The following is a 72,089-nucleotide window of genomic DNA, read 5'->3' as shown; positions in this document are numbered from 1 at the left end:
GCCACTTAAGATACATTCCTAGATTGCCACTTATGATACATTCCTACATCTTATAGTACAATCTAGTTCCTCAGTTTCCTGGGGAGACCCTGTCTGGTCCAAGGGCAGAACCATCAGATTATCAACCCGATCAATTAAAGGCTCCAACATACCCTCAGCAACAATTAACTTCGTTGTGTAACTAATAGTTATAGTATTGAGTAACCAGTATGTTAAAAACAAGATGTTGGACTCTATGTTTAGTTTATGCTTGCAAAGAGGGACTCTCAACTGTACTTGATCAGTGGATATGCAACAAGGTGGAACATTCCATATGGGGGGATAGTGGGGGGAGGGGTGGGGTGATTCCCAGTTCCAATGAAACTGTATCACATAATACAATGTAATCAATGAATAAAAAAAATAAAATATATTTAAAAAAGATACATTCCTACATGTGGAATAAGTGAACAGCTCTCTTGGATATTTTAAAGATCTTGCTAGATTCTTCTCTTGGGTAATTATTTTTTTCACGAAAATCTCTAACAGTTTACATTTAAACTAGTGATGTTGAAGATAGCTTCTTGATCAAACCTCTAAGGTAACATCACGTGAAACCATTGCTTTTGATGTCAATTGAAATTCCTGGGTGTTAATCTCCATCAATTACTACAAAACAACCAAATTATATACTTAACAAATAATGCTTATCCACTTGCAGACTGTCTCTCATTTTTGTAATGAATGTGCACACAAAGAAATTTAATTGCTGTTTGAAAGTTATTATCAATTTGTAGTTCTTTGTAATTTTTCCTTATCTTAAAATCACAGAATCAAGTATTTACTTTGGTCTAATGATATTTCATAGAAACATCTTGATTTATTCAGGAATTAATTTCGAGGAATTTCATAATGCTGTGTGGTTAACATCATTAAACAACTTCCTCCCACTATCAAATAAGAATTATTTTGCTTTCTTATTCTATTTACATATACATAATGTAGATTGATATAGAACTTATGGAATTATATCATAATAAAATAAATAAATTTTTAAAAATTAGAGTTGAAAAAACAAACCAAACACTGAAACCAAATTTTCATTCATGCTAGTTTAGCTGTTGAACTAGAATAGTCTATATGTAGATAGGGCTTGTAAATAAATGAAAAATTACATATGCATAGGCTGATTGGGGCCACACACTATGCCAGACCCTGCGTTGGCAAGCACACACAAAAATCAGGTATGGGATCACCTCAGATAAAGTTTCTTTGGCCACCCCCCCAAATGAACTGCTAGACTCTGAACCCCAACTCTGAAGAGAAGTGCGGGTTCCACAGTCTGACTGTGGAGTGCAGGTGTCAAAGCTGAGCCTCCTCAGTGGCTCCGACAGAGCAGTGGACAGCATACCCAGGTGCACATGGAGGATATGGTAGTACATTGGCACCTGCAGAGGACACCTGGCACCACAACACAGAACAAAGGACAGAACAAATTGATCTTCTTAAGCTAAATTTTGGCAGTGAAAATTTGGGCAAACAGATGCAACAAGGTGGACTGTGTCAGCTGGTTGATTCTGGAGAGATTTCATCATGCTGGGAATGACGAGATTGGCAGCAATTCAGAACTACTGTACTATCAAAACTACTTGAGCAGGACCCTTGGAGCATGTCCCACATCGGGGACCCTGGGATATCTGGAAGACTGGGTGTGTCTTCTCCCTTTATTTCCCGCCTTCTTCCAGATACAGCAAGGAAAAAAAGAGAATGTGGAAACAAAGGTCTTACCCACTTTCCTGTAGCCTTTGACCCTGTACGACCTAATCAACTATGTAAAGATCAACAAAATAAAAAATAATAATAGTAATAAAGGAAAATTAATACTGTAATTGTTAACAATATGATTAAGATGAAAGATCTAAACATTTGTTAGAAGCAAATGTTTGGTGTCTACTTGGAACCATTTTGTTGCAAATTGAAGAATTTCAATCTTTCTAATGGCTCAGTAGTACTCGACTGAGTATATGTACCACCGTTTATTTATCTACTCTTGTTTGACAGGCATGTAAGTTGTTTCCATGTCTTAGCTATTGTAGATTGTGCTGCTGTAAGTATAGGAGTACATATCACTTTCTCATATGCTGATTTCAATTCCTTTGGATGTATTTCCATAAGTAGGATGGTTGGGAAATATGGCAGATCAATTTTCAGTTCTATAGCACTCACTATACTAATTTTCAGAGTGGTTGTACCAGTCTACACTCCCACCAACAGTGAAAGAGGGTACCTTTCTCCCCACATCCACACCAGCTGGTGTTAGCAGGATTTCAAATGCAGATCAATCTTACCGGAGTTAGGCAAAACCTCAGTGTGGTTTTTCAGATTGACAAGTAGACAGATAGGATTACCTAGGGCAGGGCCGATGTAGCTTGCTATTTCTGGACCCTTAGCTGTCTGCATAGCTAGCACGTATTAACACCACCTAGATATTGTTGAAGAATTCAGAAGAGCAGATACAGAGAGGATGAAAGAACAGATTATGTTGATTGAGAGTCCTGGCTCTGTGGCTCATTGACTGTGATTTTAGCATCTTGCTAAACCTGTCTGTGGCTTTGTATTTTCATCTCTAATGGTTACCATATAGAGGGACTTTGGAGATAAAATAAGTTGATGAGTATAAGTTACTACACACACTGCACATACATAATCAATATCCAAGCACAGGGACCCCAGAAGTGAGCCTGCACATGTATTGCCAACTGATCTTTGACCAAAAAAATAATACTCCAAAGAAAAGTCTGGTCTCCTCATCAAATGCTGTTGGGACAATTAGATTTCAGCCTGCAGAAATAAGAAGCAAAACCCCATTCTTCACTTTATGCAAAGATCAGCTGTAAATGAATCAAGAACCTAAATATTTACCCAGAAACCATCACACTATTAGAGGAAAACATAGGAAGCAGTAAGAAAGATATAGGCATTGATAAAAACTTCTTTAAAAAGTCACCCAAAGTACAGGTAGCCAAAGTCAAAATAAACAAATGGTACTATATAAAATTAAGAAACTTTTGTACAGCAAAGGGAATGATCAACAAAGTAAAGAAAAAACTCAACAAAATGGGTGAAAATCTTTGCACACTATACAACAGATAGGAGACAATATTCAGAATTTACAAAGAGTTTCAGAAACTCAACAACAGCAAAATAAACAATCCTGTTAAGAAGTGAGTGAAGGAAATGAACAGATACCTTTCAAGACAACAAATTCAAAAGGCTGATAGACAAATGGAAAAGATATTTTTTAAAACCCTTCTTTCTGCTGGGCCCCTCCTAATCCTCTGGGTCCTGCTGGTACATTTCTACTTCTCCTATTCATTTCATTCTCCATGGGTGCAGCTCTGGGGCGTGGTCATCAGAAAATAAAAGGAGAAGAAGAAGAAACCTGCCAACAAGAAGGGTCTCTCTTTCTCTCTCTCTTTCTCTCTCTCTCTCTCTCTCTCTCTCTCTCTCTTTCTGGATGGACACAGAAGAGGCAGATAGAAGACAGAATGTAACACTTCCCCAACTTTCCCTCCCTCTCACTCACTCTATCCTGGAACACAGCCACACGTGTATAATTTCCTCACATTTTTAATACCCTTTACCATTTTGTACATTGTATTTGATCCTGTTTGTATGATTCTTCTCTCAGTAAGGGGCAAGAACTTAAAAAGGATAATTAAGCATGACTTAGTCTACAACAGCTTCAAAAAATCAAAAATTTAATTTTTGAATTGTTTTAAATTTACAATATGGAAATAATTGTGAAGTTGTAAATTTCGCATGTATTGCATAGTCAGCTTGCCCTAGTTTTGTCATAATTAGCAAACTCACAAAGTATCCCCTGTATTATTCCCAACATTCCTCGATCCCTCAACCTCTCCCTGCCCCTTGGGTTCTATGCCCCTTGGGTTCTAGTAATCAACATTTTAGGCTCATATTCACTGTTTTTCTAAGCTACCTCCTATAGGAGAATGTAATATTTGTCTTTGTTATTTCACCTGACATGATGCTTGTAGCATCCTTCCATTTTGCTACAAATGATGGCCTTTCAGTCCTTTCCAGGCTTAGCAATATTCCACTGTGTTTATGTGGCACATTTTCTCTGTATATTCCTCTGATGGCATAACAACTTATACAAATATGAAGCCCGAATAGAAAGTGTAGTCAGAGCTAGTGCTAATGTTCTATTTGGGATATTATTTTGATTCTCCCCAATGAACCAAATCAACAGTTCTAATGGGAAAGAGAGCGATGTTTAATTGTTAGGAATATGGAACTCACTTCATTCTCCTCTGAGTCTGTGTATCCCATGTGTAAACCAGAGAAATAGAAAAGAGATCTGTAAAGGTCCTAATTTTAAAGTTAAAAAAAAATGAGTAGATTGTAGTGTGGTTCCATGACTGATACATTCCCAAGAGATCGATGAGCAAGAAATAAATATTTCCAAAAGTAATGAGAATGCTCACTCCAGAGTCAGTTCTGAATACTCTATTTTAGAAAGTATTGTGAACAAGAGTATACCCATCTTCTTTGATATTTAAGCCAAATTGTTCCTGTACAACAAGCCAAGATATTTACAATTGAAAAAAATGAAAAGAAACAAGACTCCATGTCTGCTGAGTGCAGAACTTCTGTAATGAATGATTTTTAAAAATCTCTTCAAACTATGATTTAACTTGGCAAAACAAAAGGAATGTCTTCCCAAGGGGAAGGATTCTGTTTTCTTTACTCCTTTACTGATTTTGATGAATTGATGCATTGAACAAAAGGTATCAAGGGATCCAAAGATTTTAAGAAGTTACAAAAGGTAAGGAACAAGTGAACTTATCTCATCATTTAACTGATTGACCTGTAGAAAAATTCTTTATCCTGTGAATTTTCTGAATCATCCATTGACTCAGGTCTCCAGAAACACCAGGAGACTAAGAGCCTCTGTTTGATACAAGCTGCATTCACTTAGTGCAGCACCTGCTCTTTAGGAGGAATCTGAACAACGAGCAGCATGATTTCTACATACATTTATACATCATAAATGTTTCAAAAAACCTTGCAAATATTTTCTTTTCTTAAGGCTTATTTTTGCTTTTTTGGAAAGGCTGATTGATTTACATAGAGAAAGAGAGACAGAGACAATGACCTTCCATCTGCTGATTCACTCCCCAAGAAGCCACAGCAGGCAGAGCTGAGCCAATCTGAAGTCAGGTACTGAGAGCTTCTTCCAAGTACCCCATGCATGTGTAGGGTTCCAAGACTTTGAGCCATCAACTACTGCTTCCTCAGACACAATCTGGGAGCTGGATGGGAAATGGACACAAACTGGCACCTATATGGGTGTTCAATGCGAAGATTTGGTCATCAGGTCGTCATGTCGGGCCCCCTCACAACTATTTTCACATACACTTAGAAATTTAAAAGCTAAATCAGACATCTCTGGGCTATAAGGGTGACTAAAATTTCAACTGGCATGTGGAGAGACATTGCAAGGATATTGTCCTGGATAGTTCTACATATATTAGCATATGATTTACAGAATGAAATGTGAAACAAAGTATATTATTTCAAATAATCCTAATGAATGAGTGTGATTCCAAATTGGTTATATTTCTTTCTGAGGCGATCCAGGAATTTTTCCTATAGCTAAAAGCATTCTAAAATTTAACAAAAGTATTGGGAGTGTAGTATCTAGTGCTTTGTGTATTGACGCATAATTCTGTCAGGATTACGATTGCTGAGTGTTAAAGAATTATGTTGTCTGAATATACTTTTAGACAATTTAGGCTAACTATGATTCTCAGCAAAAGCACATTTTTCTTTCATATTTCATATTCTCACCCAGAAAATATAGTAATAGCACTGCATATCACATAGAATTTTAATAAAATAATGCATATATACTAACTCAATACTGTTAGAGAACAGGGAATCCTAATTGAGTTCTAGTGCACATTGACAGCTGTCATTTTTTTACTTGTCATTGCTTTTTGTGTATGCTTTGTACATTTGAGACTTTTTTTTTTCATTGCTTTCATGAGAGTTAGAGTACTATGAAAACATTCTGTTTGGGAAAGGGAGAAAAAGAACTAACCATTTTTCTTTTTCATTTTTTCCTGGGATACAGTTCTTTGAATGTCAGCCATCATGATTACTCCTGGGTAGAGAACTGAAGTTTCCCTTTGTGACAGTGAGAAGTAGAGAAAGGAGTTGCTGTATGAAACAGCCGGTAATTTAGCATACAGACTCTACATCCCCCCAGGAGCATGAAATGGTGTATGGAGCAAGGGAAGGCAGCCTTATATTTAGATGAATTTCTCTCACATTCAGTAAGGTGTCTGGAAAATTCCATTGTTACCGCTGGTATTTTGTGGCTCACTTGTGGTTCTTTGACGCTGAATGTTAGCTTTTCACTAACTCGGATAGTTCTGGCATTGTCATTAGGGAATTTATTTAATGCTAGTCTGACTCTCTAGGTATCAATTATTAAATCTTTTCTCTAGCTGAAACATTGCCTCTAGAGATATTCATTTTTGATATTTGATTTATATTTAACTTATGCAGACAGCAAAAGAATAGCATTTATTTATTTTATTGGTTTTAAAATTTAAAAGATCTCTTCCCCAAGAATAAACTTTTTTTTTCTCTCCTGGTAATACTGATAAATTTCTGCATATTTAGTACTGAGAAAGAAATTGTTAATCTTCCAATTTAATTGAATCACCTTCATTCAGACGTTGTGTATAAAGATTATAGTATCATTACAAATTAAATTATTTAATATAAATAATAGTTAGATCTTAAGGACATCTTCCTATAATTATTACAATGTAGTAAATGTGAGAAAGGGTCCTATAAATGATCTGGTAAATACCAACTAATGAATACGAATATTTTGCCTCAAAGTCACTTAGTAGTAGGCAGCACATTCGGTAATCAGGAATTGATTGAAATGAAATCCAACATACTTTTTAAGGTTTCTGATACTTTATGTAAAGAAATGTTCACAATACTTAACATGACTTGAATTTGTATTCATTTTGATCAAATGCCACTTTTCATATCCTTTCTTATTACAGCTAAGATAACCAGACACATGAAAAACCACCAAAGCAGAAACCAAACAGAAGTGAGGGAGTTCATCCTGTTAGGACTCACAGACAATCCGGATCTCCAAGGTCTTCTCTTTGTTTTGTTTCTGTCCATTTACCTGATAACCATGGTGGGCAATCTGGGGCTGATGGTGTTGATTAAGCTCGATCCCCGACTGCACACGCCCATGTACTTCCTTCTCAGCAGCCTCTCCTTTGTTGATGCCTCTTACTCCTCCTCCGTCACTCCCAAGATGCTGGTCAACCTTGTGGCTGAGAACAAAGCCATTTCTTTCCATGGATGTGCTGCTCAGTTCTACTTCTTTGGCTCTTTTCTGGGGACGGAATGCTTCCTGTTGGCCATGATGGCATATGACCGGTATGCAGCGATTTGGAACCCCCTGCTTTACCCTGTCATCATGTCTGAGAGAGTTTGCTTCTTGCTGGTAGCTACTTCCTTTTTGGCAGGCTTTGGAAATGCAGCCATACACACAGGCATGACTTTCAGATTGTCTTTCTGTGATTCCAACAAGATCAACCATTTCTATTGTGACACTCCACCCCTGCTCCAGCTCTCTTGTTCTGATACCCACATCAATGGCATTGTGATCATGGCTTTCTCTAGTTTTAATGTCATCAGTTGTGTTACAATTGTTCTCATTTCTTACCTTTGTATCCTCATTGCGATCTTAAAGATACCATCCACAGAGGGTAGATTTAAAGCCTTTTCCACATGTGCCTCCCACCTCATGGCTGTCACCATATTCTTTGGGACAATTCTCTTCATGTACTTACGCCCTACATCTAGCTATTCAATGGAACAAGACAAGATTGTCTCTGTCTTTTATGCAGTAGTGATTCCAATGCTAAACCCCCTCATCTATAGTTTCAAAAATAAGGATGTGAAAGAGGCCCTAAAGAATACCTTACAGAAACATGTATTTTAAAGACACATCTCGCTATGTAGACAAGATACTTTTCATACCCGTTTTATTGTTTATCTGCTTGAGCTGTTTCTTGTTGTTAAAACATATGATTTAGAATAAAGTGTAGCTAGAATAGTTGGGCTAAACATTTAAGAACAGTGCATTCCCTATACGAGAAACTGGGTTTGTCTTGGCTTTGCTTCTAATTGTCGCTTTGAAGCAGCAGATGATGTATCAGTTGATTGGATTTTATCACCAATATAGGAGTCATAGATTGAGTGCTAGGCTCTTGCTTTTTTCCAGGTCCAGCACTGGCCATTGTAGGCATTTGTGTCGTGATCTGTAAATTGAAATCTCTCTCTCTCTCTCTTTTTTTATGCTCTCTCTTCTCTCTCCTCTGAACTATTCCTCCTGTTCTTGCTTTCCAAATAAAACATTCACCATTTATATTACGTTAGCTTTAAAGACTTTGTGGCTATTTTAATGCTTATATGAGTAAAGTCACATATCATTTTACTTGAATTCTTACTAGCTCTTGCCTAATTTTCAGTTAGAATATTTTCTCTCTTTTTTTTAAGATTTATTCATTTTATTACAGCCAGATATACACAGAGGAGGAGAGACAGAGAGGAAAATCTTCCATCCGATGATTCACTCCCCAAGTGAGCCGCAACAGGCCGGTGCGCGCTGATGTGAAACCGGGAACCTGGAACCTCTTCTGGGTCTCCCACGCGGGTGCAGTGTCCCAAAGCATTGGGCCGTCCTCGACTGCTTTCCCAGGCCACAAGCAGGGAGCTGGATGGGAAGTGGAGCTGCTGGGATTAGAACCGGCGCCCATATGGGATCCCAGGGCTTTCAAGGCGAGGACTTTAGCAGCTAGGCCATGCCGCCGGGCCCTAGAATATTTTCTTATAACTTTTATTATTGATCATCATTTAGGATAGCCAGTAAATGATTGCATAAAATGCAAAATAAAAATATATTATCTCAAAAATATATTGACAAAAGCAAAAGGATTACTAATGTTGAAAGATTAAGGAAATAGAAATAAACTGAGATCACCTTCCATCTGGATGACAAAACAACACAGCGGGTGAGTTAGTATCTGCTAAAAAAAACTCAACATTTACCTTTAACTCATAAGTGATTAAGTTCCATATTTTGCTTTTTATCCAATATACAGTCTCAATTTATATGCTATGCTGGCTGTATACATTAGTGCCTTTATTTTGGTTCTAGGAAGACAGACTCTGAAACGCATATTTTCATGAATTTCCAAAGTTTATCAGAGAATGTTCACTGGAACAATTGTGAGGCAAGAAAGATTGGCAGCAGCAGGTGGTTGAGGAGGTTGTAACAGAGGCCTTGGGCATTTACGTAGGTATCAGAACTCTAAACAATGTCCTCAGCTGTGAACAAGGGCCAGGTTTTTTATGATCGTCGTTGTGTATGTAACTTGTTAAAGAGAAAAGGGTCAGAAGAAGCAAAGTTAGTTATGAGCTTCTTCCACTTCTGCACCTGGAACCTTGGTGACAACTGAGCTCTGAGAAGCAAATATTGGAGGTACACAAACAATGTTATTCCAATTACACGGATTCTGGATTACCAAATAAAGCACATGTAAAAGTCTCGTTAGGTATTATTGTAGTATGGCATTATGGAAATATTTTGAATCTATTGGATATTATTTAACCCACAGTTTGAGGGAGACAGTCATCACAGAGTAGTATGGAAAAGTGAAGTCTGAAAACCATTTCTGAATTACAAAGCAATGTACAGTATACCATTCTTTCCCAACATCTTCTTTATCACATTTGTTTCTCTTCTTTAACTTATTTATTTTTGTTTCCTATATTCCAATGCACTTTATTTAATATTTTATCTCCACCTCTCCCAAGTTTTCACATAATATTTGATAAACTTTGTCAGATTAAATTTGTCTATTACTAATTTCGGTGGTATGAGGAATATCATTGTTGAAGAGGGGAAACAGCTCCTTCCTTGGAATACTTAGAGAAATCTAAGCCAGGATTTGGAATCAGGTAAATATCTAAACCCCATGTCTGTATTTGACTGCAAGCCATGAGCAGGAAAGTCTGGGATGCTGTAGGTAAGATTACTTTTTTTCTGAAAAAGAAAAATACTAGCAATGACAGAAGCTGCTTATTTCAGTACAAATTGATGACATTACCTCAGTAAGGCAGATTACTACCATATAAACCCACAAAAATCAATCTACAAAGGAGCCTCAGCCCTAATCAGAATATTTGTTTCCTTCTAGAGATTGTATCACTTCTAAGCCTCCCACACTCGGTCAAGTTACGCCTGTCTTAAGATTGCTCACCGATAGGGTCCGGCGCCATGGCCTAGCGGCTAAAGTTCTCACTTTGAATGTTCCAGAATCCCATATGGGTGTCTATTTTAATCCAGGTATCCCCACTTCCCATCCAGCTCCCTGCTTGTGGCCTGGGAAAGCAGTCAAGGGTGGCCCAAAGCTCTGGGACACTGAACCTGTGTGGGAGACTGGGAAGAGGATCCTGGCTCCTGGCTTTGGATAAGCATAGCACCGGCCATTGCGGCCATTTGGGGAGTGAACCAGCAGGTGGAAGATCTTTCCCTCTTTATATGTATCTAACTTTGCAATAAAAAAATCTTAAAAAAAGATTTAATACAATGTAATTAATGAAGTTAAATAATAAATAATTAAAAAAAAAAGATTGCTCACCTATGAAACATCTCTCTTTGTCTTTTCTCTATCCAATAACTTCTGTGAGCATTTATAAAAAACAAGCAAATAGTAAGAGCAATTTACTTATATTTACTACATTAAAAACATAAAACTATCTGTGCTTTTCCTTCCTTTTATAAAATTAAAGTGACCACTTACTTCTGTTATGATTAAAGGTTTCATGCAGATATATGTCGATGTGTATACACAAATATTTGCTGAGGATTCTGGCCACAAAGAAGAATTTAAACTGTCAGAGCCACAAATTAAAATTTTTCCTTGAGCAATTAAGTTCTCTTTAACTGATTGCTTAGAATTAACTTTAGAATGTTTTAGAAATCATACATTGTAAAACCCCCACCCCTCCATTTCTTGCACAAAATATCATTGATCCATTTTCAAAGGAAGGCTATTTTTACATTTGTCAACATTTTTCCTGCATTTATTTTTATTTTTTTTTCATAAACTGACCCTCACTTTCACATTTGTTTATTAACACATCATCCACTTCCAAAGACTCTCTTACTTTCCACGAGGTCTTCTGATCAAGGAACTTATGTATAACAGTAATGATTTGGGTATGATTCCTGCGGAGTACATTTTAGTCACCCTAGGTTGTCAGAGAGAATAGAGAGAGAATAATAAGAACTAGACGTTGAGGGCACACTGACACGTGACCCATGCATTCCTAAAGAATTATTTCTATGAATGAGTTATAGTGACACGAACATGTGCGAACCACGCTGCCTCAAATCTTGCCTTACTTATTTACTCTGCAATCTTATCTTCTCAGAAAGTTCTTCTCTGAGCATCAATAGGCATCCCTCCTTTATTGTTCTCCCCAGTCCTTGCTTTGATGATAGTTACATACCTTTTTCTGTGTGTTGAGTTTTCTCTACAATGTAGGCTCTCTAAAAGTGGAAAGTTTTTTGTTTGTTTTTTTACTGCCTTAACTCCATATTCCCAAAACAGTAAAATAAATCTATATATGAAGTTTATATGAATAAGTAAGTCAATATATTTGTAAATCATTAAGAATAAAAGTTGTGTGGGCCCTGCGGTGTGGCCTAGCTGCTAAAGTCCTCGCCTTGAAAGCCCCGGGATCCCACATGGGCGCCGGTTCTAATCCCAGCAGCTCCACTTCCCATCCAGCTCCCTGCTTGTGGCCTGGGAAAGCAGTCGAGGACAGCCCAATGCATTGGGACCCTGTACCCACGTGGGAGACCTGGAAGAGGTTCCTGGTCCCGGCATCGGATTGGCATGCACCAGCCCGTTGCGGCTCACTTGGGGAGTGAAACATCGGATGGAAGATCTTCCTCTCTGTCTCTCCTCCTCTCTGTATATCCGGCTTTCCAATAACAATAAAATCTAAAAAAAAAAAAAGTTGTGGAGGCGAAGTGGCTGCTCCTGTCAGGGGCAAAGGGTGCGGAGCAGCTCGTGCGCCCTTCTGGGACCCCAGCCCAGGCCAGAGGACGCGGAGCAGGCGCGCCGCCACCACCACCCTCGCCATGGTGCTGTTGCAGCTGCAGTCTGCACACAAGCAGGAAAGGCTATTGTCTCTTGACAGTTTGTGGAAATGACCCGAACTAGGATTGAAGATCCCTGAATATTGCCGAGCCTTAAAAGAGAATGAAATATCTGGGAACTGTTTTGATTTGATTTTTGCTTTTGATGAAATTGTCACTTTGGGATATCAGGAGAATGTTAACCTGGCACAGATCCAAACCTTAACAGCAGGTTTGTTGTTGTTGTTGTTGTTGTTGTTGTTGTTTCCCTTAAACATTTATTTATTTATATTGGAAAGGTAGATATACAGAGAGAAAGACAGACAGGAGAGAAAGATCTTTCATCTGCTGATTCACTCCCCAGTGGCCACAATGCCTGGAGCTAAGCTGATCTGAAGCCAGGATCCTGAAGCTTCTTCTGGTTCTCACACGTACAATGTCCTAAGGCTTTGGGCTGTCTTCTACTGCTTTCCCAGGCTGCAAGCAGGGAGCTGGATGGGAAGTGGAACAGCTGGGACACAAAGCGGTACCCACATGGACTGCCAGTGCTTGCACTTGGAGGATTAGCCCATGGAGTTTGGGGAGAAATTGACAGTGATGGCTGGTGGGTTCATAAACAAGACATCCAGGGGAGGTGGAGCTGGTGGCGCAAGCAGAACCTCTGCCCCCTGGAGCCCTCCAACTCCTCCCTGCTTGTGAGGAGTCTCTATCTCTCCCCTCATGCCCCCAGGGCCCAGGGCAGCAAGGAGCCCAAAGCCCAGGCCTGGACGAGGAGAGGAAGCACAGCCAGGCGCCATGGGGTCCATGAGGAAGAAGAAAAGGGTCCCCGAGGGCAGAGGAATCCTGCGTGGTGCTGCCACGGAGGGATTGGCTGCACGGTAACTTCCTACAAGGTGCTGTGACCCCGCATTCTCAGTCAGAGAGGAAGAGGACGCGTGGCTGTACTCTCCCGAGTGGGAGCAGTTCTCCTGCGGGAAGACGCGCTGCGGGCTCCGTGAGTGGACATGAGGGCTCGTGGACTCCAGCTGACCTTGTTCCACCTGCTGTCCGCCTGCACCCCGCCTGGGGAGGGCCTCGAGGTGGCCGCCATGGTGGACATGGGGCCCGTAGTGCACAGGTGGAGTTGGTGCGGTCCCCGGAGTGCCTGGTCTTTGAGCATCACTGGAGGAATTCACAGACTCAAAAGGACATCTACAAGGTAAGACCCCCCATGGTACAGGGGTCCTGGAAGGGGAGGTTGCGGCTTGGCCCTAGCGTGTGTCCAGGAGCTCAGGCAGTGGCTTGTCCTTGAGTGCAGGCGTCCTGCTGGGGAGGCAGTGGCTTGGCCATCAGCAGGGGTGCAAAAGGGGAGGTGGCCACTTGTACACCTGTGGGGGTTTACTAAGGTGGGCCGCGGCTTAGCCCTGAGTGTGGGTTCCAGGAGGCCAGGTGGTGACTTGGTCCTCAGCGTGGGGTCAGAAGGGTAGGCAGTGGCTTAGCCATCAGCACAGGGTGGAGGAAGGCATCTAATGGCTTGGTCATTGGCGCGGGGTCCTTGGGGGCAGGTGGTGTCTTGGTCATTGTTGGTGTCTGTGAGTGCAGGCCTCGGCTTGGGCCTCCATTGGGGTGGTTAAGGGAAGCTGGTGGCTTGGTCATCATCTTGAGGTCCCCAAGGGCAAGTGGTAGCTTGTCCATTACACGGCTGCAAGAGGGCAGGTGGCCGCTTGCCTTTCTACGGGATTTACCAGGGCAGGCCTTGGCTTAGCACTCAGTGCGGGTTCCAGGGAGCATGGTTGTAGCTTGGCCATCTGCGCGGGGTCTAGGAGGGCAAGCGGTGGCTTGTCCCTAGGTGCAGGGCTTGGTACTTGGTGAGTGTTGCTGGAGGGTAGGCCGTGTCTTGGCCCTTTGTGTGTTGTCTCATGAGGAGAAGTGTTCAGAGCAGTCAGAGAGACTCAAGAACGTGAAGTCTAGGCTGAAACGCGACATAAAGCAAAGGAGTTACAACAGGCTGGAAGAGATGCAGAGACTGGGTAAAAAACACCACCAGGATTTGGGGGATTTGGCAGCTCTGCAGTGTCTGGAGGCAGCACAGCTGCCATGATCACAGAGCCCATCATTGAAACTGAGAAACCAAAGGTGGTACCTGCACCAGCCAGGCCTTCGGGCCCCACCAAGGCTTTGAAATTTGGAGCCAAAGGAAAGGAAGTAGACAATTTTGTGGACAAATTGAAATCTGAAGGTGAAACTGTCATTTCCTCCCATATGAGCAAAAGTACCTCTGACACAACCAAAGTCCACACTCCACCCATTAATTCTCCAGAGAATGCCCCTAATTAAAAGTCACCTCTGAGTTTCCCCTAAGCTTGTTCCTTTATTCTCATCTCAAAGTATAGGTACATTTCATGCTTTGTTTTAAAAGAAGTTTTCTTTGTAGAAGATTTTAATCTTTCCTTCTTTCCTTTATCTCTGATTTTTTCTTTGCATACATTCAATCAAGCAGTGGGATCATCTGTATTTGGACACTATAGTTTTCTGGCACTCCTGGAACAAGTTTAACCCATTCTTGATTTTTGGACTATATGCAGGTGAACTGCATAAGGAGATTGAGTTGTCCTTTGGCATTGATCAATATGCATTCATCCTTCCATATCTTTGCCAGGTTTTCCTGTTAACCCCGGCCTTCCAGTTTAGAATAGTACTGTGAATCCTACTTGGCAATATTAAAGAGAACTGAGAAGTAGCTTTCAAATGACACAATCCTCTCAAAGATGTTTTAGAGAAGAATGGTTATGTTCATTTAGGGACACCCACTGCGATCATGTTGCCTCCTGGTGCTACCCAGGCTTACAGTTCTCCGCATTTTGGATCCTTACACTGAAACATGCTAGTTCAGGTTTTGTAACCCATGCACATTCCTCAAGTTTACCACCTGCCTCTTTTTGGTTACTTTGTCTTTAGTCCCCTCCTTGCCAGCAGAAATGAGATTATGATTTAGAAGGCTGTAGGTTTAGGGAGTTGCGGTACCAGTCCAATTGGCCCTGAACCAGCAAAGAGACTCCATTTATACCACTAGCTTTGCAGCGTTAAAGAGACAGATGATTCTATTGCTATGCAGTGATTACCCGTATATATTCCATATATATATTCTGTATATATTCCGTATATATTCTGTAGATATACAAAAGGAATATAACATTCCAGTGTACACAAAGAAGGCACATTCTTTAATCAAATAAAACATATTATAATAAAAAATAATAAGAGTTGTACCTTTTAATTATGTATCATGATAAACTTCAGAAAGTCATTGTTTTCTGAATTAACTAAACCAGAGAACAGGGTTTTTAAGTGACAACGTTAATACTGCATACTATCGTATTCTTGATCTGAAACAAAGGACTCTGGGAATCCTGCTTGTGTCATTTGTGCATTTTAATGACCAATGTTTCCCAGCAATGCACGCTTCTACTGTGCTTCCTTTCAAGCATTCCTATAATATTTAGAGGAAACCAGTAAGTAATCTATTTTAAGGCTGTTAGAAGGTGATAGAAAATGAAACTAAAGCCAAGTTTAACTTGAGAAAAAGAAATGAAAGATGTGCATAACAGAAACTTTAAAACAGTTTCTGCTAAATTTTTGGTATGAAATAACGATGTATCAGTAAAATTTTTGAAGCAGTGCAACTTCTGCTTTTATTTTGCACAGATGTCTTTAAGTATCATCATATGCTTTGATATCACAACATTCAAGTTTGAGAGATAAAACTAACAATTTGTGTGTGAGAGAGAGAGGGAGAGAAAGAGAGAGAGAGATGGAATATATAAACAAAATAGAAGCTAACTTCCTCTGTCATTTCTGTTCTCAATATAAGAGAAAATGTCTCCCCCAAAATACACCACAGTGAAAGAATTAATTCCTCATGGATTAATTCATCATGGCTAGGGAAGGTCCCATTTTGGATGTTTCTGGAATTCTACATCTCGACACTAACAAGGAATCTGTGCATGACTGCTCTGACACTCACCTCCAAAACCCCATGCGATTTTTCTTTGATCACCTCTCCTTTGTAGACATTTGTTTTATTCCAATATTACTCCAAAGATGCTGATCAATTTCCTTGCAGAACAGAAAACCATCTCTTGTGTGAGATGCTTCACATAATGTCTGCTCTGTTCTTCTAACATTAAAACTGTTTACAATTCATAGTGTTAGAAAATAAGAAGTTAATTGTGATCTGGCAATTATGATGTTTCTTACATATTCTAATACAAATTTTAAGTTTTCAAAATTTTCTGACATTGATAAAAAAGTTTGTCATCCACATGAAGCTTCCTCTTCATCAATTGAAGTTGTATGTAACTAAACTATGAATTTTTCAACTACATTTTGATTTTTTTTTTGGATTGTATTGATCTGAAACTGTACATTGGATAATACAGGATGTGACAGCATCTTTATGTTTGTAGTCTCTAAGAAATTGTGAAAAATGTCCAAGTATATAGCTTTCTATTTTGAACCTTCAGCTTAAATTAACAAATGTTATGAAGTAGCAGTTTAGGATAGGAAGATCCTCAGACCTGTCTCTGGTTTCTAGGATGTTCAGGAATGAACACATCTGGGCAGAGGTCCTCTGATTGGAGCAATTGTCTTGCTTCTGTTCACTGGATTATATCGCCCTTCTGTCACTTATAGTCTCTGTAGTCATTCTAACAGTTTTCTCTCAAATTGTTTTGTCTTATGAAATATCTTATAAAATAAAAGTGCATCTAAGCACATTTCCCTTGATTCATATAATTGAAAGATTTCATTTATTTCCCAAGCTAAACTGGATATCTAAGGTATATGCACAGTGAGCTGTCAGCATAAATGGTAGATAAGGGTTTGGGCCTCAAAGGAGAATCTAGTGCATCAAAAACTTCAAATTAATGTTATGCTCTTGAGGACTAAAAACATTCTAATTGGATCCTCAGAATTGTTCAAATACTTCAGGGACCGTTGCTAATAAATATATTATAAACCTCCTCATTTTGTTTTTCATAAATAGGATGAGTTAACATTTACAGGTAGGTTGCTGCTTGCATTTTTTTTCACTAAAATCACAGGTTAAATTTTTATGTGAAATTGTTATCCCATCATTTTGGGATAAATATTTCAAAAATTTAGTTTGATCTTTCTCCTCACATATCAATCTTTCATTGACTCTGCAAACAATTCACGATACTTTTGAACGGTTAACTTACTTATATGTCAGGCAGAGGGACACAAAGGGAGAGCTGGAAAAAGACAGAACACTGTTTAGGATGCATGCACTAGTGTCACAGGCCCAGGTCCTTGAGCCATCACCCACAGCCTGCTCGACCTCATCAACAGTGAGCTGTGCAACAAGTGGAGTAGCTAAGACTAGGACCTGAATTGAAACATATTATGCCAATGCTGTAAGTGGCAGCTTGTCCTGTACATCACAGTGCCAGCCCCAAGACTTCATTAGTGTATGGAAGACTTTCTGATAGATATGTGCAAGTCTGAGCCAAACAAATAATGGTTTCAGGTACAATTCTTCAGGAATTGTTGTGGTCATATTTTATCTTATTTTTTAATGAATCTTTTTTTAAAGATTTGTGTATTTTTATTGGAAAGGCGGATTTACAGAGAGTAGAAAAAAGAGAGAAAGATCTGTTTGTTGGTTACACCCCAGGAGACTACAGTGGCCAAGGCTGAGCTGATCTGAAGCCAGAAGGCAAGAGATTCTACTGGATCTCCCATGTGCTGGGTTGCAGGGTTCCAAGGCTTTGGGCCATCCTCTGTGCTTTCCCAGGCCACATGGCAGGAGCTACATGGGAAGTGGAGCAGCCAGGATACAAACTGGTGCCCATGTGGGATTCTGGTGCATGCAAGGCGAGGCTTCAGGCTCTGAGCAATTGAGCCGGACCCCATATCATACTTTCATAAAGAAATGATAGAAAGTGGATTAATCTGTAAAAATGATCACATCTGAACACCTGTGCATGCACACAGAATTACATTGAAGACTAGGTTAGTGGGACCAAAAATGTTGATACACTAAAATCAGCATTCCCTCAAAGGCTTACTTCATTATGTATTTAAACGCTGCCTTTTGTAAGTCTTCTATCACCATCTCAACGCATCCCTATTTCATTTTTATTATTATTAATTGTCTTTATCTAATGTTACATATTTTTGTCTGTAAGTGTATTGTCTATTACTTTTCTTCTGCAATTCCTGTCCTTTAGGGTAGGAATTTTTTTTTGTTCTTTACATGATATAGGAAAAAATAACATTTTCAAAACACACTGAAAAGGTGGGTACATTTCCATAAATTGGAATAATTCTCAGAAATTAATTATTAACTAAATAAAGTTAAGCCAGAAAGCTGTGCAATTTGTTTCGAGCTTTTTTATTTTTTATTGTAAAGTCAGATATACAGAGAGGAGGAAAGTCAGAAAGGAAGATGTTTCATCTGGCGATTCACTCCCCAAGTAGCTGTAACTGCTGGAGCTGAGCCGATCTGAAGCCAGGAACCAGGAGTTTCCTCTGGTCTCCCATGTGGGTACAGGGTCCCAAGGCTTTGGGTCTTCCTAAACAGCTCTCCCAGGCCACAAGCAGGGAGCTGGATGGCAAGCAGGGATGCTGGGACTGAAACAGATGCTCATGTGGATTCCAAGATTGTGCAAAGCAAGGACTTTAGCTACTAGGCCACAGTGCCAGGCCAGAGAACTGTGTATTTTTAACAGAGAGTTAATCATTGAAAGTTCAGCTTCTATTTTGAATCTAAAAAAAGAACTTGATTTATGATTGCAGATATCCTAGAGTTAAAATTTCTTCATTTTTCTGTTTGAATGATTTAAATGACTTGCTGATGTTTAGTTTTTATTGTTATGTCTTTTATTTAGGAAGTTTTTAAAAAAAGATTTATTTATTCTTATTGGAAAGTCAAATATACAGATAGGAGGAGAGACAGAGAGGAATATCTTCCATCCAGTGATTCACCCCCAGAGTGGCTGAAATGACTGGAGCTGAGCCAATTCAAATCCAGGAGCAAGGAGCCTCTTCCAGATCTTCCATGAGGGTGCAGGATCCCGAGGCTTTGGGCCATCCTCAACTGCTTTCCTAGACCCCAGGCAGGGAGCTGGATGGGAAGTGAAGCAGCTGGAGTTAGAACCAGCAGCCCATGTGAGATCTCAGCTCTTGCAAGACAAAGATTTTAGCTAGGCTACCACACAGGGCCCTATTTTAGGAAATTTCTAAAAAAGAAATGGAGGTGCCTAAAAGGACAGATATCCTTGTGTGAATAAATATGAAAACATGCATAACTACTAATGAATAAACATGTAAATGTGTGAGTTAATGTAAGAAAGTGACAATGGGAAATAAGGTGCGTGTTTATACTTTAATGTTTCTGGGAAATGAAACACAGAGGTACAAGGTAAAAGTCAGTAGGAATTTTGATTATTTCATGCAATGTAACTGTCCCTTAGATCAATAAATATATGACTGAAAAAATAAAACAAATGGATTCAATATTAGTGACACAATATTTTCTGCTTGTTGTCACTTCCAGTTTTCAAGGTGTAAGAAAATGTCATCACAAAACCAAACAACAGTTACAGAATTCATTCTCCTGGGACTCACAGACAATCCCGTGCTGGAGAAGATCCTGTTCGGGGTGTTTCTGGGCATCTACACAATGACACTGGCAGGAAATCTGGGCCTGATCATGCTCATCAGGACCAATTCTCACCTCCAGACACCCATGTATTTCTTCCTTGGCCACCTCTCCTTTGTGGACGTTTGCTATTCTTCCAACATCACTCCAAAGATGCTGAACCATTTCCTTGCAGAACACAAGACCATCTCCTATGCTGGCTGCTTCACACAGTGTTTCCTTTTCATTGCCCTGGTGATCACAGAGTTTTACATCCTCGCTTCAATGGCAGTGGATCGCTATGTAGCCATTTGCAGCCCTCTGCATTACAGCATCAGAATGTCCAAGAACATCTGTATCTCTCTAGTGGCCTTTCCTTATGTGTTTGGCTTTCTCAATGGACTCTCTCAGACCCTGTTGACTTTTCACTTATCCTTCTGTGGTCCCCTTGTAATCAATCACTTCTACTGTGCTGACCCGCCACTGATAATGCTGGCTTGCTCTGACACCCACGTCAAAAAGATGGCAATGTTCATCGTTGCTGGCTTTACTCTCTCAAGCTCCCTGTTCATTATTCTTCTGTCCTACCTGTTCATTTTTGCAGCCATCTTGAGAATCCGGTCTGCTGAAGGCAGGTACAAAGCATTTTCTACCTGTGGTTCCCACTTGACCACAGTCACCCTATTTTATGGCACCCTCTTCTGCATGTACTTAAGGCCCCCATCAGACAAGTCTGTAGAGGAGTCCAAAGTAATTGCTGTGTTTTATACCTTTTTGAGTCCAATGCTGAATCCACTGATTTATAGCCTAAGAAATAAGGATGTGATTTATGGCCTGCAGCAAGTACTTAGGGGAAAATTACTTCTGAACATTGGAGCTTAAGCTTCTTTCCTTTGTAATCACTACATGTCTGTAATGACATAGTGAATCTCTAAATGCATTAAACTGTAATGCTATGTTCATTGCTTGTTATGATTGTCAGCTCTAAGACCAATTTATAAAAAACTCTTCTCAAAGTTTGTGTCTATAATATGGAACAAGTTTAGTAAACCATACAATATTGATTCTTGTCTACGGCCATACCACCTTGAATGTGCCCGATCTTGCCTGATCTCAGAAGAATATTAATCCTTATTAGTATTCTTTCAGTGAACAATTCAACGTGTATAATTAAATTTCCACTATTGGGACAGTGGAAATCCATCCTCCATTATGTTGTGTTCCACAAAGCTATATCAGTATGGATAACGGTGTTACCCTGTTTGAGCTTCCTGCTTGTTACAAATGAAATATTCACACTGGAATGTCTGTTGTCGATCAAGGGCTCTAATGCCTGATGAATCTCTGTGATCTGTTAGGAAACCTAATCATGCTAATTGTATTCCTAAACTTTGAGAAAAAATGATCAATCCTTGATTATGAGTTTTTGAGCATGTGGGTCAGTTTCAGTCCTCAATACAGTATCACGTGTTTTCGGGTTTGTTTTTCACAGCAATCACTTTGACTTAGGAATGATTCTGGGAATTATTATTACTTCACAGAATTCTGTGGAAGGTTTAAAAAATAATTTCATTTAATGCCTGTTTGGGTCCCATGCTTAACTTGCTGATCTGCAGTCTATGCTGTGCAGCACGTAACTTGGGAAATGTATCATAAAAATGTATACAAATGTTTATTCATTATTAAATTCCTTTATATGTTTGCTATTTTTGCAATGTTGACTCTGATTTTAACCAACCCAGATGTCCAAATATAGAGGACTGGATAATGTAAATGTTTTAGATTTACATTGTGGAATACTAGTCAACAATGAAACAAGAATGAAATCTTATCTTTTTCAACAAAATGGATGCAACAGGGTACCGTTATTCTTAATGAAATAAGCCAGCTACGAAAACAAAAAAAAATGTTTTCTCTGACATATGGAAGCAGGTGTGGAATGCAGTATGTATGCATAAGAATGGCATTGTCACGTTGGGGATATAATTGCTGTTTTTAGCCCTTGTTTAAACTGTTCTGGAAATGTGATATTCTCACATTTATTTGCTGAAATTTATGTTTATCGATGAATTAAGCCCATGAATATAGAGTGGATTAAAATTACCTCTGTAAAACACCTAATGCATTTTTAAAACGCTATGCTCCTTGGTGATGGGGCTGGAGAGCAGAGAGATATTCCATCTCCCTAGCATGTATGAGGCAGACGTAAAGCATAACCTATCAAGAACATAACAGGGAACTTATAGAAAACAGACTTGAATCAGCAATAGACAATTATAAAACCACAAAGACATAGCGGGTATCAAGAGCGATCTTGACACCCTCTTAACAGGAGGTCATTTGCACAGAGCAGGGGGATCCCAGAGTGGAGCAGGTGGACAACAGGAGGCTTATATCCCAACACTGGAGACTCCTGGATCCTCACCAAAGACTATCAGTATGGGCAGCAAGGACTACATCCCAACTGCCAAGGAGACCACAGGGAATTGGAGTGCCTTTGGAGGCCGAGAACTCCAAGGTCATCCACTCCCATTTGAATCTCCCACATGGGATAGAAGAAGTCCAAATCCCTCCTTGCAGGGCCCAATGTCACCACCACAACAGTCAGGAGCCCTCATTGGTCTACAGAAACAGAACAATTAACTCCCTTCAGCACTAGGGAGAAGAGCTTTCTCTGGTCCTTACTTAGTTCCAACTCTGGATCCCCACCCTCTCTTGCAATGACCATCAGGGTTACCCCAGAGGTCCCCCAAAACAAAACAAAACAAAACAACAAAAAAAATAGAATAGACAGAGAGCAACAAGGAAAGCTTAGGACTAGACAGGAAATGATCAGTGGGGACTCACACATACCTTACTACGTAGGACATGAAAATAAATTACTCCTATCTAGGGTATGGAGGATTTCTCTGCATACCCCTCCCAACAGTGTTCTTTGCCTCAACTAGTGTCATATGCCTTGTTAAAGCTATAAGCCAGTTTAGACTATCCTAAAATCTGCCAAGTTCAGTAAAAATTATGCTTCAACACAATGAACTGCTAAATACTAACATAAAAATGATACGAGACAGATGAATAGTATCCTATAGGCATTTAAAGGTAGATAGAAGCCAGTTGTATACAAACTAAAATTGAAATGTCAATGAAGTAGTCACAGGATGTGGTTAAGGACCTGCATTTTCTAACATATCAGTCACTCAGTACAATGTCAATTAACCCCATAATGTTGGAAATTGTTGTTGATGTTATGTGATGGCTTTTAATCGGTTGGAATGATATTCTGCCAGCTATGCCTTTAGACCAGAGTTGGTCTCCCCAAGAAACTGTTGAATTGAGCTGGACAATAAAATGCTGGACTCTGCATGGCACATGCTTGCAATGAAAGAAACAAGACTGGATTTGAACTGTAATACTGCAATAAGGTGGAGCAATCCACCTTGCGGGGAGGGCACAGAGAGGGGATGGGGGAACACCAGAGCCTATGAAACAATGTTATAAAATAAAATGCAATTTAAAAAAGACAATTACATTCCCACTCTGCCGCTGTAAGGTGAGGATAATAGTTTCTACTTCACAGATTTGGTTAGAATTTAGAATTAGTATTTGTATTAATGTGTAATTAATTTGTCATTTGAGTTTGAGTCCTGCCTCTACTTCTTGCCACGTGCTAATGCAAACGCTGGAGGATCAGGTGATATTTCAAGTAGCCAGAATCTATGCCAGTCACCTGGGAGATCCAGATGGAGTTCTGAGCTCTTGCCTGGGTCCTTGCCCAGACCAAGCTATTGTAGGTGTTTGGGGAATGAACCAGTGGAGGGAAGATCTCTCTTTATGTCTGTTTCTCTGTCAAATAAAGCATGAAATTAATAAAACTTTTTAGAAGTTGGCTGTCAAAAAAAAAGCAGTGAGTAGAAGAGGGATTGTGGTTGATGATGGAGGAGAGCAGAGTGTGGTTGTCTTCTTGGAGCTATACCCATGGCCTTCCTATAACCTACTCACATTCTGTAGATCAATAACTACATAAATGAAAAATAAAGGTAAGTTGATCTAAAAACAGCTCAAGAAATGTACATTTGAATCATGCTTTTTGAAAGGGAAATGATGAAGGAATGATTATCTCCATTTCCTACATTTAAATTTTTAACCAGAGAGATTGTCACTTCATCCAAGTCACATGGTCACCAAGTCAGGTAAAGGTACATTATTTAATTTCAAAGTATCTCTCCTTCCACTTTACACTGAGCTAGTTATCAAAGTCCCCCACATGTGCCAGTGCTAGATGGATTTTTGGAAGTGACAAAGTGAGGAGGTTACCTCTTCGGAGGATTATTGTGATTGCGATATGCATCGTTATAGTAAGAAACATCCATTCCTGTGCATTTCAGATTGATCTACGAATTTGTATTCATGAAAGTAGAATTACCAGATTGTTCCCTGTTAAAGCAAGGATTTGGGGTTTATGAAAGACCTATAAAGACTGCATTTTCTTAATGTAAGCTCCAAGTTTTAATCTGCTCTAATTTTCTATCATATAATACATGCATCTATCAAAGCAATACATTGTATCTTTTTCAAAAAAAGATTTATTCATTTTTTTATTAGAGGGCAAATTAACAGAGAAAGAAATACAGAGAAAAAAACATTTCATTTCCCAGTTCACTCCACAAGTAGTCACAACAGCTGAGCTGAGTCAATCCAAAGCTAGGAAACAGGAGCTTCTGCCTGGTCTCCCATGCAAGTACAGGTTTTCAAGGTTTTGGGCCATAATCTACTGTTTTCCTAGGTCACAAGTAGGGAACTGGAGCAGCTGGGACATGAACCCATGCCCATACAGATCTCAGTGATTTCAAGGTGAGGATTCAGCCACTGGGTCATCGCAATTGGCCCTACGCTCCATCTTATATATACAATTACTATATGTGAAATTTAAAGTGGATTAACAATATAAAGCATATATTTGTAATAAAGCATTGGGAAATACAGACAGACACAGAGAAAAAATTTTCATTATGTTTTGCACCAAAAATATGCACAATTGTTTTGACCCTTGTTTTATTTCAACACTTTTATATGCATGTATGTTATTATAATTCAGATTTCATTATGATAAGTGGATCAGAGCACCAATTTTTGTATTTTATGTGTGCTAGCATATATTGTTTTTATGTAATAATTCATTATTGATCTTGTTATAAAGATTGATTCTAGAAAAACTAAATAGAAAAACATTGAAATATTGAAAGAATATAAAGTTATGAGTATCATTTTCTGAACCAAAGTGAACTGTCCTCAATATTTCAGTGTACTTCATTCCCTTTGGTTTACCTTCCAATCTGTTTTGCATCAACATAACCCAGCTTTTCAATGATTAGCTCATACATTTTTATGTGTCTTTCTAATATATGAAAATATTTGCTCATTTCTTGTGTTACCTGGATTGGATTTTTCATTAGTTACAACAAAGGATTAAATATATGTCTAATAATTAAATAATATGTATCAGTTCAGTGATTATCTCTAATTTTTCAATGATTCCTTGTGTGAAGAATTTTGAATTATTACTATTTGGAAAATGTCATCAGTTTTTGTTTGATATGCACCTTTTCCTCACCCTAAAATTGAATAAACAAGGACTTAACTGGCTACAATTTTTGAGACTAAATTTCATTGGAATTCAATGACATGTTCCGGATATTGTTATGTATAATATGGTGTGTCACTATTTGTTTTACATTTTTAACAAATTTCGTCCCAGTGTTCACTAGTATTTTTCTCAACAATTTGTGATATTGTTAAATACACATAATGTTAATCCATTTGTTCCTAAATTACATATATGTATTTAAACTTGATTTTAATAATTTATTCAGGCTTAAGATGTATTTTAATTTTAGTAAGTGTATTTTCATTGTTCTTGTCTATCTTCTCTTAGAAAATGTGACAGACATTGATAGAGATCAACACTCATTTTTCAGAATTTATTTAGTTGTTTGAAACTCAGCATTATGGAGATAGAGACAAAGAAAAGGAGGTAACTTCTATTTGTTAGCTACCTGCCTGATGATCCCAACCACCAGAGATAGACCAGTCTGAAATCTACAGCCGGGAGCCAGGAGTATTGTCTGGGTCTCCATGAGGGTGCAAAGGTCTAGGCACCTGTGTCACTTCTCACTATTTCTGCCAGGCCATTGGAAGAATTGATTCGGAAGTGGAACATTCGGGACTTGGACCAGTGCCCATATGAAATTCCAGTGTTTCAGACAGTGACTTACTCAATTTTCATTCTTTTTAGTGTAGCTGTTATGGTAAAATACTCTGTTGGTGGATAAGAACTGGAAAATAAGTGAAAAAATAATATGTAATGGCTATTAATAGTTTCACAGGGATAAACTATGTGCCTATTTTCATTAAGAAGCAATGTGTTTGATTAATGGCAAGTGATAATAGATCATGGAGTCATAAAAACATGTAAATTATGATTTTTGTTGGAATATAATAAAAATATTGTCTGAACTTCAAGAAGAATGAACATAAAAGTTCAATGAAAATATAGCCAGCAAAAGCACCTGACATTGGAGAAGGGAGTTTTTTTTCTTTTATGAGAAAATCTCTCTCATCAGAAGGAACTTTAAAACATGTTAAATGAATGAAAATCATTAAGAAATGTGTTATGAATAATTTCAAAGGTCCTGAAATTTGAGAAGCTAAGAAATCAACAGGAGGAGCTACTGTAGACATGAGATCCAGTTAAATAGAAACGAGGTCTTAAGAGAACTGAATACAAGGCCCTGACTAACCTGGGACAGATGACGTCAACTGCTGTGTCCTGTCAATTATCACACCCAAGGACGATTTTTATTCATTATTTCTGCTAGATTCTCACTGAATCCTAAACTGAGTAAAGGTGAAAGTATAATACCTTTATTGCAGAGAATTACATTCAAGAATTAATGAGACACATGTGGATTTTCCAAAGAGAATCTTTTTAAAATTTTTATTGAGAAACTGTAACTATTGAACTTTTCATTCTACCCAGACTCCCCATAAACACTCTTCTCAAAGCCCGTTTCACATCCTTGTTCCTCAGGCTGTAGATAAATGGATTCAGCATAGGGCTCACAAAAATACAAAACACTGCCACAATTTTCCCTTGCTCCACAGATTGCTCATTTGCTGGTCTCAGATACATACAGAACAGGGACCCATAGAACATGGTGACAGCTGTCAGGTGGGAGCCGCAGGTAGAGAAGGCTTTGCACTGTCCTTCACTGGAACGGATTTTCAGGATGGTAATAAAGATGAAAACATAGGAGACGAAGATGATGAGCAGCGAGCCTGTGAGGTTAATTCCCGCTGACACAAACAGGGCAGTTTGCTTTACATAAGTGTCAGAACATGTCAGCATTAAGAGGGGTGGGTCAGCACAGTAGAAATGGTTGATGGTGTTGGGTCCACAAAAGGACAAGCGAGAGGTCAGTATCACCTGCATCGTACCCACCATTGATCCCCAGAGATAGGGGAAAGTGACCAGGCAGGTGCAAACTGGCTTGGACATTTTGCTGCTGTAGTGTAAAGGATTGCAAATGGCCATGTACCTGTCATAGGCCATGGCACCAAGCATATAATACTCAGTAAGGAGTAGAGTCACAAAAACAAAGCACTGAGTCAGACACCCAGTGTATGAGATGGTCTTCTTCTTAGCTAAGAAGTTGACAAGCATTTGAGGGGAGACATTGGTGGAATAGAAGATGTCTACACATGCTAAATGGGTGAGGAAGAAATACATGGGGGTTTGCAGCTGAGGGGTGACTCAGATTAGAGAAATCATGCCCAGGTTCCCAGTCAGGGTGATGAGGTAAATCAACAGAAACACCATGAAAAGAATGGGCTGCAACTCAGGTCTGCTGGTCAAGCCCAGAAAAACAAACTCAGTTGCCTCAGTGTCATTGTCCTTGGAAATTATTTTTATCTTCATGTTCCCTAACAAGAAAAGAAGAATGTGTCAGGTGTAAAAAGAGAAAAAATTACATGTAATCTAAAGAAAATCAATGAACACACATGCTATTCAGAGAAGATTATAACTGTTTACTCAGAACTGAAAGAGTTTCAATAGGTAGTTTTGAGTGTCTTGTGTTGCTAACTAAAGAAGTGCAAGAGGTAGTGATGTTCATGCAGCATACTCGAACACCGAATGTAGCTACTTGCGGAGGATTTGAAATGCATCTTTTATGTCTCCAGACAGGCTTTGGAGTCAGAATCAGAGTCACTGTATTCGCATCAACAAATGAGGCCAACCTACAAATTCATTCTGTTCTTGGCAATAAAAGGAAAACCTTCTACAAAGTAGGGGACTACAACCCATTATTTCCTGACAGATTCAGGCTTAATTTTTTTCCCTACTCTGCTTTTGTAGTGTCTGAAAATAAAAAATATTCCACGGTTCCTTGGTGTTTCAGTCACCCCCATTCCTTTCTTACAAAACAATGAAGAATTTGGGCTGATTCTTCACTTATGTTATTTCACTAATCTCCATTTACTTCACAATATCCCAACTGATTTCATATTTAATATTCCTATTTCAGTCGATCTCATGCCACTCATTTTACACTTTGCATCAGTATTGTAAATTATATCTTGTCAGCTTTTCCTTAGCCGACAGTCAGGTCTAAGACAAAACTCTTACTTGTCTATAATAGTGCAATGGTTTTTATTCTTCTACAGATAAAATCTTCTATTCTCCTACACCAGTGATTTTTTTCTATAAAACCAAATGATTTCTGTAAATAACGTCATGAATTTGTTAAATGTCCATCACACTGCAACTAAAATCTCTGCTTTGCCAGAGAAACTATGTGATGTCTCATCAACTGCCTCTCCAACTTCATCTTCCATATCTCCTCTCTGTTACCTCTTCTGCCTCATTGCCCTTCTAGCTACTCCCTGAACAGATGGGTCCATTCCTACCTTGAGAACTTTCCATTGCTTCTCCATCTTCCCCAACTATCCTTTCCTGAACAGCTGCCTGAACAGATGGTGGTTTTGGCTCATCATATCCCATAACCCACAATGTCACACACCTGTCACACAACCTGTGTTAAGAGACCATCCTCTGATTTGTGAGTCTCCTTCATTTCAAGAGGAAGATGTGAGAAAATAAGGACAATCTAACAAAATGCAATTGCATGTATAAAATAATGCCAGTCTGAATATAGAATTGCTGAAAACAGCCCTGATTTTACTTAGAACAGGAAAAAAAAAAAAGCTCTGCATACAATGCAGAGGAAAAACACAAAAACTTCAGTTCCTATAGATTGTTTTCTTAAACCTCAGCCGATTGGAGGCTTCAACTGAGAAATAAGTGAAATCTGCAACAATGTTGGGAAGAGACAAAAATTTAGTGAAGGAAATCATTTCTGTAAATCGCTGTGAATGTGCTGTGATGATGCTGAGTCTAACAGTGTCATCATATCCCAATGAAAACCTGAGTTGGAGAAGTCTCTCAACATGAAGAAAGAAAGGTATTCAGGTATATTCCTTTTCCTCAAGTCGTAACCTTAAATTTATTTTTACCTAAATCTCTGAATTTTTCTCTTAGTGATTGCACAATATACTCAGGATTTGGAGTATATTTTGTCAAATCAAAATGTAAGGCTTTATGCCTGGAAAATCAAAATGGTTAACATATGAATTGTTTGCATTCTAAGAATTGGTAAAGCCTGTTTTAAGTCTCAAAACAACAGATCTGTAAGCAACATCGGTGATGGCTGTGAGGTCTGCTTGATCTCATATGTCTCTAGTGACCTGTTGTCTTTGTCAGAGAGGATCAGGCACCTGGCTGCCTAGAGTTTTGTGACAGTGTGCTGATTCTTTATGGTTGACTATTAATACTATTTAATATTATTTATTCTCATTTTGTTTCATAGGGAAAGAGAAAGAGAGAATTTACTCCTTCACTTTGTAAATACTAGGACAGGCTGAGACCAACTTGCAGGAGCTCATTCTGGGTTTCTAACATTGATTATGGGCACCCAGCTGCTTTACCCACTTTTCACATCCAAAAGTGAACATAGCAGAAGGTTTGAATCAGACATGGAAATCAGGGTCAAGCTCAGGCATTTGGCTATGGAATCAGGCATTCTAACTCATTTTTACTACTGCACTGAAAGTCATCTATTTTCATTTGACACTCAAAAAGAAAACAAAGCAATATTTTCATAAATTCATGATTTCCAGAACTTGAAGACTTACCTTGAAGAGACAGTAATTTTTTTGTCATCCCCCAAGGTCCTCAAAGTTGGAAGATTTATATCTCAATGATTAACCTTGTTATATTCATTTCTGAAAAATTAATTAGGAAATCACTTGTGGGATGTTATGAGAGCTCCCTCTGGAGATATTTACAAAAGCCACGTACCTTTCAATTAAAGAAAAAAAAACCTAGAATTTCATCATTAGCTCTATGTAGCGTCTGAAAAATGCAATAAAATTACTACTTAATAAACTGTTTATATCAGTTCCTTGCAATTAAATGAACCTGGTTATAGTTCTAATCATTGTATCTCAGTTGCAGCAGTGGATTCTTCTTCTGAATGTCTCCTCTATACAATTTATTCCCTTTTTTCTCTTTATCTTTTAAGATTTATTTTTACTGGAAATGCAGATTTAGGGAGAAGAGAGAAAGAAAGACCTTCCATCCGCTGGTTCACTCCCCAAATGGCCACAATAGCTGGATCTCAGCATTTTAGAATCCAGGAGCTTCTCTCAGGTATACCACATGGGTGTAGGGTCCCACGTTCTTGGGCCATCCTCCACTACTTTCCCAGACCACAACTGGGGAGTTGGATCATAATTGGAGCAGTTGAGACATGAACCAGTACCCATATGGGATGATGGCATTTGCGGTGGAGGATTAACCAATGAACCATTATACTTGACTTAAGTATTTTACTCATTTAATAGCTTTTATGTTTATTTTTCTGATGTATAAATACCATGGGGACAGAAATAGGGTAATAGTCACCTTGGAATTTTTGGGGGGAATATGCATAATATTTTAGCTATATAGTTCACATTTAGTAAAGAGTTCACATTTAGTAAAGAGTTGTTAAGTAAAATGTGATTAGATTATGTAAAATTAGATCAGTTAGTAACTAGTTTACTTGATACATGGCACAAACTGCTAAGAAGGTCCATGTATGAAAAGACTATGCTTAAGATATGATTCCAGAGATTGGCATTAATTCATTTAATATTTTCTCTTGGGATCCTGTCTGCATCATTTTTTTATAGACTTATGATACACTTCCATAGGCTCTGGGATTTCCTGTCCCTTGGCCCAATCCCACCCCCATTTATTGATTTCCCCTGTAGTATTACAATGGGCAGTCCTTCATGAACAATTGTAAATCCATCATTCCACAGTTGAAGTCTTTCCCTACATTGTAGGTATGGCCATTTTCAGAGTCCAGCATCCAACTGTCAGAATATTTTTCAATTGTTTCACTGGGAGTCCATCTTTGGTCTGGATGTAGGGAGACATACTGCATTATGTCTACATGTCAGGACATGTCAGTCTGTGCTACATTTCTAACATACATCCCCTAGAATACAGAGCCAGAAAACACAGACCACAACATGAAGAAAAACTGAAAATTTTCATCAGCATGAAGTTAAACAAACTGCTACAGAACTACCAATGCATCAGTTAAAGTGATGAAAACAATGGAAACCTTCTTGTGGAAATTGATGCTACTGCATGACCCATGTGGCACTGAAGAAATGACAATAAATCTCATTGCCCTTGAGATGTGGCAAGAACAGTGTTGCAAGGGACATTTACAGACTCAGGTGCTTACAAGCAGTCAAAAAATCTCTTATGCATGATCAATAAATGAATCACAGGGCTTACTGAAAAAGATACAAATGACTAGGAAGTGCAAAAAAGGTAAAATTCACAGCAAAAATAATTAGATTTGACATAAACAACCTGCAAATTGAAGTGAGAAAGAGCCATTCTATAACAAGATGAGCAGAAAAACCCATCAGCCATATTAGCATTGAACATGAAAAGGGGACAATCACTTAATATTTAGAGATGGAAGAGAAATGGTTCCAACTTTTTACTCTTTGCATGGGTCATGATACTGTTGGCATGGGCAATTGTAGGGATTATAACTCATTGTCATCTAGGAATATTTAGAAGGTATATTTTTCTAGGTATATTTAAGAGCAGAGTACAGCACTAGTACTTCTGGACTAGAGCATTAATAACACTATTATGAATAACAGTAATTGTTCTAAACACCAATTCACACACACAAACACACACACAAACAACTGTGATGCAGAGAAGTTGAACCTGTCCTTACCAGTGAGTGTGTAGTTGAAAATGAACAAATGTTTATGATCTTGCACATGGCACTTTGGGTTCTTCGTCAACTTTTACAGTGAAAGGAAAATACATTTCAGGCTCAGCTTTTGTAAATAGTTCTCACTTGCATATAAGCTACCATTTATCTTTCAGAAGATTATATTTCAGAGACACTGTTATGTCACTGATAATGTTTAAACCTAAAGCCAAGCTATCAACAAAGTTTCACTAATATTAGTCTCCTTTTATCTCCCACACGGAAAATACAGAGATATCCAAAACCTTTAAGAAAATAATAATTATTACAATAATTATTTTGACTGCTACAACCTCCACTGAAACATGTATTGAGTGAATACTGTGTGTCATTTGGTCTGCTTAAGACATGGCATTCTCAGGGGTTTAGCTGGAGGGATTCTAGTGAAAATATTAAGAATATTTTCAATTTTAAAGAAAATTTTAAATTTGAAAGAAGTCAGTCTGCCATGGAAGCTTGCGGTCACTCTAATATGTTGCTATATCATTTCCAAATCAAATGGAAGAAAATCCAATAGAGAAGGCCCCAGTATTGAACAAATGTCCAGAATTGGAAAAAAAAAAAAAAAAAGGCCTTAGAAACCTGGGACCACTGTCCAACATACAGTGTCTGTCTTAGGCTCTTCCATCTTGTCACTTTCCTGTGGCAAGGTGCTTTTATTAGGTTTGTTAAAACTGAAGCTTCTGTTTGCAATTGTTTCTGGCTTTTTATTTCTATATCAAGATGAAAAAAGAACCCATGGAGCTTTGCTGATAGCCAAACTAAGCCATCTGTCTTTCTTTGCTTCCTAGGACTTCATACTGTTTCCTTTTGTTAGCCAAGGACAACAGGTAACTACATAGCAAAGGAAGTCTATGGTTATCCTATTGTTAATCACATAAACAAAGGATGAGAAAGAAGGAAAATATGTCTATAAGAGTAGGGTGGTAAAAACAGCATCATTTGCACAAACTGCATTGTCTGTAAATACAGACTGTTTCTACAGCTTTGTATTATTATCCCTTTCGAAAAATAAATTGCAGTGCTCAAAATCAATAATAACACATTTGATTCCATGAAAATTAATTGCTCTTCCAGGGATTTCCCAGACTCCAAGTTCTCCTGGCATTACGCACTTGTATCTTACAGGTTGTGAACTTCATGTCTGCATCGGTCTGAAAATATTAAGACATTCAAATACAAAATTAAAATAAATAATAAATCCCATTGCTTCATCGTTCTTGTGAAATATGACTCCCTGATGGCAGGTGGAAATGAGCAAAATTCATGTCCTCAATGCTTTGAGCTGTGCAAAAGAATTAGAAGGTGGTGCTTATTCATGATCTGAATGATTTTTGCCAGGAATAATTGAACCCCAGGGAATTGATCCATATGTGACAATTCTGTTATAAATGCTTCAAGTTCTTCAAATTCAGGCTGCCATTGAAAAATTACTCTCCGTTGCAGGTAGGATCAGACAGTATCAAGATGCTGGAATCTGAAAACAACACCTTAATTAGTAAGTATAGTATCGGTTGAACTACAGTCTGACAATTTAGCATGGTGTTATCAGATTGCTAGTGCTTTTCTCACAGCATGATTACTTAAAAATAAATGAGAAATGGGCTGATGTTTCCATAATGAAGGAAAACTGAACCTAAAAGAGCCTTAATTCCATCACTAGTTGTGACTGCTGCTACAAGGGAAAACATTAATGTAGGTGCCATTGTGTGCACAGCTGTAGATAAGATAGAGGTTTTGTCCACAACAACATACAGTTGGATGCAGAGTATTATTCTAGTTAGAGATCTGGGTCATTCACCATGGTATTAAGAGCTTGAACATTTTAAATGTACCAGACATATTTTAGAAGCTTTGTAGGTGCGTATTATAAGGTAGGCCTGTTTTTTAGGGTTTTCTAGGAATTAGCTTCCTTCACATGAAATGACCTGCTATTATTAACCATGTATTTTCAATGAGAAAACTAAGATGCAGGGATATTGTTAATCATCGGAAACTATACATTTGGTTACCAATTCCAATCAGGAGGTGTGACTTCAGGCATCCAGTAAATATTATACTCCCTGAATGTCAACAATTAACCTTGTTCATACTCTCTTTCCTCCTAAGAAACAAAATGAAAGATTGGCATTGAATATATTATGATTCCTTTATTTTAAAAGATCATTTTTATTCAATGGAAGGCAGAGTCACAGAGAGAAAGAGAAAGAGACACAGAAACCTTCCATCAGCTGCTTCATTCCTCTTGAATCGTCCACAACTGCTAGCGCAGGACCCAATTCGAAGCCAGGAGCTGGGTCTTTCATGAGGAGGCAGAGACTCAAGAATTTGAGCCATCTTCTGCTGCTTTCCCAGCTGCATTAGCTGGACTGGCAGTGGGGTAACTTGGACTAGAACCAGCACCCATTTAGTATGTAGGCACGGGAGGCAGCAGCTTCAATCATTAGAGCATAGCACTGGTTATTATGATTCCTTTTACTTAATGATGTTAAATGCTACTCTTTATCATTATAAGATTGCATGATGTCAATGTTTTTTATCCTCGAAGAATAATGAGCTACAATGACGTTATAATCTACATTATTTAAAGTTAAGAATGAATTTCATGTAGTTATCTTCTCTAAATTTCTTTTATGCACTTCAAATTGAATTACTCTCAGATGGCAAGGAGGTAGTACTTTATTAAAACCAAAATTAATGCTTTAGAATCACTTAAGGGACAATCCGAAGTAATACGTATTTATGTAAAGGCGCTTCAGGTAGAAGTGGCACATATTTACATAAAAGTTTCAAGGTAAAGTGAATTTCAGCAGCATTAAGCCCCGAGATAGTCTTGTAACAGTTTTCTCTGAGGATTCTTGGATAAAACCGGGCTGGCTACTGTGTTCCTTCTCTTACAGGGAAGTGTACTGCAAAGGGTATTATCAGGTAGCAGTCAGTTATCTGGCATGTGTATTCACTATATCATTGCAGTAAAAATAAATAGCAATACCATTTCAAATCTTGAAAAATATTTCAATAATAGAGATTTTAAAGCATCACTCCATGAATAAAAGAGTATTAATTTGGTAATTATCATGATTTTGTAATTAAAATATAATTGGGCTTTAAGAGATTAAAAATAGACCGCAAATTCATAAGAATTCCACTAGCTGAAATGACTTATTTTGTATGCGATTCTCTGTGAGTTCAAAGTATTTGCATCCAGGATAACTTCATGTCATGAACAAGAAGAAACGGAATGATTAATTTATAAAATGCCTTGTAAAGTGATCTATTTTGCTTATTAGTATTGCAGTCCTTATTGAAAAATTTAATGTAACGCTTTCATACCTGAATGAGTTTATTTCATTGAAGAAGGAGGCTGATTTTGTATGATGACCTCTATGGTAAAGTTTACCTTTCCCAAATGCTGGGAAATGTACTTCCTGATGTCTCATGTATTGTCTTGGTTACTTTGCCAAAATGACTGTCACTCCAATATGCTCTAATTAATAGAAACTTCATATTCTGAAGAATTGACATGTAATTTGTATTATGGGTTTATCTTAAGAGTTAGAATGAGAAACACACAAATTTACTATGATCTGAAGATTTGGTTTTTAATGTTTTAAAAATTATTACCACTCAACCTTTTGATGAACATTTTAACATAATTTAATGAACATTTTCATATTGCCAGAATGTGTGGGTGAGGGTCCTTTAAAAGTCTGGAAAATGAAATCAAAAGATAATTTACATGGAAATGCAATTTTTAAAGAAGAATCTATGTACATATGGGATCTTTAAACATTTTTGGAAATGTATATAAAGTAAAAAACATTATGAGTTTGACATTAGGGTGTAACAGGTTAAGCCCCACCTGGCATCCCATATGGGTGTTGTTTTGAGATTTGGCTGCTCTAATTTTGATCCAATTTCCTCATGGGAAAACAGTGGGAAATGCATGGGAAAGCAAAGGACGATGCCCAAAGTCCTTGGGTCCATTCATCCTTGTGTTAGTCCCAGAAGAAGCTCCTGGCTCCTGGATCCTGAATTTGGCTTGGTCCAACTGCAGTCATTGCAATCATTTGGGGAGTGAACTAGCAAAAAGAATTTCTCTCTCAATTTCCTTTTCTCTGTGACTCTTTCAAATGAGTAAATCGTAAAAAAAAATTCATAGATTACCAAATCATTTGGTATCAAAATTGCTATTTTTTAGTTATGTTTCCACCAATTCTTTGATACCCTCATATGCACATACACATATATATATTGCCCTTAGACTAATTTTTGTACATGTGTATGTACATAAATATATATATATTACATATTAAATATGGTTAAAATTGCTTTATTAATTTTAATCAAAATTTTATCTAAACTAAAAAAAATTATCTTGAAATGGTCTTAAAAGTTAAGCACAATGATATTTTGAGGGCACATGGGGTTTACTAGACTGGATAAAATGGACTAATGTTATAGGATGAAGGACAACGTCAAAACAATTTCAAATTTGGAAGGGCATCAAGGAGATTCTGCCGTTATAGAAATATGTAGCATACATCATTTCTACTTGCTTAAGCTTAGTTAGTTGTAAAAAAGACAAACAAAAACAAATATTTTACATCAGCCAAATACATATTATAAAATGTTATTGCAAAGAAGAGCAGCATTTCTACTCGTTCTTGCAAGGAAATTGTACTGAACAAATACAGTGTGTATTTTTAGGGCTTCCAACACAACGGATAAATACTTGAGCTAGTAAATACACTGATTACCCTAATCTATCATTATACAGGTATCCTTGTTGAAATATCAGACTGTTTGCCATAAAAGTGTCAATTATTATGTGTCCATTAAAATATTCTGAAAGACTTACAAAGTATTAAATGTCTCTAAAAATATAAGAAGAGCAAAATGGCAGGGAAATCATTAAAAATATGACAGCCTTTCTTCTGAAAGTCCTCTACACACTTAGGACATTAATTCCACGCATGCTTCATTCCGCTTCTTTATGCCACTTGCATTGCCCACTTGGAGAGAAGAAGAGCACAGATCAGGTGACCTAAGAGTGGTAATAACCATTGGCACACAGCGGATGTATTTTTCTTTTCTTTAGATGTTGTTTGAAGGGAACCAAGCACAATGTTACAGAGAAACTACACCACAGTCACCGAATTTATTCTGCTGGGGCTGACCGATAGAGCTGAGCTGCAGCCTGTCCTATTTGTGGTTTTCTTAATCATCTACCTTGTCACAGTCATCGGCAACGTGACCATGATCTTCTTAATCAGGAGCGACTCTAAGCTTCACACTCCAATGTACTTCTTCCTCAGTCACCTCTCCTTTGTAGATCTCTGTTACGCCACCAGTGTCACTCCCCAAATGTTGGTTCATTTCTTATCCAAGAGAAAGACGATTTCCTTCATTGGCTGTTTGATACAATTCCACTTCTTCATTGCCCTCGTGATCACAGATTATTACATGCTGGCAGTGATGGCGTACGACCGCTATATGGCCATCTGCAAGCCCTTGGTGTACAGCAGCAAGATGTCCAGATGTGTCTGCCTCTCTCTAGTAGCTGCCCCTTATATTTACGGTTTTGCAAACGGCTTGGCACAGACCATTCTGATGCTCCGTCTGTCCTTCTGTGGCCCCAATGAGATCAATCACTTCTACTGCGCTGATCCACCTCTCATGGTGCTCGCCTGCTCGGACACCTACGTCAAGGAGACTGCCATGTTCGTGGTGGCGGGTTCCAACCTCACCTGTTCTCTCGCTATCATCCTTATCTCCTACATTTTCATCTTCACAGCCATTCTGCGCATTCGTTCTGCAGAGGGGAGGCGCAAGGCCTTCTCCACCTGCGGCTCCCATCTGACAGCTGTCACTGTGTTTTACGGAACGCTCTTCTGTATGTATCTCAGGCCCCCTTCGGAGGCATCTGTGGAACAGGGGAAAATCGTAGCTGTCTTTTATATCTTTGTGAGTCCTATGTTAAACCCTTTGATCTATAGCCTAAGGAACAAGGACGTTAAAAGGGCAATAAGGAAAGTTATGCAAAAGGAATTATTTACGAAATAAGGTAGGAAACAACACAGGCACATAAGATGTTCTGACAGTCTGAATGATTAATGAAAACTTTATATTAATGAATCATGTTGATTATTTTTTACGTTTCTTAATTCACACACGGGAGTTGGAAGCGTGTGTCAGATACTTAAAATTTTCAGTGTCATCCAGTAATTTAAAAATGTTTTTTCTATGTATTAAAGCACAGCAATGGAAGGTACTGTTATTTCTCCACAATATTTGTAAAGAATATATGATTCCATCTGTAGTACATTGGTACACAGCTTAAAAAGTCAAACATTCAATTCTATGGCAATGTTTACTTTAAAAAAAGGTTTTTTGCATTGTCTAATAATTTCTGAATGATTTTTTTAGAAATCTGTAATTTATACATTTTTCCTTTTTTACAAATTACATAGCAATGAGAATCATTCAGATATGTCTTATTGTTTGAGATAGGTTCATTGAATGATATTACTGAACCAATGGACTTTTCATTCATAAAGTGCTGGAAGGAAATGCCAAATTTCCTTCAGAAGGGCCTATATATGTGTGTGTATATACATACACACATACACTAATATGCAGTTTTATCATCATGTGACCTTTCTTACACTTTCTGATTGTCATTCCTAGTTCCTTCCAATGAAGCAATTTTGTTTGATGTTTTATCCATGAAGATATATTGGTATTATGTCTATAATTCATTTCAAAATAACAGTTTCAATCAACTACTTTTTTACTTTTTTATTTTTTTCAAGTTACATTCATACTGAGTTCTGGCCATTTTAGTGGAACTTGAATAATATTAACATAAAGAACATTGGCATTCTTGGCATCTTTTAGTCTTTGCTTCTGAGATAATCACTGTTCTGATACTTTCCTCTACAGAATGATTTAGTGTGTTCTGGGTTACAAATTGGAAAGGAGGAAATCAAATTACCCTCTAACACCACATAAGCAGAATCATAAAGTATGAGAAAATTTATTTGAAAGAGAGAGAGAGAGAGAGAGAGAGAGAGAGAGAGATGTCTTACATTTACAAGTTTATTGAGCCAGGCTATAGCAATGAGGGTTAGCAGGAAACTAAATAATGGGTCATGACCTCTCAGGGCATTTGTTAGCAGATAGCTGGGTAGGAGTGCAGTCAAAACTAAAATCCAGACACTCTCACATGGAATGCAGGACCCTAAGTGGTATAGTAACTGTTGTGTCAATTCACTGCATTAAGTTCACACTGTTTAGTATAACCATTCCTCATTCAGCAGCATTCCTTTTATATCTTTCCATGTTTTATTTATCTGCATTTACTGTCTTGTTACTTAATGGCATCCTACTATATGAAAATACACTGCCACTGGTTTACCCTTTCTCCAATGAAGGGCATCCAAGTTGTCTCCACTTTTTTAACTTACTATAAAGCTCCTAAGAATATTTATAATAATCAGCTTGAGAGAGTACACTTACATTTGCCCTCTATGTGGCACAGCAACTCAACACCACATAATAGGCATACTACTCCCAGCTTTATAAGACAGTATCTTTCTGAAATATTTATACCACTTTACATTCTCACCAGCAATCCATCAGAGTCACATTTGCTTCATTGTTGTGTCAATTTGATACTGGCATTCGTTTTAGTCTAAGTTATTCTGTAGTTTGATTTGCATTTCCCAATGAATATTATGTGTATATACCCAAGCTTTCCTAACAAAAAAGTACATCAATTTTTCAAAACCAAATTGCCTAACATTTTAGACTCTTGTTGCAATTATGATCAAAATGGATTTAGTTCCATTAGTCTTAAATGTTAGTCTTTGCAATATTTACTTTTTTCTCTTACCTTTTCATCACATAAAGTGTTCATCTTCAGAAAACTTTTTTATCCTATTTGTATGCATTCCAAACTGGATTTTTCCTAAGTATTTTACATATCTTTTCTTGTAGTATACACAAATATTTGTTTAAAGATGCTTTCTTTGCTTATTGATGTTACACAGGGAATGTGGGTTTTTAGGTAGCTATACTGTGTCCACCAATGTCATTAAAGATCTTCTGTAAGTTTCAGTAGCATCTCAGCTCTGTTTACAATCCAACTATCATATTAAATAAGCCCTTTCTTAAATACATACAGCTTTTTTTAAGCCTTTATTTCTTATGGCCTGGAATTGTGGTTCACAAGCAGGGTTACTTTGCCTTTCAAGAGCCATAAATTTGATTTTTGCAAGTGGGAGAACTGCTAACAGGTCAAATCATGGATTCAGCTACATACATTACAACGAACAGGACAGATGGCCTTGCCTACAGCTGTCATCTGACTCTAATGCTGAGGTAGAGGTACCATGCTTTCGAATTTCCAGAGATTGACTAGACAGTATTGGAGTTAAAACAACATTGCTGAACTCTCGATTTTACTGATTTTAAATTATTTTTAAAAGATTTACTTTGATTTGAATGGCATTTTTACATAAATGAGGACAGAGAGATCTTCCATTTGGCTTTCAACCCGATACCTTACTGATGGTTTGGGAAAACATTAGAAGTTGGTCCAATTCTTGAGTCCCACACTCAGAGATCTGGAAGAAGCTCCTGCTTTCGGATCAGCTCAGATCCAGCCATTGCATCCATATGGAGAATGAACCAGCAGATGGAAGATCTCTCTGTCCTCATTTCTGTAAACTACTGTTTTTTTTTTAAATTGTGACAAATTCATGCCATTACTTTATTTTAAATTTGCAGTGTTCATGTTTTTCTCTTATGTATTTCTTAATGATATAAACTCATTCTTTGTGAGATGGTGAGATAAACATATATATATGAATTATCACATAGTTGAAGTATCATATATGTTTATACATATATGCCATATATATGTTTATACACACACTTATATGTGTGTGTGAAGTAATTTTTACACATAAGGCATTATTAAAACCCTAAGGATGGATTTCAGAAACTTTCTGCAATAACACAATCATACCCTTTAATTCTATTTCCTTAATCTTTTTGAATTATTCTTGTATACTATGTATCCTTCATTTCATTTCTTTGTTGTCATGTCTTTTGTAATACTGTATCAAATGATTTGTTTCACTTTATTCTTTTTATTCTTTGTTTTCAAGAAGTTAAATTCTTTGTCATTAATGATTCAGTTTATATTTACCTGTACCATTATTTCTTAATTTTTACCTGTAAGTTTTTTAACAATTTCCAACACACACCTAAAAATGGCCAATATGAAGATGACACATTTTAGCATAACCCATCATTGTGAAATCTTCCCACAATGTCACATTTATCTCAATATTCCAGATTTTTAGACATTATAAAGTTGAATTCTACCTGCCTTTTCTGTCCCCTTCCCTGTTTACTACACAGGTCATATAGAAATTTGTTTCTCATCCTTATGTAGAGTACAGTCATTTGGTAAGTGTGCATGTATTAATAAAACCAAATAGGATTTTGTGGCTTAATTTAAAATATGATGCAGAATAAATTCAGCAATTTGTTCACAACACTCTTAAATTTATTCATACTGGTTTATGTAACAGGAATTTTAAGAGACAACTTCAATATGTATCTCTCCTATCATGTATATGTTTATTCTGTTAATTGTGGACATTTTCATTTCTTTCTGTTTACCTCCCTGCATGAAAAATCGGCAACAAACTCACTTGTGTAACTTCAGATCGTAATTAAATTGGAATATTTTTAAATGCCTTACTGTTCATTCTAGACTTTCTTTTTAAGCTGTGTCCACATTCTTTATCCATTTTTTCTGAGATATTTTGCCTTTATTCCAGCTGTTTGTAACAGGTCTCTATGTATTATATACTGCGGTTATAATTTTGTGATGCTACACACCATGAAAATGTCTTTCATCGTTTTACGTATGTGTATCCCTTTCTGTGTGTAGTGTAGCTGCTGGTGGCGTAAAAGTTAGATATTTCAGCCTAGCTCAAATGTGTGATGTTTTCTGTACATTGTTAGACTTGAATTACTTAATTAAAATTATTCACTTTTATTTTCTTCCAGTTTTTCAAGATTTTGCTTTTAGGACCATCAGTCTTTCTGGTTCCATAAATCGTATCTAACAGAATCGAGCTCTATTTTATTGAAAAGCATCATTTTTAAATTTTAAATGCTATTTCTTATGTCTCATTGAAATACTTTGTTACTTCTGCTATATGTTAAGTGTTTAAATATGAGCATACTTGCAAATCTGTCTCTGAGGCGATTTTCTAGGATCAGTTTGTCAACTCTTCCAATTAAAAATATATCTCAATAAAAATCACTTTATTATTAACAAGCTAAAAATCATTAAAATATTTTCTTTAAGATTTCTTGTATGAAAATAACTGTGTTCTGTACCATGGCCATATGCAATATTTCTTCATTAGACAAATAAAACTTGCTATATAAACTCAGAAGATGTGTCTGCAGAAATAAGAAAGAAAAGACATGTCATAAGAAAATAGACAGGGGCAGAGCAGAATAGAATTTTCCATAGAAATAACACTTAAGCAAAGCTTCAGCGTTGTGAAAGAACTTTCCAGGTATACAGAACATTAAAAAAAAATGCAGGCAAGATAGTTCTCAGTTTAGTTGAGAAATAACAAGAAGAAAGATAAACATTGAATAATATGTATGTGATGCAGAAGAGAGATGATTGCAGTAATGATACTTTGGAAGACATGGAAGTCTCTATTTTTTCAAATCACCCTGCTACATTTGTCTCTGTCAATTTTTTTACTTCAAACTCCAAGAAAGGATAGGTAAGATTGATTTTGTTGACTGTTCTACCAATATTGTGAAAGTTTCTGCTTCATAAAACAAGTTAAGTATTTGCTAAATGAAGAACAAGCAGATAAATGAAGTCGGACCCATGTTTGTGTAGGGATGAATTGGATTCAAATTTTAAGTGTGATCAGAGTTATCAATCTTACTATTAGAAGACAGATACTTTTTAATCGCCGAGAGCAAATATATTCAGGTAACAAACAGCATTGCTTTTAGTGAATACTTAGTAAGGACAAAAGATATCTTTGAGTTCCAAATCTCAATTATACATAAAGATACTCTTTGTCATGTAATTTCTCATGAATAGTCCCTGAGAATTGATTTTGTATTACCATATTTCCTTTTCTGTGGTGCCTGGAAAGTCGGACACTCCATAATGTTTTATCTAGTTTAAGCTTGAATTAGATACACATAATTGGAAAGCCACATTTTAAGAGCAAATCAAATTCCTTTCTGAACATGTACTCACCCATACATGTTTAGAAACATGTACTTCCTACAGAATATTGTTTTCTTTAAATCAACATATTTTTACATTGATTTTGCCATTTTAACTGATGTTCATTTTGCATTAAAATCATAGTTACCATTTTTAAAAGAAGCTTATGAAGCAGTGAGAGAAAGAGAACTCGCATCACCTTGCTCATTCTGCAAATGCTCATCAACTGAAGCCAGGAGAAAGGAACTCAACACAGAGCATCCGTGTGAGCAGGAAGCACCCACATGCTCAACTCATCACCTGTTGTCCCCAGGATGAACATTATAGGAAAGTGGGATCTGGAATCAGAGACTGGGAGACAGAAATGGAATTCAGTCATATTCCTACAAGAATTCTCATTTGTGACAAGTCCTCAGAGGTAATTTCACAAAGAGGATGTAGCTGGTTTCAGAGGTAGGAAGTAGTTTAAAACACTGCAATAGTAATTCAGCTGAAGCGTAATGTTTGTCAGGGACTAGGCAACAGGAATGGAAGGGGAAGAAGTAGTTGGCTTGTGGATACTGGTGCTTTCGTGCAGGCTCTAGCACAACCTCAGCAGAATCATGGGACAAAGAGCAGAAAAAGTTTCTCCTTCGTGTGCTTGAGTGTGTGTTTGGTTTCTTTTGACCACATGGAAGATTAGAGCTATGATTCACTGAAATGAGCCGCATCGTGCTTGGAGGATACTATGGATAGAAAAAGGTTTTAGTCATTTTGAGTTGCTTATGTATCAATACAAAGTTAATAATGAGACCATTGAAATATAGTTCCGGAATTGGGGAAAACGATTGCAGCTGTAGAAACATTTTTAAAAATTCAATTACTCAAAGGGTGTTTAATATCACGCCACTGACTAATCTATGTAGGTAGAGTATAAATAGAACAGGGGAGACTGTCAGACACTGAGTTTCAGATTGCTTCAACATTAAGAGGGAAAAATGAAGAAAAAATACATAGAGAAAGAGGTGACTCAGTTGGTACAAATAAAAAGAGCATTATGTGCTAAGATGTAAGGGAAGAAACTGTTCAAGGAACAATAAACACTCAACAGTATCAAAAATAATTGTTAGAGCAATAAAAAGAAGACTATGAATTGATCACTGGATTCAGTGACCTGGAGTGCATTGTTAGTTTTCATGTGAGCAATTCCCAGATAAGGAAATGGAAGGAGATGCAAGGAAAGCACAATTGGAGTGGTTTGGGAGAAAGCAGAGAAGGCGAAATTAGAAACAAGTGTATTGAACTTTAACCACTGCACTATCGCACCAGGCCCTTTTTTTAAAAAGATTTATTTATTTTTATTGAAAGACAGACATACAGAGAGGAGGAGAGAAAGGAAGATCTTCCGTCCAATTGTTCACTCCCCAAGTGATTGCAACAGCTGGAGCTGAGCCAGTCTGAAGCCAGGAACCGGGAGCTCTTTCAGGTCTCCCACACAGGTACAGGGCCCAAGGGCTTTGGGCCGTCCTTAACTGCTTTCCCAGGCCACAAGCAGGGAGCTGGATTTTCTATTGGTCACTCAATACCATGTCAGTTAACTCCATAATGTTGTAAATTGTTGTTGATGTTATGTTGTGGCTTTTCATTGAAGGGAATGATATTCTGCCAGCTCTACTTTCAGACCAGGGATGGTCTTGCAAGGGAACTGTTGAACCTCTCTGGACAATAAGAGGCTGGACTCTATGCATGGTTCATGCTCGCAATGAAGGAATCAGAACTGGATATGAACTGTACTATTGCAACAATGTGGAGGAATCCAACATGGGGGGAGGGTATGAGGGGCAGGGGTTAGGGGAATCCCAGAGCCTATGAAACTGTGTTATAAAAAGAAATTAATAAAAGAAACAAAAATAAGTGTATTCAACTATGGCAATATGTAGATTGACAAAGGCATTGGAAAGCAACAGGATACGGCTTATGCAAAGCAGTGAAATAATGGCAGAGTATTTTTTTACTGATCCCTAAAATTACACCAGAACAAGTTTAAATGTTTTACTTGATGTGTTTCTGGGATATCTGCCTACTTAGCCTGGATTTTCTGCAGAGAAGTGTGAACGTAGCAGTCCGTGAGGAAGCAGAGAGGGCTCAGCTTCTGTACGTTGCTGATGGGAGTACAAAGTGGTGCGGCAGCATTGGAAAGCACATGAAGGTTCCTCAAAAAATAAAATTAGAACTACCGTTGGATTCAGCAATCCTATTTTGTGGATTTATACCCAAAAAGTGGATATCAGGATCTGGAAGAGATATGGACAGTCCGGTGTATGTAGTGGCATAATTCACAACCGTTTAAATATGTAAGGGATTGGTATTTGGTCGTACTGACACTGCTAGGGGCACTGTGAGCTCACATCGGAGGCCTGGGCTTGAGGACGAGCTGCAGTCCTGATTCAGGCTTCCCGCTAATGCACATCACGGCAGACAGAAGGTCATGGCTTATGTGGTGTGGTGTCTGCAGTCAAACAGGAGAGCTGAGTGGTATTTCTGGGTCCAACTTTGCATTTTCTCCAGCTCTGGCTCTTGCAACATTTTAGGATGAACCAGGATTAAGAATCCTCCTTCTTTCTCTTTCTGACTCTATTTCTGCCTCTCTTATTCTCCATTCCACTCTTTCAAACAAATAAAAATTTTTTTTTAAAGATTTATTCATTTTATTACAGCCAGATATACACAAAGGAGGAGAGACAGAGAGGAAGATCTTCCGTCCGATGATTCACTCCCCAAGTGAGCCGCAACGGGCCGACGCGCGCCGATCCGATGCCGGGAACCTGGAACCTCTTCCGGGTCTCCCACGCGGGTGCAGGGTCCCAAAGCATTGGGCCGTCCTCAACTGCTTTCCCAGGCCACAAGCAGGGAGCTGGATGGGAAGTGGAGCTGCCGGGATTAGAACCGGTGCCCATATGGGATCCCGGGGCTTTCAAGGTGAGGACTTTAGCCGCTAGACCACGTCGCCAGGCCCAAACAAATAAAATTTAAAAATATATGGAGGCAACCTAAATATTTCCACCAATGACTAAATGGATAGCAAAGTATGGTATGTAAGAACAATGAAATAATACACAGCTTTAAAGTGCAGACAATCCAGTTATTGCCAACAACACAGTTGAACCAGGAGGGCTTTACGCAGGATAAGCCAGCCTCTATTATTCTACTTACACAAGAGTTCTTTTCAAAAGTTAGTGGAAAATGCACATTATTAATAACTATGCAGGAATATCCAAATTGTCTTAATGTAAATTTATGCTTAAATTCCACTTTTCTATAAAGTGTTTGCAGTGATGTTATATGAGCAATGGTAGTCCGATTTAAAGAAAGAGAACAGGCATGTGTTCATTAGTAACCATGGAAACAAAGGGGTTTCTCCACAATAGTAGAAAATTTTGTTCTGGAACTCTATTTAGTGTAATGGGGTAAGCCGTTGCTTTTAATGCCAGTGTCCACTACGGGCACTGGATCATGTTCTGGTGCTCCGTTTGCAATCTAGCTTCTCAGCCTGTAAGCACTGACGCACAGTATGACCATTGTGTCCCGTTGCTTGTGTCCCAGTGGCTCCACTTCTGCTCCAACTCCCTGCTTACGGCCTGGGAAAGCAATAGAGGATGGCTCATGTCCTTGGGCCCCTGCACCCATGGGGAAGACACAGAAGAATTTCCTGATTCTTGGCTTCAGATTGGATCAACTCTGGCTGATGTAGCCATTTTGAAAGTTAACCGGTAGATGGACAATCTCTGTTTCCTTCTCTGTCTGTAAAACCTGCTTTTAAATAAAAATAAATACATCTTTAAAAAGCCCTGGAAGTTGTGAAACTTCTGTATGTTTTCCACAGATCTAGTAAATAAGCAATGAAAAGTTTAGATCTTACAGAAAATATGACTGAGACAAATCATTAGTTTTTACTGAGAATATTTCCTGGACTCCCAGAGGTTTAATTCCAGTATAACATCTGTCACTAATAATCCTTAATCCCACTGAGATTTGCTTTGAACACAAGGTCTAACTTGCCTGCTTGCTATAAACATGACTGCATTTTATAACTTAGGCAGATCCCAGAAAGTTCCTTAGTCAGAGGGTGAGAAAAGAGATGCATGTCAGAACCCTAAGTCAGTTCTGGCATTTTGATCTTCTTTATTTTTAGTCAAGAGGAAGTCAAGAAAAGTCTAATTTCAAACTGAGACCTACAAATTACAGACATTTTAATCCTTACAATTAGGCTTTGTTTGACTTTGTAATTCAGCGAGTAAGAGGAATCTTCAGGTCACAGCTGCGAAAGAAGATGTTTGGCAACAAAAAGTCTTCATCTTATTTCTAACATCAGTCTTATCTACTGACTTTACGTTACCCCGAGGATGTCATTGCATTTCTACTGCTCAGGTAAAACATTGTTTCCAGATTTATAAATACAGATCAGCTGTACATTCCCTGCCATGGGCTCTGAGACACACTTAACTTTTCTGCCTGTTGTTCCCTAAAAATATGTACATGCAATCTTTTCTCGTGTTACTAGTGTAGCTTGAACCTCAAGTAAGTTTCTAGAAGAAAGACTGATGGATTTATTTTGGTTTCCCATACGGATGACATGGACTCAACCACTGGAGCTATTATCTTCTCATTAATAAAGTGCACAGTTGCAGAATGTTGACGCTTGTAAAAGGAGCCAAACTTTGGCTTAAAGGTCTACACAGCGATACTTCTGTTTTATATAAGTTATGTTAAATACCTTAAGCATTAACCACAGGAAAAAAACCCAGCATTTTCTTTATAAATACTTCCAGAAATTGTACTCATCACCAAACTATTATGATACTTCATTTACATTCAATCATTTGCTCATTTATTTAACATATGCGAACACATGCTAATTGTATATATCCAGGATGCAAGGTACAGACAGTATAGGCCTGTGAATAATTATTTAATATTTCCATTACAGCAAACTATTTTTGAAATGACCCTAAAATTTGCTCAACTGATAAGCTTTCCAAGTGATTGCTTTGTATCCAGAAAATCAAAAAGCAAAAACATGGAAGATCTAGAGAAGAGTATACATGTGTAGTCACTAGTTTTGTTGCAATAATAAACTGAACTTTGTATTTCCCTTTGAACAATTACTCCAAAATTGGAAACTGGTGGCAATGTTGTTATACAAACTAGTAAAGAATAAATTGAAAGTATGTATACTTCTGTGGAAGCACAGAGACTAAACAGATTATTTCAATATCTTATGTAAGGCAAATCAGGTGAGAAGTGTATAGATGGCCCAAAGTTTTGGGACCCTATAAACCTGTGAGAGACCCTAGAATCTCTGAGTTTCTGGCTTTGGATTGGCTCAGCTCTGGCCATTGAGGAGTGAATCATAAGACAAAAGATTTTCCTCTCATCTTACTCCTCTATGTGTATCTGACTTTCCAATAAAAAAATTGGGGAATATGTAGTGTGGTGGAGGTATGATAAAGGGACAGAAATAAAGCAGTAATTTATGCACAGGCATATAAACAATATTTTAGTGGAAATAAAATATTAGATTATGGCATAAGTAATTTTCAGTAATGTATTTTGAGATAAAATTGATCTCAAATGTTATCAACATGATTTGTACATTAATGTAAATTTATGGTTCTGTGTTTTTTCCTGTGCAGCCCCAGACTCTCAGGAAATGCCCATCATGAACAGCACTGCTCTAACAGAATTCATCTTACTGGGGCTCACAGATTGCCCTGAACTGCAGCCTCTCCTCTTCGTGCTGTTTCTGATTGTTTACCTCAGCACTCTCTTGGGAAACCTGGGCATGATCGTGTTAATCAGAATGGACACTCGCCTTCACACACCCATGTACTTCTTCCTCACCAACTTAGCCTTTGTGGACTTGTGCTATGCCTCTAATGCCACGCCACAGATGCTGGCTAATTTCTTATCAGACAAGAAGACCATTTCCTTTGTTGGCTGTTTCACACAGTGTTATGTATTCATCGCTCTTCTCCTCACCGAGTTCTACATGCTGGCAGCAATGGCCTACGATCGCTACGTGGCCATATGTAATCCCCTGCACTACAATGTCAGAATGTCCAGGCGGGTCTGCATTGGTCTGGCCGCATTTCCTTATGTCTATGGCTTCTCAGATGGGCTGTTTCAGACCATCCTGACCTTCCGCCTCACCTTCTGCAGATCCAATGTCATCAACCACTTCTACTGTGCTGACCCACCGCTCATCAGGCTCTCTTGCTCTGACACCTCCGTCAAGGAGTATGCCATGCTCGTATCAGCTGGCTTCAACCTCTCCAGCTCCCTCACCATCATCGTGGTGTCCTATGCCTTCATCATTGCTGCCATCCTGCGGATCAAGTCAGCTGAAGGCCAACGCAAGGCGTTCTCCACCTGTGGCTCTCACATGATGGCCGTAACCCTGTTTTATGGGACACTGTTCTGCATGTATGTAAGACCTCCAACAGATAAGACTGTTGAGGAATCGAAGATAATAGCCGTCTTCTACACCTTTGTCACTCCTGTCCTTAATCCTTTGATCTATAGTTTGAGAAATAAAGATGTCAAACAAGCCTTGCTGAAAATCCTCACACGTAATAGGGTCACGGTGGCTTCCGTGTTTAAACTTTCTCAAAAGACTTCATTCTGAAAGCTTAGCTGATGGGGATTTGCATTTTGGAGATGAGTTCTGCTATTTCCTCTGGCTCTCTTGACATCCTCCACAAAGTTATCACAACTAGGAGAATGTATCTGTAACTCAGGTTCAACATCTTGCCGCACCACATCTGACACAGGTGTTTCCTGTGAGTTTTCTGGCCATGCAGGATCGCATGCCATACTCCCCATTCAAATCAGTGTTTTATTCAAATTCTCAACTGACTCATAAGCACATTGCATTTTGAGAAGCGGTGCTCTCACTGAATAAGCAATGGACCCTATTCAAGTGAAGCGTCTATTTTTCTCAGGGAATTCTCTTCTCAATGATGTTTAGGAACATGATGTTCATTCTTTGTGCACACAGATCTGGAACATGAACCTTCTACATATGCAGTGGAAGGGATGATTTAATAGAGAGGAAGAGACAAAATCTGCAAAACCCCAAAAAACTAGTAGACTTTTCCTCCCAAGATTTTGTGCTGAAGTAAATGATTGAAAGGCTAAATGAAAATTATTTTCATCAATATGTATTCTGCTTGGCCACAAATGTCAGGTGTTTCCTAAATTATTCTCTTGAAAGACAACTGACTTTTCAAAATACATAAATAAAAGGCATAAAATATGTGTATAAATGTATGTTATGTTGCATATAAAATAACATAGGTAACATATTTACATTTTTGGTAATTTTGTTTATGCTAGTTGTATGTATTAAAGGAGTAAACCGTACTCCCAGATAAGCTGAAACAGTGGAATATGTAAATGTATTATAAATGTATCATGATATCTCACAGCATGCAAGACAAGGACCAACTAGATGTTAGGAACCAATTGAAGTGCAGGACAAGAATGTTTTAAGAGAACTCCAATTTCATTGTCTATTTCATAATTGTTTGCTACCAAAATGTATAATAAATGCATTCAAATATGGGGTATGTTTTATAGCCTTACTAATTTCTCTTATTAATTTCAATAAGTGTCTTTCCTTTTTTGTCTTACACAGTCCCTAAAGTTACTGTGTGGTATCAGTTTAAGAGACAATTATGGGGACAGGCGTGGTAGCTTAGTGGTTAAAATTCTCACCTTGCATACACCAGTATCCCATATGGGCACCAGCTCTAATCCTAGCAGCCCCACTTCCCATCAAGCTCCCTGCTTGTGCCCTGGGAAAGCAGTCGAGAATGGCCCAAAGTCTTAAGACCCTGCACCTGTATGGGAGACCCAGATTAAGCTCTGGGCTCCTGGCTTCAGATCAACTCAGTTTCGGCTGTTGAAGCCTCTTGGGGAGTGTGTCATCAGACAGAAGATCTTCCTCTCTGTTTCTTCTCCTTTCTGTATAGCTGAATTTCCAACAAACATAAATAGATCTTTTTAAAAAGTGATACTTATGACATTTGCATCTTTAATTCCCTTATTATACTGGCTTAGGTGTACAGGACATTGCTGAATAGTAGCATGCTAACAGTCATGCCTTTCTACTTTCACACACGAAGATTTTCCTCTCTTCTTCACCTGATGAAGTTATGGTGGCTTGAAAGTTGGCATCTTATATGCTATCTGGCTAGGTTTATTTTACACAGAAGTTATTACATTTTTATTTTATAAATACAAGTTTTGATGACATTACACTATAGTCAACACTGTGGTTGGAAATCAAATAAGGTAGTGGAAAAAAAAGATGATAATGCAAAACCAACCTTAATGTTAGTATCAATTCTAGGGAAGCTTGGAAAAGATTTTTCGTTCTTTATCATCATAATCTCTTTTCCATGACTCTACTTATCATATTCAAAGCTGATGGTTATTTTCTACTCTGAAAGTCCATGGTGACTTTTTCTGCCTCCTTTATGGCATTTTTAAATAGATTTGTTATTTCATCTGTTTGCAGTTCAGACTGTGAGTACCCTGAAGAAGGAATTATGGTGGATTTAAACTTTGAAAACCCTTTAGGTGCTTATGAAGTTTCAGCTTCAGTGTACCCAGCTATTTCAATGTTTTTGGCCTTGCTCTCAGACACCTCACACTGGTTCTCTTTCCACAGACAACATAGATTACAAAGCAAACCTCAGCTCTTCCAATGACTCTTCTCCATAAATTTTGTTGTTCAGTCCTCATGGAGCTCATTTGCTGAGTTAGTGGTGATAAGCATTTAAGAACCTTGAGAGAATAGCCCTCCCAATGGACATGATTAACATAGTTACTAGAAGAAAGATGCCAGTGATTTGAAAAGCATAATGGAGCTGTGCTCTCCAAGAGCCAATAAGGAAGCAGTTGCAGAGATTAGACAGCTGTTCCTTTAGCTGGAGAACTAGGGTTCTGTCTCCTTTCATATATCTTTGATTTTGAACCAGAGTTCTTGACTTATTGACATAAAATAGCATTCTGATATGATAGCTTCAATTGATCAGATGTTCCTCAACTGCAATTCCAATGCCTATGTTCATGCACTCAACTATTCTAGGAAACTTTCTGGATGGTTCACAAACTAATAAGCATGAATGTGAGTGTTCCCATTAACTATTTTTTCCTGAGGTTTATTTCCAGTAACCCAAATTCAGGTCCCAGAATTTTAAGGCCCAAGACGCGCTGGTTCAAAATGATCAGAAATCCGTTTTTGTCAAAGTCTTTTCTATTATTCTCTTGCAATCATGTTCCATAACTATTTGTAAAAGCATTCAGGAAATCACTAGAATAATAATCACTTGTGAATAAAAAAGGATTTGGAATGACATTAAGAAATGATAATAGATTGAGATGAATATTTGGTTGTGTCTGTGATATGCATTTTAAGATACTAACTATACTTATAATTAATATCAGTTTATCAAGCCTGTGTCTGGATCACTCTGTCACGCGGAAATTGGCGATCGGTCTCCATCATTCAGACACCTGCACTCACAAACTGAAGCCAAATAAAATTATCGTAATTTTACTTCTCTTTCTCACTCCAACAGCTACATAATCCCATTCAAAAGAAACAGACAACCATTTCATGACATATTGTTCTGGCTTTACTTAGCAATTCAGGAGAGAAATAGAGAAGGGTGTGTCTCTCAAATACCCTTTACTTAAAATGACAGAGGAGAAAAAAATAGAATAAAATCAAGGAACTGGAACCTTATCCTGTTGGTATTGAGAAAATTATGAGTATACCAGTGCCCCATGGCATTCTACTTAGAGTTTTCACCTTGAACATTGTTTCCATTTCAATTACATTTGGAACATATAAAACCAAAAGATGATACAATAAAGTCAAAGGCCAAATTAAAAAAGCAGTGGATAATTCCATATCAAGAATTCACGTGAATTTGGTTATTTTTTTTCTACTTTTAATTATGTTCATGTAAGTGATGTTTATTGTCTCCTAATTTGTGGCCTTTTTACAAGTATCGTGGGAAGATGTGGTCTGGAGGAGGACATAAAATTGTCATATCCTCTTAAAAACCTGAGACAGCAAAATTGATTTGCATGCAGGATTCAAATTAAGATTTTTAGATTTATTTATCATTTATTTGAAAGGTACAGATAAAGAGAGAGGAGTAGAAACAAGAAGAGAATCTACCATCCACTGCTTCACTCCCCAAATGAGCACAATGACAAGAGTTAGGCCAGACTGAAGCCAGGAATCCCAAGCTTGTGGCGGGTCTCCGACTTGGCTCCAGGAGCCCATGCACTTGGACATTTTCTGTTGCTTCACCAGGTGCAGTGGTAAGGCACCGCATTGGAAGAGGAGCAGCTGCAGCTGGTGCCCATGTGGGATCCCAGCACAGCACAACACAGCACAGATGGAAACCTAACTATGAAAATAAAAACAATCCTCAAAGTACTTAATGAACTCTCATGCTCCTCAGCTGCTAAGTATTTCATCATTTCTTTCTAGGTATACATATCCTGTAAACAATGGAAATATCATCTGCATGTTAATATGCGTTTGGGATGAACATACAGTGAGATCTCTTCCGTCTGACTTAGTATTTCTCTTTCTGTTGTTTTTTTCCCCAGTGTGCCTCTTCTCTTTCTTGTTTTCCAAATAACAAAAACTCTGCTTATTCTATTCACCTTATTGGAATGAATGGTGATCCATATTAGAAAATCCGCTGGACAATTAGCTTCTGATCACACAGGCAATCAACTCAGAGCGCTTCACAAATGGATGCAATCATGTTGCTCAAATCCCAAGACTCTGTATGAGTTTGTATCTGTTATATTCTCCCCGGAGTTATATTTTGTAATAGAATGCAATTACCTCTATGTTGAAAAATACTTTAGGGATCTCCAGACTAGACGTTGGCTATAAATTATTCTTTGCAATTTATTCCAGGGACCACTAGCGTCTGCAGCTTTCCTGGAGTCAGGTAGGAATGAAAATTCTGACTTCTGTCCCTGCTCTTTCTAAACTCATTTCAGTTTTGGGTTTTTGCCAGTAAGAACGAGGTGAAGAAAAAAGAACCTTTAATATTAACTTTCATTCCTGCCAGGTAGAATAACTCTGTATAATTTCTTGTTTAGATTACTCACTATATTAGCCACTAAAAAGCATTATCATTCATTGGGATTCTGTACTAACAAACATATTTTTTACAAATAGGATTTTCACCATCATTTAAGTATTGAGCACACTGCAGTGAAAATGATCACATATTTAACATTTTTAGAATCATATTGTTGGGGCCTGGTGTGATAGCGTAGTGGTTAAAGTTCTTGCCTCGCACAGGCTAGGATCCCATAAGGTCACCGGTTCTAATCCCAGCGGCCCCACTTCCCAACTAGCTCCCTGCTTGTGGCCTGGGAAAGCAGTTGAGCAAGGCCCAAAACCTTAGGACCCTGCATCCATGTGGGAGACCGGAAGAGGATCTGGGCTCCTGGCTTTAGATCGACACAGCACCAGCCATTGCCGTCACTTGGGGAGTGAACCATCGGACCGGAAGATCTTCCTCTCTGTCTCTCCTCCTCTCTGTATATCTGACTTTGTAATAAAAATAAATAAATCTTTAAAAAAAATGTTGAAAATACCTCCTGCCACCTAAAATGAACATTTATTAAAGTTTCAAAAAGGGAGCAAATCAACTAGGAATTTTACTCATTTTAGCAAAGATAAAATAAATAAAAATAAATAAAATGAACTAAGCAAAATATTCATCATGTTTACTAATTGACTCTAAGTGGCATCACTGGTTTTCTTCTTAACAAAAGCAACTTACCAATCTTCTAAACTGAAGATAAAGTGGATTCTCACTTCCCATCTTCATGCAATAAATGTAAGTAAAGCTTACATTTATTATGTATATATATACCTTCTTGTAAATGACACTCATCAGTACACACAGCTCTGTGTTGACTCTGTCACCTAACCTTTATCTGATCATCCAATTCCAGAGGAAACAATTTAACATTATCAAGATAGTGAAAATTTACTTACAAATTTTGTTTTAGTTGTGTTTCCTACAATAAGGAATATAGATTTCTAAAAATTTGCAGAAAGCTACATTGGTTCTTCGCTACCATGAAACTTCAGATTAGGTACCAATATTATGTTAACACTTCATTACAAAAGAATCTCTTGTGTTCTCCCTTATTGAAGTTTCATTATTTTTTGGTGTGATGATTGATGTACAGAGAGCACAACATTCATGGGTATTGTAAAAGCCATTCAGTGACCTCTTTTATGCATCCTTATGAATTATTTAAACTGTCACACTGAAATGCTACTAAGTATCTATAAGATTCAAAACATGTGCATTTCTTTCCAACCATAGGGCATGATGGATAAAAAATAATAAATGATAAATATTAAAGGTGTTCCTCACAGTAATGAAACACAAGTCTTACGTATTCCAGTCGTGCTCATGATATAAACATATTTCAGAGAAATAAAATAATTTCAGCTGAATTTGTAGTAAGCATTTTATAGTCACTGAGATGTTAATATCAGGTAAACAAAAGCTGAGCTAATGAAGTGAAGATTATAAGAACGCACTAAAAATATTTACAAGGTTTTGATGATATGTGCTCTCATTTTACTTTCTTTGTTGCTTGATATTCAGAGTTTTCTGACTGAGGAGAGTTGTGAAAACACAGATGAACCCCTGGCATTGCAAGCACATTTCTAGTTGTATTTCAAGAAATCAAGCCTACAGATTTGTGCTTTTTTGAAAACAATGTTTTAAAAGTCAAATCATGTTTGGATTCTGAATCTTTCCCACATCGAGTGATGTGCCTTCTAAAACATTCTTGAAGCTGTAGTCAGTGGCAGTGAGCAAGTTGAAGTTTGTCATGTGATTCTATAAGGGCAAAATATGGTTAGAGTGCACTGCGTTTCCAAAATAAATTTCCCCAAACGATACATCCGTTCATGGAGTGAGGAAAAAACACTAACTATTCACACACATCCCAACCCACTGACTTATCTCACCTACGCTGAAAGGTAAACATTATAGATTCATGCTCCATGAGTGATTTCTCTTTGAAAATAGAGAAGTGTGGATCTCTTTTAGCACAATCACTGAGTGTAAAGCACGCACACCTGTGCATACACACTCTAAAACAACCTCAAAGATCAATTCCAGTTGTTACCTGTGACATCCAGGCATATGCACCCTGGCCTTCGACAGGGGCGTTGTGGGTCACTGCATTCCATTTCTACTGTTTTACCTGACACACTAGAAACTGAATTCCCACTTTGAGAAATGACGATTTCTCTTGATAGCCTCTCAAGCAAACTGGGTGCATGTGATATTTGTTATCAAACCAATCAAATTTAACTTAATTTTTATTTATCATGAATGAAAACCCTAAACCAGCTCTTTTAAGGCAAGACACCTTTTCAATGGCCTTTCAAAATCTTGATTCACCTTCCAGGAACAAGTTTAAACACTGGGAGTACACAGCTCGTGGTGTTGGCATTGCAAGCATGTTTCTAGTTGTATTTCAAGAAACCAAGCCTACAGATTTGTGCTTTTTTGAAAACAATGTTTTAAAAGTCAAATTAGAATGAGCATCTGGCTTAACTGTTAAGATATCTTGAGACAGTTGTATCTTATACAGGAGTACTTGGGATTGAGTCCTGGTTCTAATTTCACTGGGTGGCAGCTGGTGGATGCTCCATCAGTGAGATCCCGTCACTCACGCAGGAAACCCAGACTGAATTTTCTCTTCGTGGTCACAGTCTGCCTCAGGTCAACTTCTTGAAGACATTTAGAGAGTGAAAGAGAGGCTGAATCAATCTCTCGCTCTTTACAAATACATGAAATATATGAATTTTCAATGTCAAATTACTTTCTGAAAACATCTCTGCTATATTTCAATTTAAAAGATTAATTCAGCTATTTAAATTGGAAACTGTAAAGACGTTAAAACTCTAGAATTCCAGCACAGAATTTTCTCCTGTTATTGTTCCATTATAGCAGATAGTATGTGAACTGATGTTATCTGAAATAATTATTTCTTAAAATCAGTGTTTTCTGGACTTTATACTTAGAGCAATTCAATCTCTCTTAATTTGTATTTTGTGTAATAACTGTAGATATCATAGCACTGCTATAAACCAAATAGCTGAACTACATACAAGAACTTACTGAATACTCAGTCAGGGATATGCATTTGTGCTCCATCAACAGCTTGCTTGGCCAAGTTATGATATGTGCTACAAGCCTCTTAAATGCTTCCCAGGATAAACAAAAACATAGACAATCACAACCAGTGACTAAAGAGCACATGTTGCCTTTTTTATCTGGACACACATTTTAGAACTTTATGACAAACTGTGGTGCTTCAGATCTTTTTAGCCAAGCTTTAGGTAACAAAAGTTTATGTTCTTCAGAAATCATCCGAACGTTTGAGATTATGCTGATCTTTACATTTTCTGACTATCTCAGACTATGTAAGGGTACACAAGAAAAAGAAAAAGAGAATAACACCAGGAGTGAGAGAAAACTGATGGACTTTCTATTTACCTTTTAACGTTAGTTCAATTCTTCTAAGTGAGTCATGCTGGCACCTAAGAAAATGGTCAGAGGAAATTCCACCTTGGTGACTGAATTTATTCTCTTGGGATTGACGGATCGCCCTGAGCTGCAGCCGATCCTCTTTGCACTGTTCCTGGTGATCTATCTGATCACTGTGGGAGGGAACCTTGGGATGATGGTGTTGATCAGGATAGATTTGCGTCTCCATACACCTATGTACTTCTTTCTTGCCAGTTTGTCTTGTTTGGATTTGTGCTACTCCACTAACGTGACTCCCAAAATGCTGGTGAACTTCTTGTCAGAGAAGAAAACCATTTCCTACGCTGCTTGTTTAGTTCAGTGTTACTTTTTCATTGCTATGGTGATCACTGAATACTATATGCTGGCTGTCATGGCCTATGATAGGTATATGGCCATCTGTAACCCTTTGCTTTATAGCAGCAAGATGTCAACAGGGGTCTGTATTCGCCTGATTGCTGGCCCGTATCTCTATGGATTCCTTAGTGGCCTGATGGAAACCATGTGGACATATCGCCTGACCTTCTGTGCCTCCAATGTCATTAACCACTTCTATTGTGCTGACCCACCCCTCATCCGACTCTCCTGCTCTGATACCTTCATTAAAGAAACATCGATGTTTGTCGTAGCAGGATTTAACCTCTCCAGCTCTCTTCTCATAATCATTATCTCCTACACGTTCATTCTCGTCACCATCCTGAGGATGCGGTCTGCGGAAGGCAGGCACAAAGCCTTCTCCACCTGTGGTTCCCACCTCCTGGCGGTAACTGTGTTTTATGGGACCCTGTTTTGCATGTACGTTAGACCTCCCACAGAGAAATCAGTGGAACAGTCCAAAGTCTTTGCTGTCTTCTACACATTTGTCAGCCCTATGTTGAATCCCATCATCTATAGTCTGAGGAACAATGATGTGAAACACGCTTTTCGGAAACTGGTCACAAGAAATTTGCTCTTCAAGTAAAATTGGTTATTTTTACTAATGAATAAAATAAAACATTTATTTATGAGACCTACATCCAATGCCAATGAGATTAGTGCAATGTAAAATTTTAATTTAATGACCCAACATGGACGACACAGGCTCAGATGATTTAATTTTGTGACCTGCAGTGGTAATGTATGTGATGGATGGGGATATGTAAATATAGATGTGGCAAATGATTTACCTATGTAACTTTACATTTGTAACTTTACATCTCTAAATACTTTCAGTTTGCAGAAAATGTGTATTATAAATACAATTCATGGATTTCAAATGTTTGCATCAAAGGATTCTTGTTTTAATTTTTTTCCCACAAACTTTTGAAGTATCTTCAAATTATATTTACACCATTAAGAAAGGCTGTTCCCTGAAACATCTCATTTGCAATATAGACAGGTAATTCATAATGGTATGGAAGGGTTGAGAGTCCCCTGATGGGCTTTCTCACTGGAGAGAACAGATAGAAACCAAAGGAGATAATTAAAACACTACATACTATATCATCTGTATTACACCATTAGGCTCCAGAGTAAAATGGCTCTCAAATAAATAAAATGATTGGAAATAACAATATGAAATAACTAAGATTTTTACCTTCTTTCTTTTTGCAATATGTCTTTGTATCTTGCCTACTGTGACTCATTTTAGGGATAAGAGCTTGGGTTTCCTACTTAATAATAACATCAGTATTGCATCAATTACAACATACATGTTAAATTACCTGTGTCTTAACCGTTGTAAACACCAATGCATTATTTCCTGTTAGTGAAGATGCCCTTCCTTTCAAAATAAGAAAAGGTTGGGAAAATGAAAGATGGGGAGAGAGAGAGACAGGCTGGGAGAGACAGAGAGGGAAATGGAAAGAAAAAAAAGAGAGGAAAAAGGAGGAGGAGGAGGAGGGAGGGAGGGAGGTAGGGCTGAGAGAGGAGGATGAGGACAAATATCTCACATACATGGACCTGACATTGACAACCCTGAATGTACTTCTCTTTGAATTTATACACTCTCTAAACCCCAGTCTAACTTCTTGACATTTTGACTTCTTTCAATACTTTTTGTTAGTGTTTTTTCTTCTATTACAAACTTGTAGAAAAATAAATTTCTTAATAATTAGTTTTTAAGAATAAAAGATGATGTACCTGTAGTCTCGTGTCTAAATGATTAAAAATCACTATTGTCCCTTAATTGTAAAGTTTCTGCTCACTTACAAGAGTAAATACAATAATATGTTTGGGCATTACTCTTTATTTTATTGATAATGACACATTTGCAAATGCACAATGTATAATTTTTAGCTTGTGATTTCTACATTGTAAAACATATGTTCACATTTATTCCTCTGAGCTTAATTATTTGAGCTTCAGTTTTAAAGGTGACAGAAACCTATATAGTACTCCCAATTTCTCACGGACTCTGTGGAAACTCTAACAACTGATTGGTATTCTCAAGTTGTCTCCACACTCTCCAAATCTGAATTTTTTCTGTGTTTTTATAAATCAATATTTTGCCTTTATCATTTACTACGTCCTCTTTAAATCATCTATGGTGTATGCAGTTATGCTACTGTGTTGGAATAAGTATAATGTATTTGAACATTATCCCTGGTTCCTGGTCATACATCCTAAGACATTTTTCATTTCCCAAATAACAAGAGCAAAAGGATCATCCTTTGTCATTTACAATGAGCTCAGCACAACCAGACTTGAGTTGACATCAGTAGGAGGATTTTTGGAAAAACTGAAAGGGTAAGAACTGTTTTCCAAATTAGGCTAATCATGTGATTAAAGCGTTGGCCTTTTCTACCCCAACCCTGGCCTCTGGCTACAGGAGAGGGACTGACAATGATTTCATCAGCTACCACCCACCCACTATTAATTATTATTATTTTTAAAATTCATCCAGAAAACATTGCATTGTTTTCTTCTGTCTGGCTGGTTTATTAAATTGCTCCAATCAGTTAAGACGATAAAATTGCTAGAACAACCTTTACACTAAGGAATATCAGGCAAAATATAGTTCATTCACAGGAAACTTTAGTGTTTTTATCATTGTATCAAATATCATTTTTTAAAAATAATGCTGTAATATTCATCATTTTCTCTGATAACTTATTTTCTGTGACTAACACATGAGCAACATCATATTTACTGGTGTGAACCATGGCTAGCCTAAACGCAGGGTGCTTGGATCCTGTTCTAACTTTGCATCAATTATAGCAACTGCCACTTATGGCAATCCTGAACTTTAGGTTTGATTGTTTATAATATATAATTATTTTTCTCACTAGAGAGACAGATGTCCAGTGTTGCACAAGTTGTTTAAATAGAGCAGCATAGTCTCCTTCTCTTCATCATTCACAGCAATCTTCTAACTATCCAGTGTGTATAATTCTGATTACTAATTTCATCTGATTCCTAACTGCAGACGGGTTTCCCTCAGACCTTCTTACTTTCCAGATTGTTAAATTGAGAATACTTGTAAAAATGCAAGGAAGAAAATGAACTAGTTTTCATAAAATATGGATTGTCAGTGCTAACAGGATTGAGAAAACATGTTATTTCCTCCTACATTTAATTTCACCTTTTTTTGTTGCTAAATTAAAAATTATGATCTAGACAAAAAGATGCTGGACTCAATGCTTGGTATATGCTTGCAACGAAAGAATCTTGACTGAATTTAAACTACAATACTGCAACAAGGTGGGGGAATCCACTATGGGGAAGGGCACGGGGCGGGGATGGGGGAATCCAAGAGCCTATGAAACTGTGCCACATAATGCAATGTAATTAATAAAAAAAGAAATTATATAAAAAATGAGTATATAAAATCCTTTGCTTGTACGTTCACTTGTAAAACACACACACACACACACACACACACACACACACTACTTTCTGGGTATTTCAAACTGTAAGTGACATTTTGCTTAAAGAAAATTTATCTCAATAATTTTTACTAGAGTGGTTATATTTGTGATGGGATTTATGTGTCCTATTGTTTCCCCAGAAAAGTCACTAAACCTAATCAAACAGTTTATTTGGCTCAGGTCATAGTCTGTACTTCCAAATACTGTGGGCACCAATACTCTGCCCAGTGGTTCTCACTCGCTGAGGCTCACCCCATCCACACTACACAGACTCTTCACGGGCCATCTTAGGTTCTTGGCCTGTATGCCTCCACATTGTTATCTGCATGATAAAGCAGGGTTTTGTTGGGTTCATTCTCTTACGTGTCTTTGTTCAGGAAAGAATGAAACATTTCCTAGTCTCTTTCTGTATATTCTGGCAAGAACTTCTAGTCATAGTGCTTATCAAACATTTAGTTGTGATACGCTGCCACTGAATATGCAAAATTGTACTCAGTGACTAATTATTTATGCATGCTGAAACACAGCTCACCACAATTTAGGAGTTATAAAATTCCTGTTGCCTGCTCATACAATATAAAAGTTATATGAAAGGCATTAGATGAAAAATTCTATAGTTAGCCTGACTTCCAGGATATTTGGGGAATAATAAGAATAATGCCATTTTCTGTATAACTCATTCTTCCAGCTTCTGATTTTGATTAAATAATTGATAGACTGAAATTCAGTAAGGAAAAAACAAAGTCAGACTTTATTTAAGTATTGATGATGCAAGCATCTCTTTGGGTCTTATTATAAAACTTGTTTGCCAATAGAATTCCCTAGCTGAGTGGATATAGGATGGGTTTACTTGCTAATCAGTTTCCTGGGACCTTATTAACATGACAGGATCCACAGTTTTTTCATGGGACCATATTAACTGAAAACCAATCTCAACAAATATGAAGTTTTAACTTTTTGTTAAGATTAATGAATATGAAGTTTAATTTGAGTAGGCTGCAATAATTAGGATTCCTCAGGGATGGTTACTCCTTTCATCTTGAAGGTTTTCCTCTGGGGGAGAAGATGGTACAGTGAGATGGGACTAGGGTTTGGAACAAGAACTGTATTTCAAACGAGGCTTCTTCACTATTTTTCCATATGTGTGTGGGAAGATCTAAATGTCTCCGTTTCAATTAAGTCCTCATGTTATTCCTAACACCATAATACCATTTTGAGGAGTAAACTTCAATCTTACTTTGTAAACTTGAAATGAATGATGCTGTAGTAATTACAAACAGAATGATAATATTAGCAGTGATCGTTGCTAAAAATATCCAAGGTATAATACATGAAATGTTCAGCAACATCATTTTGTTAATTGTCACAGAAAACATAATGTATGTAAAATGATTTCGTATTTCAGATTTGCAAGCAGAGGTTCATATAATTTGAATAATTTGCCTCAAGCCATGCTGACCAATGTGTTAGCTAGAATCTAGATTCAAGGTGAAGCTACAGAATGCATGCTCTTTAATATGCTCTCTAGTTCTGACATTTATTTTCAGAATACTTTCAGGATACTCAAGGATATTCAAGCTTACAGTATAATCTATCAATATCTATCAGTAACTGCCAGAAAAGCTAATATGCTGATGTTCTTTTAGTAAAACTGGAATCAATGTTGTAATGGAGGTTGATAGATAAATCAAAAATAACTTGTTGGAAAAACTTCAGATTCAGGTTCCTAGGCCCACCCAGGCAGCTGCTTGCCAAATCCAGTTTTAGCAAAGAAATCTGTTGAGCCAGTTTGGCAAGAACCTTCCCACTCTCTCCCCATCACCTGCTAGCCCACCCTCATCATTGTATGATCAGATTCCTTATCCTCCAGTACCCTCAGGAAGACTGATTACCAGTGCTTGTCCTCAGCAGAAGACCTGTTAGGCAGACAACAAGAACAAATTCCATATACCAACCCACACATGTTTCTTGGCTCTCTATTCCAACTTGCCCATCTGTCATGGAGTTGAATCCAATCTCTCTTCTCCACCACAGGTTGCTGTTACAGTGGAGAAGATACTCAAACACAGTGGTGGCAATAATTCTTTGAAATCTATTCCTCTACTGTTCCCTTCCCTGCCTGACACATAATGTCTTCTCCTTCATTGACCATAGCTACATTGAGATATAGAGGATGAACCAATCACACCATGCAAGTGCTTTTTCCATTACCTTAATATTACATTATAATGACCATATTCCCCTGAAATAGCAGACTAACTTTGTATCTGCTCAAAATAAAAATTATTCGAATGGTACAATATTGCCATAGTCAACAAATTTCTATGCCAAAATTATTTATTTATTTAATGGCTTTATTAGAATACTTTTGATGTAGGTATTAGTTCAATAGTGGATACAATATTATTATAAATATATTTTCTATTGTATCTTTAAAACTTAGTATCTGTACTACATGATTTTTGGTTTTGCTAACATGCCAATATTTATTTGTTTCCTTGCATATTACCAATCTCATTAGTTGGAAAATAAGTTTTATTTTTATTTAGAAATTTTTACCTTGTTTTTCTTTGTAAAAATTTGTAATACTTTATATTTCTGATATTCACTAATATTTCATGCCTCAGATAAATTGTTTTAAAATTTTTTAATTTTCACTTTTTAATGTCTTTGCTAAATTTACCATTTATAACGAGACTTTTAAATATTCTGGATTTTTGTACATTTCAAACAAACATAAAATAAGGAGAATTCACATAATGATCTCTTCTAATATTTGTCCAATATTAATGCATCATTTCAGAGTTATATTTGACCTATCCATATTCATGAAGTCATCTACTAACCCAACAACTTCATATTGACGTCAACCTCAGATTTCGAAGTATTTCATAACCAGAAGAAACACGTTACTACTGTTGCTTGTTTTAAAGAGAGAAACAGTGCACCATGTAAAACAAGAGCTTGACAATGGGGAAACTTAAGGAGAGGCCAGTTACTGCATTTGCATCTGTGTGAAGCCATATTGTTAGAACATGCCAGCAATTCTCACTGGGCATGTTAACCATTCTTGTTTAAGAAATGGGTGAAATTGAGTGAGTGTGAAGATCTAATTAGTAAAGAAGCAGTGGTCCTTCATGTGACCCAGCTGAGAAGGATGTTTACCCTAACGTTGTGATCTGATCAGTGATCTTGATGTAGTCCACTCTCCCAAATTATTGCTGGGTGATCCTGTTTTTTTTTTTTAACTTGTTTGATGCTTGTGCTAGTTCACATTTCCACCAACAGTCTAATCGTGTGTCCTCTTCTCTGCTTCCTATCCAGCACTTGTTATTGCTTTTCAGATAATTTGGGTGAATTAAAACCTCATTTTATTTTTTTATTTTTATTTTCCTGATGATTAATGATGCTCGGCAATTTTTTTCTTGTTAGAAATTTGCATTATATTTTTTGAAAAGTGCCTCTTCATGTACCTTGACCTTTTTAAACTATTGTTTGTTTTGTTTATGAGTTTCTTGAGATCCTTATATATTCTGGATGATATTCTCTTGTCAGCTACATAGTTTGCAAATGTTTTCTCCTGGTCCATGAACTGCTTCTTCACTTTATTTTTTGAGGGTTTCTTCTGCAGTGCAGAAGGTTCTTAGCATCCCGTTTGTCTACATTTATGGCCTGTGCTTCTGGAGTCCTAGCAAGAAGTTTTTGCCAGTCCCAATGCCTTGTAATGTTTCCTTTATGCATTCAACTAGTAATTTGAAGGTATCAGGTTGTAGATTCAGAGTTGATCCATTGTGATTTAATTTTTGTATAGAGTGTAAGGAAGAAGCCTTATTTCATGCGTAGAAATCCAAATTTCCCAAACTCATTTTTTAACCTCATTTTTTTTAACCTCATTTTTAAAAGAGACAGTCCTTTCTCCATAAAGTGATTTTAGCTCATCAAAGATAAGTTTGTTGTAGCATTCTTGAAATCTTACTCAAAATCAGCTGAGTATTTTGGTTTCATGTTTTGTTTCATTAGTAGAACCCGCATCTAACTTCATGGAATTACTTGATTTGTGTATGTGAAGTACAATTCCTACAGGAACAAGGAGAATTAAACATATTTTTTAAATTCCCAATATAATTTGTTAAACTAATGTTACATTTAGGGAAACATGAAAGTTAATAGCACAACTTCCAGATACCCCTAGTGACTCAAGTTTAGATCCAAAGGGACCTAGGAAATAATAAATAATCAAAATAATGTCAGAGTAAGCTCGCGGCGAGTCAAGGTCATTGCTAAGCAGGTGAGTCAGATGGAGTCTGCGTGTGTAGCCAATAGCTACTCCTACATTGGGTTCCATTGTCACATCAGAGACTCTTTGTTGAACTTTCATATTAAGTGGAATCAGATTGCCTCTTAAAGCCTGCAATGTCTTCATAGCCTCTTCTTTCCAGAACTGTTCAGGGATGTTTACTTGTATTTAAAGGCTGCTTTATCCAAATGCTCTGTTCTGCTGTCCTTCCTCTCTCTCCATATGCACACATTCGTGTTACATTAACAAGAAGCTTAGAATTTGTGTTCTCTCTTGTAGCACAGTACCACCCACAAAGAGGATCATGGAAAACAAACATGGGACAGTGATATTTTTCATCTAATCTTCACTTTTTAAGATGAGCTGTGAACACTGTTGATAGAAGCTAATTCTTGGTTTTCCACCAAGGGAATAAAAAGTTTAATTTCCCCTCTTAAATAAAGAACAGATACAAAACATAATTAATACTAAAAGTAAATAAAAATCAATCTGTATTCATTTAGATAATAATGTCTATCATTAAAAAAATTTTTGAATTAACCAGATGTCCAAGGCAGTTACACTGAAATCAGTACATTTGACCAATTTTCATATATATTGTGGCATGTTAATCTGCTTTTGGACATGTAAAATGAACATGTTATGGCCAAACTCTCCCAGTCTGTGCACTGGTAGTTTGCAGAGTGCCTCAGTCATGTGGGTGAGCTCTGATGAAGAAGTCCATCTTGATTGAGCCTGGGATGAAGGATGATTGACTTGGAAAGGTCCAACAAACCCTGATAAATATATAGGGTAGGACGTGGGTTGTCATCAGCAATGAAGAAATTAGGAAAATTTTGTATCAATAAAGCAATTGGGCAGTTGAGGTTCCCTTGTGATCATTTTGCTTTATCTGCTACTAAATGTGCCTTCCAATGATATCTTACTAGGTAACAGCATGTGTAATAAGTTTGTACCTAGTCCTTAAAAACTAAAAAGTGTTCAAGAATTATTATAAGATTGAGGTTCAACTTGCTCTTTGATTATGTTTTGAGGATCTAGATGAGCACAATAAAATATAAATGAAAAATAAAATGAAAAAGAAAAAAATAAATGTAATTGCTTAATGTTAAAGAACTATTCAACTACCAAAAAAGGACCAATGTGTTTACTATTGATTAATTTTGACATTTACCAAAATAACTTTAAAAGATTTTTCATCAGTTATAGTTAAACAAAATGTCTAAAACTTGCCACCAATGATAAAGTATAAAGCTTTATTTTCATACTATAGATATTGGCATCCTAAGATATATTATATACACAAATAACTAAGTGTAAATATATTATTCATGATGCTTAATGTTTTGTCTAATCAATCATATTATACCACTACATGATTAAAGTGACCTCTATTTTCCAGTTTTGATTAACTATAATTAAACAGAAATTTGACTTCTGTTTGATTTTTACCTTGTTAATTTCAGGGGAGCTTTTTAAAAAATGTGTTTTACTTTGTTTTCTGATATAGTTCCATAGGTTCTGGGGTTGCCTGTGCCCTCCCCCAAGGTCCCTCCCCACATATATTGATTTCCCCTCTAGTTTTACAATGGATGTTCAGGGGAGCATTTTATGATGTCTTGACAGATATAATAATTCAAATCCCCTAAACTATTTAGAAGCTAGACTATCAGGATAACTTGGGTCAAGATCCTAGATAGAAGAAAAGCATATCCTTCATTTGTACAGTGAGAGAAGTATGGATTTTTGAAAAGGTAAGACAAAAAAATCAACTAAAGCATTTACATATTCTTTAAATAATCATCATCAGAAAAAGAGCAGACTTGCTAAGAGAACTGAAAAGGGCATTAAAACAGTTCTTGTGGATGTATCTCTGATTAGTCATACTGCAGTGTGGCTTCTGTTACCATACAGAATGATGTACTCAAACCAACTCAACCTTGGGTTAGGCCAAAAATATCAGGAGAGAAATGAATAACCTAGAAGTTTGGTTTGAGTTCTGCTTGCCATTGCAATTATGGGGTTTATTCCTCAGGCAGCTGTGACCATTTGAACCATCTGGGAGAGTGAGAGGGGATTTGAAATCCTGATACCTGGGTACCCATTCTAATTAAATTGGAATTAAATTGGAATGGAGTGCCTGGACATGAAGAATTTCATAGGTATTCGAATGTTAAGTCTATTTTAGGAAAGATGCATAAAAAATCAATGTCACTAAACAAACCTTAGCTAAAGCATTTCAGTGCTTTCAAGAATTTCCTCTAAAAATTAGAGTATGCGTAAGCAACAAAATGGTGAATATTTGGAATAATGGCTATGTCACAACAATGTAGAGAATCCAATTGGATACTATGAAGATAAAAATTAATGACTTGATAAAATAAGCTACAGAGTTAACTGGCATGAAATAATGAAGGGTCTTTAAGAAAATTTTCTTAGGTAACTTTGTTTCAATGTGATATCTGAGGCTTTTGGGTTTGGAATTCAACTCCAGTTAGTACGTAAATATGTGGTGAATTTTATTTTCCTAACATAAGGTGGTGCTTAAGTCTTGTTCTTTGACTGTAAGTATCCTCCCTTAGCTAATGTTCTCACAGATGCATTTAACTCGTCGTCTGATTCTTCTGGTGGATCTCACGTGTGGATTGGAATTATAACAATCTTTCAATTATATAAAATCATTAACATATTGATTCTAATGTACAGAAAACCTTTAAAAGTAAATAATAATAATAAATAAGCCTTCCTGACCCCATTATATTTGTATTGTAATCTATTTTCTTTAAAATAAACCTTTAAAAAAGCTCAAGTCATAACTTCACAGCAGGGATTGAAATGAAAGATTGTGTGAGGTAAGTCAGGTATCCTCCAGTCTTAAACGAAGGCAGAGAATCCATGGGTCACAATGGATTGGCAGAAAACAATTGTTTGCTCTGAAGGAAAATGCTATATACTTAATTAATTCAAAATTCAGGAGCCTTCAATTTCACTTTGACTATATTCACAAGATTCAATAAATGGCAACTTTCTTGTTTTCTCTAAGTGCTAAGCATTTAACTCGACACTATAAGAAAATGGATCATTTCTGTCTTGTTCCTACATTGCAGTGACTAAAGGTGAGGGAGAAAGAAAATGTGATGCCTGTACAACGTGGAATACAATTCAGTTGTAACAAAGAATGAAATGGCGTCACTTACAACAAAGTGGGTGCAACCGGAAACCACTATGCTCAGTGAAATATGCCAGTTTAAGGAAATATCTTATGTTTTCCCTGATTTGTGATAACTAATATGTAGAGTACAAAAATGCAAAAAAAGAGAAATTTACAGTTTGAGATTTGATCATTCTTCACAATCCTTGTCTATCTTGAGACACAACAGTTATTCTACTTACTACCTTACTTGTTTAGGTAGTAAGTAGAAAATTCTCAATTCTTACTTAATTCTTACTTGGTGGAAGGCTAAATTGGCGGGTGTAAAAAGATGAAAGTGTGTCATTGTAAATATCAAGGGAAAAAATAAGAAACAGAGGAAGGGAGAATAGAGATGAGGAAGGAGGCTAGAGTGGGAAGTGTCACTGTAGTCTGACATAGTTGCGTGTAAAATACATGAAAATTGTTCATCTTATATAAACACATGCTTAATGAAGAAACAGTACCTAAGTGCCTTGAATTAACTGTCCCTTCTTATTAGAACTTTATTTTTTTTGCAAAAGAAGCAAACAAATATATAAAATGAAGGAGAAAGTCATTGAATTTCGGCCAGCATCAATGATAATAAGGAATAGGGGTTCAGAATATACACACCCAGTCAGAGTTGTACAATACTGTCTACTTTTTTGTGACCAGAACTGTATGCCTAGCATTTCTCCATTATTAGTTAAGGATGAAACAGTAATAGTAGTAAGAAGTTAATATATAAAAGGTTTAGATATGATTTTGCGAAGTTTTTTTTTTCAGTATTTTATGGTTCCACATTTTGGAAAACAAAACCAGCAGCAAAAATAAAGTTTGAGTTGACCAATATTGTGCTTAATGAGACTAGTCTTTTTTAAACACAGTAGAAATATGAATAGTTATAACTATCCTGAAAGATGTAGCAAAAATATCACCTGGTAGAACATATTTTCCATAAAACTTTATAATTTAATATTTTAAGTATATTGCTGGAGATACAACCAATTAATTAAGGAATTAAAATATTTTAAACTATTGAAATAAATTGGCATATTTTAATTGTTAAAGACGTATCTATGTGTAATTTATAATAATGAGCAACTTGATCAGCTGTTTGATATCTGCTTTTGTAAAAAACAGTTACAACTGTGATACATTCTATTTTGGAAAAGTTACTAAGTTTTTAAATTTTAAGTAACTAAAATTGTAGATGTCTGAAAAATCATACATTTTCTAATTTTAACAGCACAAATTACTTGTTAAATATGTAGAAATTGCAACAGGAAAGGGAAACATGATAGATGCAACATTATTTTGGTACACAACTGTTTTAAATTATTTTTAAAAAAAGTTTGTGGGGCCCGGTGACATGGCCTAGCGGCTAAAAGTCCTCGCCTTGAAAGCCCCGGGATTTCATATGGGCGCCGGTTCTAATCCCGGCAGCTCCACTTCCCATCCAGCTCCCTGCTTGTGGCCTGGGAAAGCAGTCGAGCACTGCCCAAAGCTTTGGGACCCTGCACTTATGTGGGAGACCCAAAAGAGGTTCCTGGTTCCTGGCTTCGGATCGGCACACCGGCCGTTGCGGCTCACTTGGGGAGTGAAACATCAGATGGAAGATCTTCCTCTCTGTTTCTCCTCCTCTCTGTATATCTGACTTTGCAACAAAATAAATAAATCTTACAAAAAAAGTTTGTGTAGCATGTACAAAAGTGGAAAATGCAGGCGTGTGGAGCTGGTGTTAGGTGTAGGGGGTAAGCTACCGCCAGCAGCAGCAGTAGCCCGTATGTGCCTATTGGATTCTGGCTGCTCCACTCACACCCCGTTCCCTCACAATGCATATGAAGGAGTGCTAACAGACGGCCAAGTGCTCCATCTCCTGTCACTCATGTGGAAGAGACCCAGAAAGCTCCTTACTGGGTTTTCACCAGCCCTGTCCTAGCCATTGTAGTAATTTGGGGTGTGACTCAACAGTACATATCAGCAATAGCTCTCCTTAGCCTCCCTCTCTCTTCCACTCTTTCAAATAATAAACCCTTTCAAAAGGAATGTGATTATAGTTGTGCTTATGAATTGCAAGTGTTTGTCCTGCTATACTTATACATGCACAAAAACGATTTGCAGCAAAACAGTGAATTATTTCAAATGAATTTTTAATATTTCAATTTTAACCAACATGCTCCTTTCTTTTTCTGAAATCAGGGAACACAGAGACTCTCAAGAATTCTGTTTTGACAGGAAATGCCTCCTTGGGGGCAAGAACAGGGCCTCAATGAAGAGGTAAGCTGTATGTTTTGTTCACATGATGAAATAATTCAAGATTAGAAAACATCAGTAAACACCTTCCATAACACTCTTTAGAGTCTGAAAAGTGTCATTTTTATTCCTCAACTGCAGGACCATTCACCACATTTTACTGGAATAAATGGCTGAAGTTAATATCACTTATGTCACTGAATTTATTCTCAAGGGGATTACAGATCGGCCAGAACTTCAGGTCCCATGCTTCCTGGT

General features: G+C 37.4%; 7 protein-coding genes across 7 annotated transcripts in view; 6 read left to right on the top strand and 1 right to left on the bottom strand.

Annotated features, from left to right (window-relative positions):
• Positions 1–7,060: 7,060 nt before the first annotated feature.
• LOC101533889 (olfactory receptor 5AP2) lies at positions 7,061–9,562 on the top strand. The gene is made up of 2 exons (XM_004585538.4): positions 7,061–8,041; positions 9,530–9,562. The coding sequence occupies exons 1-2, from the start codon at positions 7,061–7,063 to the stop codon at positions 9,560–9,562; spliced, it is 1,014 nt and encodes a 337-aa protein (XP_004585595.4).
• A 10,276-nt stretch (positions 9,563–19,838) lies between these two features.
• On the top strand, positions 19,839–20,786 carry LOC131479974 (olfactory receptor 5M10). The gene has a single exon (XM_058662254.1). It carries the CDS (start codon positions 19,839–19,841, stop codon positions 20,784–20,786), a length of 948 nt encoding a protein of 315 aa, XP_058518237.1.
• Positions 20,787–26,898: 6,112 nt separating this feature from the next.
• On the bottom strand, positions 26,899–28,962 carry LOC101533639 (olfactory receptor 5M5-like). The gene is given in 2 exon segments (XM_004585537.2): positions 26,899–27,884; positions 28,869–28,962. Coding segments are annotated over 2 exon segments (1,080 nt in total).
• An 8,476-nt stretch (positions 28,963–37,438) lies between these two features.
• LOC101520747 (olfactory receptor 5M5-like) lies at positions 37,439–38,377 on the top strand. The gene has a single exon (XM_004585316.2). The coding sequence runs from the start codon at positions 37,439–37,441 to the stop codon at positions 38,375–38,377; it is 939 nt and encodes a 312-aa protein (XP_004585373.1).
• A 9,420-nt stretch (positions 38,378–47,797) lies between these two features.
• LOC101533410 (olfactory receptor 5M11) lies at positions 47,798–50,277 on the top strand. The gene is made up of 2 exons (XM_004585536.2): positions 47,798–48,011; positions 49,277–50,277. Exons 1-2 carry the CDS (start codon positions 47,987–47,989, stop codon positions 50,266–50,268), a joined length of 1,017 nt encoding a protein of 338 aa, XP_004585593.2. The 5' UTR covers positions 47,798–47,986; the 3' UTR covers positions 50,269–50,277.
• Positions 50,278–58,256: 7,979 nt separating this feature from the next.
• LOC101520505 (olfactory receptor 5M5) lies at positions 58,257–59,219 on the top strand. Its single transcript, XM_004585315.2, has one exon. The coding sequence runs from the start codon at positions 58,263–58,265 to the stop codon at positions 59,217–59,219; it is 957 nt and encodes a 318-aa protein (XP_004585372.2). The 5' UTR covers positions 58,257–58,262.
• Positions 59,220–72,000: 12,781 nt separating this feature from the next.
• LOC101520257 (olfactory receptor 8U3) overlaps positions 72,001–72,089 on the top strand; it is a 960-nt gene continuing 871 nt past the window's right edge. The window contains exon 1 of the mRNA XM_004585314.2: positions 72,001–72,089. This exon is cut by the window's right edge and continues 871 nt beyond it. Coding sequence (XP_004585371.2) covers positions 72,001–72,089 — 89 coding nt within the window.

The sequence above is a fragment of the Ochotona princeps genome, chromosome 4 (assembly GCF_030435755.1).
Source record: "Ochotona princeps isolate mOchPri1 chromosome 4, mOchPri1.hap1, whole genome shotgun sequence".
In the NCBI taxonomy this organism is placed as follows: Eukaryota; Metazoa; Chordata; class Mammalia; order Lagomorpha; family Ochotonidae; genus Ochotona; species Ochotona princeps.
The sequence above is the reverse complement of the archived record's forward strand: the minus strand, read 5'-3'. Positions and strand labels throughout refer to the sequence as shown.

Coding starts and splice junctions, on each gene's coding strand:
- LOC101533889 (XM_004585538.4), top strand. CDS start 7,061: ATGCCACTTTTCATATCCTTTCTTATTACAGCTAAGATAACCAGACAC. Junction 8,042..9,529: donor AGAATACCTTACAGAAACAT/GTATTTTAAAGA, acceptor GTTAGTTATGAG/CTTCTTCCACTTCTGCACCT.
- LOC131479974 (XM_058662254.1), top strand. CDS start 19,839: ATGTCATCACAAAACCAAACAACAGTTACAGAATTCATTCTCCTGGGA.
- LOC101520747 (XM_004585316.2), top strand. CDS start 37,439: ATGTTACAGAGAAACTACACCACAGTCACCGAATTTATTCTGCTGGGG.
- LOC101533410 (XM_004585536.2), top strand. CDS start 47,987: ATGTCATTGCATTTCTACTGCTCAG. Junction 48,012..49,276: donor ATTGCATTTCTACTGCTCAG/GTAAAACATTGT, acceptor TTTCCTGTGCAG/CCCCAGACTCTCAGGAAATG.
- LOC101520505 (XM_004585315.2), top strand. CDS start 58,263: ATGCTGGCACCTAAGAAAATGGTCAGAGGAAATTCCACCTTGGTGACT.